Here is a 72,089-nt window from a genome sequence, read left to right as displayed (position 1 = left end):
CATGTGGATGGTTTCTTTAAAAAGAGATATTGGGATCTTGACAAAATAAATGAATAAACACCTATAGGCTTTATTAAGAAAAGCATTTTAATGGATGAAGGAAACTAAACTTTTAACTCAGTCACACATATCTAAAACTGACTTATCAGCCAATGTTCATATCAGCAGCTAAACTTCAAGGTACATCCTTAAGACATGCTTTCATCCTGTTCACCTTGAACCTATACTTACCACAAACATCAAGATAGATATCTAAGCTTTTTCCTAGTTACTGGGAAGAGATTCCTTCAGAAAACATTGCAGACATTTAGTTGACTGAATCAACCTGTAAAGACACCAACTGCTGTGTAAGCCTGAAGTGTGAATAGATTCCTGTCTTGCCTGAGAGAAGTGCTCAATATTGTCTATGTGCAATCCACATTTAGAAACTCAGGTTTTCTACAGTAAAGTCCTAGGACTGCTAGTTTCAGTGCTTGAGTTATCTTCTGAGATACCAGAGACTCTCATATATGTGATTTGCTGGAGTAACCAGTGGAGGCCAGCTGGAATATGCAAAAGCATAAGACACCGTTGACACTTACCATTGTCACATGTACTTTTCAGGCACCTGAATGTTGCCTAGATTTTTCTGTGCCGGTACTGAATACATATGTTATTCTGTCTCCTCAACACAGAAGAAAGAGCTATTTAAGACAATAAAGGTTTATAGACATGGGAGAAACAAGATGTTTGGGTGTATGGGAGACACAACACAAGATGTTTAGGTGTATGGGAGACATGTCCTTATGGAACAGCACCTGAAGGCCAGGCAAAACAAGGGGCAACACAATCCTTTCCTCCATCTCCTTAGTTCTAATGTGATCTCTTCAATATTCAGCTCCCATGAAGACATTCATGCTTTGGTACCTTATCAACAAAGTGAACACCACCCTGCACATTTAGATATGTGTTTCTTTCCTGGTTTCCTGGGAGCCGCTAAATCCAGTAGCCCAACAGAGGCAAGACTGCCACAACTTCATGCCCTGAGACCCAAAAAATAGCAGGAACTCATACACAGAATACATATATACATACGTACATACATTTATACATGCATATATACAAACAGACATATGTACATACATATATACCTATATACATATATGCATACATATGTATATATATACATAAGTAGATATATACATATATGCATGGTCAGCCAAAGAGATAATACAAACACACTCAGAACTCACACAAACACAAACAGCACCCATGGCCTCATCTTGCTCTTCTCACTGCCTATGAGGAGGAAGGTACATTAGTGAGACGGTAGATACACACATTTACACTCAGATACTTGATCCCAGAAATCAGTTTAGGATAAAGGACTGAAAATTGAAAGAGGCATCTAACTCCAGAGGCAGAATATAGAAGAAAATGTATATTTGTTCTTTGCAATTCCTACAATGATAGGTAAATAGCTTAAACACATTTTCTTTTTTTCTTGGGTACTAAAGACAATGACCCAAAATAAAGTGTTTTGTCACTATGTATATTATGAAAGACTATGGAATTAACAGGGATACTTCTTCTAAGCTTTTAAGTTCCTTCAATCTTCTGCATAGATCTACAGTTTCCAGACGCTGTTTAATTCCACAGTGTGACTGCAGAATGTGAGTATATTTCCGTAGCTGTTGTATGTTCTTTGAATCTAAAAACAACCTCATATTCCTGATAGATCCAGTGACACAGAGTCACAAAAGGCTGAAATGAAATGCCAGGCAACAAACCAGTACTAAAACTGAGACTATAGCTGAGGTTTTTGGTGTCATTGTTAAAGGTCTAGTTACAAGTTCATTATTCCCTCAAGACATGCTTTTAAACTGCACCTCCTATCCTGTTTCAGCTACTGTCTGCCTTTGGGTTTGTGGGTTTTGTTTGTTTTGGGGGGTTTTGTGGTTTTTTTTTTTTCTTGAATTTTTCAAATTCTCTGTTTTTCTTCCCAATGTCAAACAATTAATTGTGAGCTCTGAACAAATATTTATTGTAGGACTAGATTACAGTGGAGATAGAGGAACTGTCTGCCATAGCTTTTGGACAGGCAGATTTATTATAGATATAAAACTGCCTTGTAACTTTAACAGAAGGACATTTAGAAGGAAAGCTGAAGGGATTAATTATTACACAGTAGACAGTTAAATATTTATTAAATACCGGGGATGCATACTGTAGTGAACCAACTAATACGTACATGAATTGAGTTCACTATTATTATGGCAATAACTGCATGCGCAAATTGAGTTATGCAACTTGCAAGGATTTAAGATGCTGGTTCCCAAGAGAGTTTGAAGCTTTATATAAGATATTAAAGCACAGGTAAATGCATTTAAATAGCAGACTTAACAGTCTTCGCAGAAAGGACCACTTATGCGCCAACACATTTGAGTCCCTCAAGCAGATATCAGAATGGACAATCACAGTATTTATTTGAATATATGCATAAGATCAAACAACAAAATTCTCTGGAATGGCCTCAGACATACACCTAATGAAGGGCATGAACATCGTTTTCTCAATAGCAGAGAAATTTTCACCAAAAATGCATCTTCAGTGTTACTCTTATTCATCCCTAAAACCTGAAAACCCTTTGTAGGTCTTTATACTCCAAAGAACCACAACTCAGAGATTACTGAATTCTGATGGAGTGTGTGAAAGAAGAACTGCACAATTTTCTGCCACTTCTTTAACTTCAGTTAAGCCTTTCCCAGAGATATTAGCTGCTTACTCCTTACTTACTACTGTCTCTAATTTTTCCAGGGGGACTGTGGTGGATTAACCTTGGCTGTATGCAGGTGCCCACCAAAGCCGCTCTATCACTTCCTCTTCTCAGTTCAACAGGACAGAGAATATATCATGAAAGGATCATGGGCTGAGATAAGAACAGAAGATCATTCAACAATTACTGTCATGTGCGAAACAGACTCAAATGAGGAAACTAATTTTATTTTATTACCAATCAAAATCAGATTAGGATAATGAGAAAAGCTAAATGTTAAAATAACTTCCCACCTTCCTCCCTTTCTGCTGCTCTTAATTTTGCTCCTGATTTCTCTACTTCCTTCCCCACACCAGTGCAGGGCAGGGGGCAGGAATGGGGGTTGTGGTCAGTTCATCACTGTCTCTGTTCAACACATGTCTCTGCCGCTTCTTCCTCCTCAGGGGAGGATTCTCACCCATTTTCCTGCTCCAGCACTGGTTCACTTCCACAGGAAAAAGTCCTGCATGAACTGCTCCACCATGAGTCCTTCCCGTGGTTGCAGCTCTTCACAAACTGCTCCAGCGTGGGTCCCTTCCAAGGGGTGCATCCTTCAGGAACAGACTGCTCCAGGGTGGGCTTCTCTCTCCACTGGGTCACAAGTCCCACAGGGAGCCTGTTCCAGCACGGGCATCCTTTAGGGTCACAGCCTTCTTCATGCTCTGCTGTGGGGTCCTCCATGGGCTGCAGGTGGTATCTGCTCCACCATGGACCTCCATTGCAGGGACATGGTCTGCCCCACCACGGGTTGCACTGCAGGCTGAAGGGGAATCTATTCTGATGCCTGGAGAACCTCCTCCTCTCCTTCTGCACTGAGCTTGATGTCTGCAGAGCTGTTCCTGTCACATATTCTCATTCCCTTCTCCCAGCTACCATGGGCAGCAGTTTTTGTCTCTTCTTAAATATGTCATCCCAGAGGTTCTACCACTGCCACTGATGGGCTTGGCCCTAGCCAGCACCGGGTCCATCTTGGAGCTATTTCAGATTGGCTCTATCTGATTTGGGGAATCTTCTGGCAGCTTCTCACAGAAGCCACCCTTCTAGCCCACCCCTCTATTGAAACCCTCCACATATAATTCCAATACAGGAACTAAGGAATAGTCTAGCCGTAACTCCATATGTTATACAAGTAATGAATATGTTCTTCCCTCAAGTTGTTTATCTGTTGACATAATTATCTTGACATGGAGCTTTTATCCTGAATTTATTCTTGGACCTGAGAATTGCTGTTCCTTGATGTGACCCGAAGAAGATTTTTTGAAGCCCGTGTGCTCTTCAAATCTGCTCACTCTTACAGGGTGGATAAATGTAATTAAAAAATAGCACTACTTCCTACACACCTTGTCTCTGCTATTCATCTTGTGTACCACCAATACAGCTACTGTAAATGATACAACTAATAAATGCAGTGGGGAAAAAAGACACGATAAAATGCTAATAAAATAATCCACATTTGTCTTCTCAAGAGCTGCCAGTGAATGTGTAGCTTGGAAACCTGGAAGGAATGATGCACTTCAGGCAGATACAAATCTCAGCAAAAAAGTCTTTCCTAACTTGAGTGTGAAGGACTCACTTAACAATTGATGTATCAGACAAAATAAGGCCTAGGATGAAGCACAGGCATCTAGTGCTACTTGGGTTGCCCAAAAGTACCCAAGGTTTCCACATATTGCTGGCAAAATGACACAGCTCTCATGGGAGATTAGTATCTGTCTGATCAGTCATCTGCAAGCAATCGTGAGATCTGAGACAGCCCAGTTTTCCATTTTTAGCAAACTGAAATGATGTCTCATAGCTGAATGGACTTGCACCATTCTACGCATGTTGCTTGCATCCTCTGGAGGTTGCCTGTTTTGGAAGGATTAAAGGTTTGATGTCAAACCTCCTCATTTTGAATTATGAAGCCCCATTGAAGGATTGTTTATGAGGTATAGAGAGGTTTCTGAGACCTAGAAATAGATGTAAATGACTGTGGGTAAAGGGAAGAAAGAACAGTAACAGTCCAGCACCAGGAAGAACAAAGATAGGACATTACATGCAAAGAGAAACCACTCATGATAGAGCTCAGATGGAGGGAGTAGAGAATTGGTTGATGTCCTTGTGACAAATGCAACCACCCTCACAAAGCCCAAACACTTACTCAACAAAAGTCTGCACACTTCTCACCTCAACTTTTGTCCAACACACATGGTGGTGGTTGGCAGGTATAGAAGTGAGGAAATTGGGGTTCTGACCCAATGGGGGGCTACATGACCACATTTGACCACAGATCAGATTCAATTAAGTTATAAATGGAGCCCCATGGGAAAGCCATTTTGAGTTGCTCCTCCTCAGAGCCACAGGTTTGGAATAAGGGACTCTCCCCTTGGATTTGGGTGCCATGTAAGGAAACTCCTCAAGTTTGAGAGCCCTCCCTTTTAGGTGAATGATGGCACATTTGGGATCATTGGCCACAGACCATTAGAATTAATTCTGAAGTCAGCACTGTACTGATGAACCCACATGAGATCCTGAATCTGTAGTTGATGTTGATGGAGCTTTACTTAGTTTTGTAAAATTTATTTCATTTGTTCTCAATGTGTAAGTCTCCACAACAGCTGTTGACAGTTGGAATTGTTCAGTGATTTATTTGGAATTTCAAAACCTTACACTTTTCCAACTACTGAAAAATATGTGCTTTGGTAAGAATAACTGCACAGTTACAGTTACAGGATAGTTTAAGTAGTCTTTCCATTAATAAAAAAAAAATAAGGGAAAAAAAAAAGAAGTGTAGCTTTTAAAAGATAAAGTCATCTTCATTTTGATTCAAAGACTTTTTCAGAAAAAAAAAGAAGGTTTAAAATGTATTCCATGTATTAAGAGTGTTTCTGTGCTCCAAAAGGCTTTCCTTTGGGTACTGTAAGATGGTTTATTATCCATTATCTGTAACACAAAGATAATGAAAGTAGTTCTATTGTACTGTATGTGAAACCCACAGGAATACCAGGATTTGACAGTCATGATATATCTCAGTTATTTTCTAATGTGTAAAGCCATCACAAATCATAGAGAAGACAGTCTGTTGGTTAAATAAGTCTACGAAGTAAGATGATAGAGCTCTTCATTTATCTTCATTGAAACGGCTTTGACTGCTGTGTCGATAAAATAAATCTAGTTCTATTCAGAATGTCTCCTCTCTGTCCATTGTAAATAATCAGTTTCTATTCTATTGTATTAATTTTTATGCAGCCCTCATCACACACATTATTGGAGCACCTTCCATTAGCACATTAAGTGACTAACATGTGTCGCCAGTAGCTCATTTTCTTGCTCATCTTCTCCCAGGGGAGAGAATTGTGTATGGAATTAAACGTTTTGATTGAAAGTTTTTTTTTTCTCTTTTCCTTTTATTCTCTGTGTTCATGAAGCAATGGTAGGCCAAAGAAATGCGATGGGAGATGGAGAGATTCGTTGTGTTTGTCTACCTTTAGGGGAGGTCATTGTATTATTGAAGAATAATCCCATGAAATTCCATGAATGTCACAGTTATATAGAAAGTTTAATGGTGCCAATGGACCAGAACTGTTGGTCACACTCTCAGCCTCTGTTTTCTAAAAGTGCCTGTTCCTCTCCAATGACTATAAAGACACTGGAAGCGCAAGCACACATGATGCAAATTTTAAGGTTAGACAAGATAAATACATCTCTCCCTTGGAGACCGTAAATAAAGCTCAAGATTCTGAATTTCACTTGGTGTTTAATCACAAGCAGTGATAAACCCAGACAATTATGTTTGCTATGTCTCCTGGACACGTCAGATCCAATTCAGACAGTATCTGCAATTAATGATTCAATTCTAAGCTATATTTCATAGCTTTGACCCAGCCAAGAAGTGAGAAAATCATGAATATCACACTCACTGCTACAGTAGTGTTAAGTCTTTTTGGGCAACTGGGGACAAACAGAGAACGTCACTCAAAAATGTGAGTTGATAAGAGTCTAAAATCAGCAAGGAATGCACAAAGAGTAATAAAGTATAGACCTTGCTGCCCAGAGATAGATACAAATTTTCCAGACAACAGCTGCTTCTTACTAGCAACCATTTAAAGTGCTTTGCTTTGCTCATCAGCATCATCACTGACCTTTTTAGCTTTAATTTCAACAAACTATTTTTCATCTAAGACCTGGACCTGCTTTTCAAGTAGTACCATGTGTACTGAAGTGGTGTAGATATATATACAGTAAAAGGCTGCTGATGCGAGTCTGTATCATTTTACAACTTCATTTAAATGCCATGGAGGACCAAAGAAATGGTCTTGATCTTTGGTACCATTTTTTGTTACGTTCTTTGGATGTACCACCATCTGAGAACATTCCCTTGGAAATATGAGACATGTGTCAAATGACTCAGGGAGGTCTAATATAAGAACATATCTCTGTTAATCATCCCTGATTGTAGCAAACCATCTATCATGCCATCAAGACTTTTTATGTGATGGTCTGATAATTCTTAGGGAGAAAAGAGGGGAAAGAAGAGTGCTATCAGAGTGAGACTGTGAGTTGTGAGGAACCAGCTGCTGAAAGTCAAGGTGCTTTACTGATCTCCCATCCCACCTTTAGTATCACTGTTATTTCTTTAATGTGTCAAGGCAGCAGATACTTTAACTATGCAGGTTTCAATAGCAAGGATGAAAAAATCTATTTATTTGTGAAATTTAAATTACAGATTACAGTAAACAGATTTCCCTTTAGACTGATGTAGCACCAGAAAACACTTTTCTTTTTCCCTTGGCCAGTATAACAGAGTCCTGGTACAATCCACTAGCTGTCTGTCAACAAAATAGGAAGAATTTTGCAGGGCTTACCAAGACAACAGATATGACTAGTTGCATAGTGAACAAAAAAAAAGAGGTAATTAGGCAGCAAACACCTTAGGAATTCTTTTCCAGGCTATGCTTTTTCCTCTCATGAATTAGCATGATCCCTCTTGCTGTTACTGTTTTGTATCAGAAATAAGAGTTATGGTCATAAAAGTGGCATATTCAGTTAAGAACTAGCAAGAGAGCATAACCTGTCAGCTCCACAAGGTCCCTAGTGACTCCATTTTGCTGAGAGCCATGTAATGATGCTGGGGATGGCACAATGATAAAATGAAATGCCTTAAGTTTTCCTTGTCTTTCTCAGATCTTTTGAGGAAAGAAAGTAATTGCAGTTGCTAAAACCTCCTGTCAGGCTAGATTGGTTCAGGCCTTACTCTTGAGTTCTCCTGAGGCTAACAGAGGACAGAGACCTTGGTATACCCCCTGTGGTCATGTGTAAGACCAAGAGCTAAATGGCACCATGAACAAAAGAAAGCAGTCATTTAACTCTAGCAGGTCGGTATTTGCACAGCTGCATCATATTTTGAACAGAAAAAAAGTAGAAAATGTAAGATAGGTTGTATTTACAGCTGAGAAAGGAGGTAAAGACAACTAAATTTCCCTTCTTATTGTATCTCTGATGCCTGTGGTGCAAGTCTGTCACACTTCAACAGCCTGCTAAAGCTGGGCTGAATTCAAGAGTGTGTGGTAGAAGGGGAGGGAGGACCAGCACAAAGCTGCTAACGTCCCTGGTTAAACTGGCATCGCTTTTCCTCTTGAATGAACATTGAAGAACATGTCCTGTAGTGGAGAATAAGCATCACATGCAATTCTTAAGGCTCTTTTATCAAAATAAAATCCCAAGGACTGTGGTTTACGTGGTTTTATTGCCAGTGCTCCTTCTGCTGGAGACTGATTGCTTAGTCACAGAAATAATACTCTATTTCAAAACAGAGTCATGAAATGAAAGTATTACGCTGCAGCACAGCACTTTCAATAAGGAGCAATGAGTGTCACTTGCATACATCTGAGTCAAGGACACACAGTGACTTTAAATTAATCTTTGGCAAAACTGTGAGGAAAGCAGGATCAATCTACTTTCATCCATGAAGTTTAAGGACTGTGACCAATACTTCATGGTGCTTTGTAGCACCTGGTCCTATGAGGTCTGGATCATCCAGGCCTGAGTTCTTCAATTTATATTTATACCTGTTAAGTACATTGCTACTAACAACCAAGAAATACTCTTACATTAGCCTTTTATACTGCATGTGAGCTGTAGTGGAATTTGCAACATTAAACTATATAGAAATGATATTTCTACAAGTAAATGTAAGGTGAAAAATGCTTGCTCACAGCTGTTTACTGTGCTTATTAATCAATTCATTGATTTGAAGACCATAACGGACTATTAGAACAAAAGGACTAGTGATGTAATTTAAAGAGTGGGGAAGAAAAGGCTGAAACTGAAACAGGTTACCCAAAGAAGTGGTAAATGTCCCATCCCTGGCAGTGTTCAAGGCCAGGCTGGACGAAGTCTTAGGCAACATGGTCTACCGTGAGGCATCCTGGCCCATGGCAGGGGAGCTGGAACTAGATGATCTTAAGGTCTTTTCCAACCCTAACTATTCTATAGCGTACACTTCTATAAAACATATACCTGAACAGCTCAGCCTGGGATACCAATAATATTGGATGAAACAAGAAGTTTAATGTAGTATTTTGCATAGAATCACAGAATAGAATCATAGAATAGTTAGGGTTGGAAAGGACCTTAACATCATCTAGTTCCAACCCCCCTGCCATGGGCAGGGACACCTAAATCATATCACCCAAGGCCTCATCCAACCTGGTCTTGAACACTGCCAGGGATGGAGCATTCACAACCTCCCTGGGCAACCCATTCCAGTGCCTCACCACCCTAACAGGAAAGAATTTCCTCCTTAGATCCAATCTAAACTTCCCCTGTTTAAGTTTTAACCCATTACCCCTTGTCCTATCACTACAGTCTCTAATGAAGAGTTCCTCTCCAGCATCCCTATAGGCCCCCTTCAATACTGGAAGGCTGCTGTGAGGTCTCCATGCAGCCTTCTCTTCTCCAGAGATAAAAAGTATTGGTTTCATTTTTCCACCTTTAGTCAATGACAAAGAAGAGATAAAAAGGACCTCAAATCTGATTTTTCATCCTTTGTGCTGACATAAAATATCTTGGTTTTCTGAGTCTTGGCAGTGGAAAGACCAGTAGATTTAGAAGTTTATAGTGTTTCTGAGAAATATAATCCCAAAATAAACAAGCAAAAAGCCAAAAAACCTAACATACCTATGCTTTAATAAGGTGCTGGGGGAATAAAAGGTAACATGGAAGAGATGGAAAAGTTTTTTTCCTCAGGAAATGCTTCGTGCATCCTGAGCTGACACAGAACATTTTGACATTTCTTGGCAAAAATCTCACTACAAATTTGGTCTGATGAAACTCAGGAAGTATGATACATACGAGGCCACTCAGACCTACCAGCCCTAATGCTTTTCTTCATGGTTTCCATCACTGTAGATATTTAGGAGGCATCTTTCAGGATTAGTTTGTTAAGAGCTGATCCTGCCTGGGTGGATGATGTTTTATCTGGGACCAGCAAGAGATGGGATGGCTGCTCCATAAGGCTGGGTGGTTTGGAAGATTGAGTGACCTCACTCCTCAGCAGGGGGATATTTCCTGCAGGAGCTGCAGCCCTGCAAAGCCCTGGTGGGAGTGGGGGTCCCTGAAGGGTGCAGCGGGAAAGGGCCAGCGCTGGAGCAGGGGGACGAATGAGGAGGGAGCATCAGCCAAGAGGGCCTATGCCGGGCTGAGTGCAACCCCATCTGCACCCCTGCACCTTGGGGAGAGGGGTCGGGAGCAGAGCAGTGAAGGTGGGAATGGAAAGAAGGGGATCCAGGGAAGGCAGTTTGTTAATGCTTGTCTGGAATTATTTAATTTGCAGTAAATAAAAATAGTTTCATTTCAAATGGATAGAATAATTGCTATTTGCAAGGAGGACACAACAAATAGAAATATTTTTCCTGACACCTATGCCTACTCCTAGCTTTTTCCAATAGTATTTAATACTTTATAATCTTTCTTTTAAAAAGAGACTGAGTGGCTATTGATCTGTTTAGAAGAGTTTATCACAAGATGCTTTACTCACAATATTTATATATCAACATACTTTCAGCTTTTTCATGGGATTTATCTTAGGAAGAAAATAACTAGTACTGGCTATTCCTTCAAGTCACCCCGTGTTTCACTACTAAGGGGACCAAGAAGCTGTGGCTCTCTCCATGTGTTCAGCAGACCAGGATAAACTTCTGGAGCTTCAGAGAGCTTCTGCTAATTCACTACCCATAGCTAGTTTCACCTGAGTCAGTTTCTCATCCCATGTCATTGTGTTCCAGACTCGGACAGACTCACGAATGGACTCATGGTTTCTTTATTCACCATAATATCAAGCAAGTGATTCCTTGTAATAGGGGTCAGAAAGTATTTCCTAATGTCGAGCTCTCTTGCAACTTAAATTCAAGAGGTCTGGTTTATGATTCACCTTTACAAACTTTTAATTCCTTTCTCCCTTTCTAATACCACAGCCTTCCTTTCATCCACTAAGCGGGTCACCTTGTCATAGAAAGAGATCAGGTTAGTCAAACAGGACCTGCCTTTTACAAACCCATTCTGGCTGGTCCTGATCACATAGGTGACCTGTACATGTGGCATGATGGCACTCAGGATATTCCCTCAAGATGAGCTGTTCACCTACACCATGATCTTGTGTGCAACCTTAAGTCATTTGCAGCACACTGTGTTCATTTCATGTTGTGTATTTTGAAAAGCTATATTTAGCTATTTCCTAGTTTTCGTGTTCTTCTCCAGAAAGTAACAGAGATGTCTCATGTGAATCTTCATTAGTCCTTTGATGAACTGCAATCATCCTGCTCATCAGCCTAGTATCAGCTGCTCATCAGTTAAACTGCTGAGTTTTGCTGGTGCTGACATTAGCATCCTCAGTTCTTTCAAAATCAACAGTTGCCCTGTAAGTTATTCCCAAAGAAATGTATATTAAAGTTAGGCATACAGTGTAAATGTGACTTATTCTGCAACTGATTGGAATGGGTACCCCAAGGGAGCCATTTGATGTAAGATGAATGCTAATTTTGAAAAAGAGCCACCCTTCAGAGTCTGTGGAATATAGATGGAGCTTAGGTGATTAGCTTAAATTTGACTTTTAGATGGCTTAAGTTAGGTAATATAAATCCCATTCTGCATGCCAGGAGTTTATTGGTATTTAATCAACAGATCTTATTGTATTCAGCTTTCTATTTGTAAATAGAAACTGTAATCTAGTTAATGAAAATAAGCTGAGGCAAGAAAAGGAAATATTACGGTTGTACTGCTACCTACAATGAAATCAATGGAAATTTGCACTAACTTCTCTCTATATAAGACTTTGCCTTTAGTTCCAGCTCCTGAAACAGAGGTATTGATTGCACATACAAGGACTGGACCTTTCTTATAGGCATCTCTAAATACTGTGTTATTGAGATATTCAAAAGCTTCTAAGGATTGGGAATTTGCCTGTTATCCTAACTCAGCAGTTAAATAATGAAGAAAGAAAGAGTTTTCTTACTTTGAGACACCTGGTAAAACACAACTGTTAGATACTATAATAAGAAGGCAATATGCAAAAACCAACAAACTATATCTAACTACCAATAACAAAAAGAAATACAAATTAAAAAAGCACCAAAATCAAACCATTGACAGCTCATAGCAAATTCTTATCCACCATACTTTTTGTTTGATCATTTTGTTCATTACATTACATGAAGTTTACAGCCCATTAAGATAAGCTGTGTCCATTGACCACTTTTCTCTCTGTAAATAAGTGATCAAAAGTTACTTTAGCTGGAAAACTAAATTAGTAGAAGTTAAGATTATTGAATAATATTGAAGAAGAATCTGCAACAGTAATTAAGGAGAATGATCCAACCTGTGGAACATCCATCTTGTCTACTTGGAATGTTAATCAACACATTTAAACATAAACAGTGGCCTAGGCGCAGTTTGAGCTTCCTAGGGGAATCTGGATTTTCTGAAATTCCCATTTTTAGAGCTCCTGAAAAACGTACTTCATTGTGAAGAGGATTAGGAGGTCAGACAACCACCTTGTCTCAGGTCAGTTTATTGTCTTAAGCCAGCTCATACTGAGAAGACAATAAGGAGATGACAAGGAAGAAAAGCTTCGGAGTTCCTGGGCCAGGGATTAATGATGTAAGTGTACTAGATGTACACACAAGATGACCCATAATTATAACTAGAAAGTAAACTTATAAACTTTATATTTATTAAATTCCATAGCTCTTGCCTCATGGATGTTTTTGTGTTTTTTTATTTGAAGACCAGAAGAATGGGACTGCAAATAGCTGTTTTTACTTTACTGGTAGTCCATAGTCTCTATTAAGATATAATTTCTTGCTCAAAGTTAGAAGAAAAAATACATTTGAATTAGTATCTTTTCAAGCTTAAAAGAAAGACTTGCTGAAATGAGTTCAAAAATTTATTTGCAAACTGATCAGTTGGGAAGGTGACTCTAGTTTTAATTCACTAATAACTAAAAAAGTTCAAAAAAGTAAAATATGGACTGTCATTTCTCTCCTTTTTAATTAACTTTCTGGAAACCCTCTAACAAATTATTTAATTTCTTTTATTCTACCTTGGCCTCTTACTAGCAGTGTAGGCTCTACACGATATGCTTTTAGTGCCCAACTGAATATTAACAGTGTTCATACTCACTTTCTACGGCTGGAACTAGCTATAGTATATTATCAGTCATTAAACATTCTAAGCTATGGTATCAGCTTTCAAGCATAGTGGACTCTGTTTAAGACCAGCTTAAACAAGCTACTTTAATTAGCGAAGCATAGAATGCATGAAAGACATATAATAAACAGAATTTAGAGTTTACATGTAATGTGAAGCAAGACTTGTTTTGTTGAGGCCAGCAGGGCTAAATGAGTAGCAGATTAAAATTGTACCCAAAAGAAGAGGGATCATCTACCAAACAGTGAAAACAGGTATTTAATCCTTACCTGAAAATTAAGAATAAGAACAAGTGGCCATGCTCCAACATGGGGTCCCTTTCACAGGAGAGTCCTCCATGAGCTCCTCCAATGTGAGTCCTTCCCATGGCTGCAGTTCTTCATGAATTGCTCCAGGATTCCCACAGGATCAGTCCTTCAGGAACAGACTGCTCCAGGATGGGGTCCTCCATGTGCTGAGGAAGGATACCTTGCCTCACCATGGTCTTCTCCATGGTCTGCAGGGGAATCTCTGCTCCAGTGCCTGGAGCATCTCCTTCTGCACTAACCTTGGTGATTCCAAAGTAGTTTTCTCACATATTATCACTCCCCTCTCTGCTGTGTAGGGTTTTCACCCCCTTCTTATATATGTTATCCAGAGGTACTAACACCTTTGCTAATAGGCTCATCCTTGGTCAGTGCAGTGTCCATCCTGGATCCAGTTGGGATTGGCTCTACCTGATATGGGGGAAGCTTCTGGCATCTTCTCAAAGAAGCCCCTACATTTCCAAAGCCTTGTTACGCAAACCCAACCCAGCATGTTTCATTCAAAATGCTTTTTTGGGTGAGTTGAATTTTCTTCTTTAGACACATACATTCTTATACACACTGCCGAATAAGGTTGATCTGCTTACTATAAGACCATGCTAGATCATGCGAACCATACCAGAATGAATAAATTAATGTTTTGCAATGTGCTAATTGCTAATAACTTGATTGAATGCCCACAGGATATAGGCTCAAATACATTTGCATTGGAAATGGTACAACCTCAGATTGAAGAAGAATAAAGAAATATCTTTTCCAGAATAAGAGCAGACCTTTAGTGTAGTGTTTTTTTGTGGTTTTTTTTTATCCCTCTGACATTTATAGATGAAAGAGTAAAACACAGATTAATGCAGTTGCTGTTTTTTTCCAGGTGATAGGCCTTTTCCAAAACCAACTGACTGCTGTGATCAAGATGTTTTGCTCAAAATATCTGTGACTTATTTGGTGAAATGTCAGAGCAATAAAGCATTTGTCCTCTGGCAGCTGGCCTGATATGATAAAAAAACCTTAGAAAACCTAAAGCTTTTCAGCTGTAGCCAAACTACCCCACCTTGAAGAGCTTGTGTCAGGAATCCGACAATTACTGGCTTTCAGCTGGAAACCTGTTCTCTAGAATCACTAATTTGAACTGATATTGCTAGAGCTACAAGGATCCTCAACACAAGGCAAAACGATTGCAGACAACACAAAACTGGGAGGAATATTCACCAGATAGTTCTGTTACATTCAGAAGGACCTTGTCAGGATGGAGAAATGGGCTGACAGAACCCTTGTGAAGTTGTACAAAGAGGAAAGCCAAGTCCTGAACCAAAGGAGGAATGACCCCACGAGCCAGTCCAGGCTGAGAACCAGGTCTGCAGAGAAGGAGCTGGTGGTCCTGGTGGACACCAAGTTCTACATGTGCCAGAAATACACCCTTTCAGCAAAGAAAGTAAACAACCTCTCTGTGTGCACAAGAAGACAGAGTGTTGACAGAAGGTCAAACCACCTAAGCTGGTTTTGTAGCACCATGAATGGACTTCAGTGCATACTTTTATATATATATTATTATATATATATTATACTTAATTTATATCATACTTATCTCTGCACCCTCAGTCTATACAAAACAACTGTCACCAGAAAGAAATAAATGAACAATTTATCTAAGCAGGTTTAGATGCACATCTTCGAGCAATTTTACTGAGTAGTACTTACCTATTTCCATTACTATGTCAAGTGAAGACACACACACTTGCTCAAATGATTCCTATGTCTAGAGAATTTATTCAATAAGAAAGTGTGTTAGCTTGGATATAGAACTGCACAATTGCAATTAATATGCTGTCACAAGCTAATCATGTGGTGCTGCACTGAGCTTTATAGGCATACTAGATTAGGCTGATCTAATTCATAATCTCTCAAGTCTATGCATTGTTACACAAATATTTAGTTTCCCAATGATGAATCACCAAATTAGTTGCAAATTGACATTTTGAGGTTTCTTTATTTCCTGTGGATATTTCCCTTTTAAATAAACATGCCAGGATTCACTGAGAAGTCATTTTGGAGGAAAAAAGACAGGAATCTAAAGGCATAATTTGTTCACCTTGTATCAGCAGCTGTGTTTGTACAAGATCCAAATTCCCAGGTCCTTGGCTTTCCTTTGTTGATGCTTTGGTTTCCGATGGACATAACCTCAACACAAGACAGGAGAAGGCCATTAACTTATTTGGATAAGCAAACCACACATAGATCAAAGGGGTGACAAAAAAAAATAGCACCTTGAAATGCCAGATCACTTTGCAAACTGCCTCGTGTGGATTTGCGGATTTCACTATTTTTTTAATATCAATTTAAAGTTATTTGATGTTGCATGGATCTCAAGGTCAGTGACTTCATCACATGTTATTCACTTTAGTTAACCTAGTGTTCCTTTTAAAAAGGCTGCATTCTGCTTTTGCCATCTCTATGCTCCACTGTTTGTATCACCTGAACTCTGTAAGAGGGAAGTGAGATGAGTCCAGAATACTTAATAGGTTAAAGTCTCTGTTTGTGAGTCCATTAAGAGTTTATAGTTTTTAAACAGACTTTACTGGCCATTAAAATTCTGATGCCTTTGCCTGACAAAGATTGTAATGAGAATAGAAAATGGCATTAAATGGAATCCATTCTGAAGATGATTGTAAAAGATACAAGCCTAACTCATTCTCATTATAGCTTTCTGTTGGTATAATTGTGAGTGTTACTCGGATACCTGAAATACTTGGAGAGAATTTTACTGTGACTGTAAAAAGGAGTTACTTATTTTGATTTAAAATTGAAACTGTAGTTGCCTACTTCTGCTATAATGCAAATGGCACAGGAGCAGCTGACACTGATTTTGTGTAGGCCTGAAGGAATATTTTTCTCTAGCTTAAGCCCAGCTACTACTGACATTAAAGACATTGATATATGGTTTTAAGACTTAATTTGCTGATCATCCACAAGGCCATGTCAGCTGCTCCCATCTTGTACTTTAGGGTTAAACCAGACTGGAGAAAATCCTACAATTTAGATTACATTGAAACATTTTTTTCTTTGTGTGGATGATCTTGAGGACATTGCCTTGGTATTCACTTCCAGGTGGGACTGTTTGGGCTACTGGTGATGAGAAATGAATTGCATGCTGAGGGCAAACAAGATATCTAAATGGCATGGAAATTGTTCAGTGCCTAATAAAGCTCTAATTTCTGTGCCTCCTTTATAAGGCTACAAGTTTTAAATGCAGATGCACCTATTTAAATGTATTTATCATACTAAGGTATCTCTAGGGCTTCCTTTGATAACTCTACTTAGACTTCTTTTGGACTGAGGTATGTATCTGGCCTTCATGAGTGATGATGGGAGCATATCTCGGACCCATAGAAGGTCATAAGCATGGAGAAATTTAAGCAATCTGCAGAGTGAATCATTTGAACTCCAGCTTCACTCATTACAGTCTTTCTGATATTTTTTCCCCCAGAAAAACAAGGAAGAGAAGGAAAATACATTAAAATTCCTCAAATTCTCTAAAGCAAAGCCCTGAATAGAGTGCACTCTAGAATTGACCACACTGGGCAGTATCTTCAAAGCTAAAGTGTTTGTTTTTTTCTATTTGTAAAGATAAAATATGAGCTCTCAAATCAACTGTTACTTGGTGTTGATCACACAGCTCAAGGCTGACAATGGACACCAAAGGTGCTAAGAAGACCTGTTTTCATACAGGTCCAGATTGCTGTTAATGTTGCATAAGAATAAGAACTAACCGTTTCAAATCATCTGTATTAGTTTCTTATACCCCAGTATGTTACTGATGAATGCTAGTATCAGCGTTTTCTCAGTGGCTATGTACCAAACTTGCTGCAAGAACAAATGAATCCCATGAAAATTCTTGTAAGACAGCTAGAGACACCGGTTAGCAAGTGGCAATATAGCATCCTCGGAAAGAAAATGTCATGAAAATATTACAAGTGGCAGGAAAATGTTGAAGTATCAAAGCTGACAGTCAACTGAGAAGACAAAAACAAAAAGCTTTCACTTGTAGCCTCACGTTTGTCACATGTCCTTATCAAAGTATAAAACTTAATGAACCAAAGTCATACAAGGTAGGATACCTACAGATTTTGATAGTACTCCCTTGTCACAGTCTTGATAAGTTCCATAATATCAAACCAGATGGTTAGGGACAAAAAGAAAAAAAAGAAAAAGAAGATGTTGTCAAATGCAGAATTTTTGCTTCTTTAACAAGGAAAATGACTTCTTATGAAGAACAGTTAGAGTGAAGTTTAATAATAGACACAGAATCTTCCCACTGGGTCGCAGAAGTCAAAGGAGACATGGATGTCACAGTGGATGAATAGTCTGACACTCTATAATGGTGTATGTGTATGTACGTATAATATATACATATACTGTTGAATGCAAAAAGAAAGCCTTGACATACAGAATGTGAAGAATAAAAAAGGTTTTTACAGCCTGTCACAGTAATCTGATGCCCATATTGTTTTTGAATAGATTAAAAATCAATATTTCATACACATAGAATTGGTACCGAATCTAAGGGAAAGATTGCTCAGCCAAGAAACCATTGATCTGTTTTGTGCAATGCATACTCTTTATGGAACTCTGTGTATGCATTTGCATGTGCATATGTATCTTTGTGTGTAAACACACATTTGTGTTTATTGCTTCTTAAGAAATCAATATAATGCCATGTTTTTGCTTAAACTTCCATTCTGTAGTATGGATTCTTAGAAAGGGAGATTCATGGCCTGCTAATGTACTGCAAATTATCTTATGAGATTCTTAGCAGCGGTCAATATGTTTACTGTTTTAGAGAATAAAGCATTACCCTTGAGAGATACGGCTCATATCCTAAAGAACAAAGAAATGTTTAGTGAAAAGGAAGCAGGGAATACAAATAGAGCATACAATGAATGTAATTTTAAACGGTGAGGCCACATTCTTCAGCACTTTCTCACAGCAGGGTTTTTTTTTACATAGTAGAACTGCTTGTTATTTGTATCATGTAAAGAATATGAGAATCTCTGCTGCTGTTTAAATATGCTTCATTGGAAAACAATAAAAACGATTCTGAAAGCATGCATTTTTGAACAGCATAAGCAGTTCAACTGCACGAGTAAGATATCTGTATTGATCCAAACAAAGTCACTTTAGACTTACTGGGGACAAACAGAAATAGAGAAAAGCAATTCTTTCTCTTCTTGTCTAAGTTCACTGAATTTTTGCTACTTCTGTCACCTTTTTATTCTCTGTAATATCTAGGCAAAATGAGTGCAATTAAATGTAAAAAGACTATTTTTAAAGACTACTATATATGTTTTATCATTACTTGTATAGGCCTTGTATTGACATGATCTTGTAAGATTACATGGCTTGTCTGAACTTGTCTTAGCCTGTGCTGATTTAGCTTCTTTCAGTTGTGTCAACATTCACCTAGCCATCAAGTAACTGTCATCTGAATTTGCTAATCTTTAGTTTAGCTTTGTGGAATTGTATGGTGTACTGCCTGTTGGTAGTAAAGCAAGTACTCTGCACAGGATGAACTATCTTATAACCCTAGAATACAAGCACAGAGTTTAGGTGAGGACAAGTACAAGACGACACAAGAAGTATTAAGACTCTATACGCAAATCATGGTAGCCAGATACTGGTGACTGAAGTTATTAACAAACAAATACATGTGAGTCAGGTGAAAGAGGTTTCAAGGATAGTAATAGCAAAACAAGTAGACTGTGGCACTGGAAACCAATGGAGAACTGGGTCACTGCAAGAATGAAAGAGAATATCCTTCTTAAGGACTGAAGCTGATGACCTTCAGAGATAAGTGAACACGGGACAGGTGAGCAGAAAACAACAGAAAAATACACAGATTCTTGAAAGTCTGTTTATCAGTATGAACTGTGTTATTAGCTGATAGTGTCAGTATCATCATAGCTATATTGTAGTAACACTTGTGCTTTGGTTATATAGCCTCAATTTTAATTGCAGTAACTATAAGTTCTTGGATCTGTATGTAAGGTGTGTTTCTTTTGATCCAGAAGAATCTCAGTGTAATATTTTATACATGACTCAGATACTTATATCTGAAGCCAAGTTATTCCAAACAGAAGATATCTTATGCTGAGTGATACCAGAAACATGACCAAGGCCATCTCTATCTCTAGAACAGGCTGGTACTGACTGGTTAAGGAGAGCAGAGAACATGGGGAAATACGGAACAATTCCTGTCCCTGACTGCCCCCTAAATGCAAGAACAGGACAATATGGCTTATACATAGCAAGCTACTACTTTGTGCCCTGTTAAACCCAATTAAATATGAGATGGTTTTTAGACTGAAACTTAATCTCCTCAAATAGTTTACGCTCCAAATTCTATGGAAATTCATCTCTTTTTATTATTAAGACATAATATTGAAACTACAAATGAATTCCTTAAATTTACAGTTAGAATAATTTTCCAAACAGGTACCTCTGTCAAAACACTGAATATTAGCAAAGAAATTATTTTGATTATGAGCATGGTTTTGAGTCTGAAAAACCTCATTTTGTCAGAATGACAAAGATGTCCCTAATAGCTTTGTTTTTATGACTGATTTCTTCCCAGGTGAACTCAACTGCTACCAAGGGATTTATAACAGCTATAATAAACAGATCTTGGCATTTCTAAATTCATTCCCTTGACCTAATATAGAGACATAATCATGATCTTGTGTCTTATTGCAAAAAAGTTTTTCCATTCCCATCAGTGCTGAAACAAATATTAGTAAAGTTTAGACTGACATTCACACTGGAGCAAAAGTTGCATCAATTCATGAGGCAGCCCTTCTCTCTGTACAAGTGTCAGTACTTTTAGAATAGCTCAGATTTCTTCCTTGTTAGGATTTCTTACTTTCCAACAAGTATGTGAGTGACTCCCTTCTGCTGCAGTGAACGTGAGTGTATATACAGGATTTTCCTTCTAGCAGTGATTTTTTAGCTAGTTTGGTTCTGGCAAGCTGCTTTCTGCAGCTCTTTGCAGCTGATTGGCATCCACAGTACCTATATATACATGGCCACAGATCATCATAACTAACTCTCTATGCTCTATTGGTTTCATTACCAGAAAGAGTTTGCTTATAAAATGAGTAGTCAGGTTTTATACCTTGTTAACTTTGTTACATTACAGTGTCAGTGTTGCACAACTGCAGTTAATGTGTTGTCTGTCTTTTGTGACCTCTCTGACTTTTTTCCACTCTTCCTTCTAGATTTTATTACTTTTATCCACAATGTGGACAGAAGATTGCACAGGATGTACCATGATTGGCTGAAGATGACAGCAAAGAGCTCTGGACAGTATAGAAATACTGCACAAGAACTGGAAGACCACCTGAGGCAGCAGATGTTGGAAATCTGAGCATCTTCTGAGGACTGGAGATGCTCAGAGAGGACCTGAGGACCAGTCGCTCACGGAGCGACAGGATAATGCTATTAAAAATAATTTACTTCTGCATGTGAACACATTCATGTGCAGTGAAGGAGCATAATAGAGATCTTTGACTCAGTAGAAACCTGGGAAAGTCCACTTGGTTTTGCACTGTGTTTGTGATTTTACCTGGTTGGACTTCTAAGCAGCGTGTGTTTGCTGTGAACGGTGTCCTAGTTTATAAATCTCTGTTGGCAGAGAAGCAATACATCACAAATTCAGCAAAGAATAACTTTGTGGTGCTTTTCATTTTTCTATCTTTCTCTTTCAGATAAGTATGTAGAATTAACTGCTTCTTGTATAAACCCAGCAATGCTCTATGAGGGAGAGCATCCAAAGGCTACAATGTTTAGCACATTACTTCTTCAAGAACATAATTCCCCTTTTCTCCCTATCCTAATCTGGTCAATGGTGAATGACTTTGATATAATTCCTGTTTCAGTTGGCCTTATTCTTACTAAGAGCTTATGAAAACAGCGTTCATGATGTGAAATGAGTTTGTATGTGTTGGGACTAGATGACCTTCAGGTCCTTTCCAACCATTCTGTGATTCTATGAATTCCTGAGAGAGTTCATGCCAAGAACGTATTACCATGTGTAGTGTCCAACACTACCAATACATGTTAACATTAAGTCTTAATGTTGGCTGAGGTGTTCCCTGAAAACAAAGAAAAAAGCCCTGAATATTACATGATCAGAGTGGATTACTTGACTCATACTATACAACTGAGCTCAGTTACATAGATAAACAAGACTTTTCTGAGACTACAAATATAAGCTTACTGTATTATGAGAAGGTGTTTACTTGCACAATCTCATGATATGTCAATGATCAAATGCTTCTGTAAACTTTACCATTTAGAAATATTCTAGTCAGATTTAAAAAGCGCCAGTAAGAATCACTGTCTTTAATTATTATACAGGAATGTACTACAGGGATATTACGTAACAGTTACCCTGATAATAAGATAAAAAGTATACTGAGGTACTTTGTGGAACATCCTACTAACTAACCACAACTGTATATTCAGTGAGCAGAAACACTGCAGTTCCTGATAACAAGGGATCAGATCATAAGCCTGCCAGTCTAGTGTCTTGCCTGAAGCGCTGAGCATTACCAGGTGACTGATGAGAGTTACAGCAACTCAATCTCACAGTTAAGTAGGTTTGTTACATTACAGGTCACCTGAATTAAACCAGACAGAAAGGGAAAAGCTCCTGCCCGCACAGAAATAACAAACTGACTACTGCATCACACAGACACATTCCTTGTCAGCCTAAGCTGCTCACTGCTCGAGTCAACATCTTCCCACAGGTATCACCTGATGACTAATGCAACAATTAAGGATCTGTCAGGTTACTTGCACTTGGCAGCAATCTCTCTTAGCCCTGCATTGCCAGGGTTTCAGGCAATTTTTCAGGAGGCTAGTAATGGTTTAACATATAACTACCATTTGGCAATGAGGTATCATTTCAAACTCGTATGTAGAAATGAGAATGCTGTATAGACACAGGAGACTGTCATTCAGCTGTAATTTGGTATTGAAACAAAATACAAATGTAAATTGGTCTTTCTCCTTTGTGAAAAAAAGTTAAAACCCAGCTAAACTTGAAGAAAGACATTTGGGATTTCAATTTATAAGTATTTTTTGATATGAAATGTTTCATCAATAGTCTTTGAGATCAGTTTATATTAGCAAGTCAGAGGTGTCTAAGCATGGCTGGCCCAGCTGAGAGGAAGAGACTGCATTAAAGAAGTTCTTGAGGCAACTTCTATCTCTTCAGTCATTGAGGCATTTTCTTATTTGCTGTCCCCATGCCTGCCTCCTAATTCCTGTTTTAATTTCTCCACCATCAATTATCATAGGAATAAGGGGAAAAATATTCTGGTTTTTTTAATCATTTTTTCCTGTCTATAATGAATCTCACTGGCAGGTTTGTTTGGTTTATGTTTTCAGCAAGGGACTAGGCTTCATTCTGAATCATGTGAAAACAAGTGATTAAGCTGAAGACAATATACTGTGTACGAAAAGGGATATGTTGTTACTTGTTCATGCTAATTTGCAAGTTCATAAATCTCACATTTTTGTGATGAACTGGTAACAGATGGGGCAGGTGGGCAATATGGTGGGGAAGAGAATAAGAACAAGCATTTAAATAAATGGTAAGGATGAAAACATCCAGTGTTCTTTTAGCAAGATGCACCCGAAAGAAATTTATCTGATTGCAAGAAAATTAAGGAAACACCTGGATCTCTGTTCAGCATGTCTGGCAAGAATGAGCAGTGAGATCTCAAAAGGCTCAGTTGTTAAGCTGAGACAAATCTCCTAAGAGCTATGGAATAGCCTACTTTGAGTTGCTCTCATGCAGTCTCACTGCCTTTGCTGAGTGTAAATGAAGGGACTCTTAGATCTGTCAGAGTTACAGGATGCTCACATATGCTGTATTTTCCATAGACTGCACTATCCCTTCAGTCTTGCTGGTAGTATTAGGAGTATAATAGAGAGGACTAAAATAGCAATACTTTGATTTTCCATTATATCTTTCAGTCACTACACAGAAAGAGGATCCTGGGCTAGCAAGAAACGAGTATCTGATCTATATACCTCATCTTTCAGATAGCCCAAACAGTGTATCTCCTGCCTCTCCCACTTCTGTGTGTTAGTAATTCAGGAGAAAGAAAAGAGCAGAGAGGGCTTAAAATTCTATAGGAGTCTGAAAACGAAGGATATTAGAAGGAAAATACTGAATCTTTAGAACTTTAAAATGTTTCCAGTTCAAATCTGGTCCCAAAATTGACATGCACTTGTGTAAAGAGGGTGGAAGCGCAGTTTTGGTTTTATCCATTTCATTCATACTATTCAAAACTCATCATTTCTCTTCATACTGCATCATCATCCAAACTGCCAGCTACTTGGGAAACTTTGCAATTTATGAGTAGCTGCTATGATATACTTACAAATTAAACTAATCTTCAGTCATAATAGACATATCAAGAACAATCTGATGGATTGAAATATTTATCTACTCTTCACCCCTCTCTTCGTGTATTAGAATAGTAATCTGCCTTTCCAGCTCAAATGCAGCCTTTGTAGGACTACTTTGCAGTATGTTTCTGATGCCTTCTGCCCTTGTCTGCATAACTCATGTTTGAAATGCAACAAAAGATTCTGGAGAACAAGAGAACTGCATAAATCCTTCCTTAAAGCCTTAAATCTTTAAATTAAAAAAAAATCCCACATTAATGTTTGAAAACCCAGTAATGGGACCAGATCCAGTAATTTATAGCTACATTTGCAATTCAGTCCTCTGCTAACATGAAGATTAAAGAAAGAATTAATTTTCAGCCCAAAAAGCCACTGTTCAGTAGCCAAAGTATGCACTGATCAGCAGATGTGCCAAAACATAAAAATACAGGAAAGATCAAAATGGTCATTTCTGATATCTCTTCTTTGAAACAAAGATTAGAACCACTTTAAATGCACTCAAAGGTTTATTTCATGTATTTTTAACAGGTTATCTGCTTTGCCTTCTGCATGGACGTGTAGGACTTGCCAAACTACTCATCCTGACACCATTTCATTGAAGAAGAACATAGACCTGTTAGAGCGAGTCCAGAGGAGGGCCACAAAAATGCTCTGAGGGCTGGAGCACCTTCCCTATGAAGACAGGCTGAGAGAGCTGGGCTTATTCAGGCTGGAGAAGAGAAGGCTCTGGGGAGACCTTAAAGCAACTTCCAGTGCTTAAAGAGAGCCCACAAGAAATCTGGAGAGAGACTTTTTACAAGGGCCTGTGGTGATAGCGTAAGGGGGAATGGCTTTAACCTGAAAGAGGGTAAATTTAGATTAGATATAAGGAACGAGTTCTTCACTGTGAGGGTGCTGAGGCGCTGGCACAGGTTGCTCAGAGAAGCTGTGGCTGCCCCATCCCTGGCAGTGCTCAAGGCTAGGTTGGACGGGGCTTGAAGCAACCTGCTCTAGTGGAAGGTGTCCCTGCCCATGGCAGGGGCCTGGAATTGGATGAGCTTTAAGGTCCCTTCCAACCCAAACCAGTCTGGGATTCTATGATTCTACAATTCTATGATTCATTTAAGTTAAAAAATAGGAAAGCACCAACTTTGGCTTCTTTATGCTGAGGGTGATTTGACAGTGTTACTGGAGTTGAGCTGCTTCTCATGTGCACTGACCCAGTGCAGCAAAATGGCAGTCTGATCCAGCAGATAAACAAGTCTGTGACAAATAGCACTGACATCCCTATCAAAAGAAAAGACATGACTCAGACCCGATATCTATATGCAGACCAGTGCTAGCTTTCAGTGACAAATGGTTTTAGTCTGACAGTGTGTTTCACTGCTTGAACTTTCATCTATCAAAACAAGACACAGAAGCATGGAGACACAGACAAGAAGAAGGGAGCATGAGAGAAAGCCACAGATACAGGCAGGCAGCCTGGGCTCCCCTCTCATAACAGCACTTACTTTCTTTTCCTGTCTTTCAGTACCTTTACCATTTCCTGGTGAGTATTTACTTCTCCTCCCTGTTTTTCTAAATTGAAGAAAACAAAAAAAAAAAAACAAACCAAAAACCAAAAGGCTTTCATTTCATTACTTGCAGATTCAAGCACTGGAAAAACAGAAAATAGCATGTGATTTTTTAAGCTTACCTCCACATAGGACAATGAATTTCACTTACCCACGAGCAGAGTCTAACCGGTAATATTAGACTAATGGAGCCAACGGATCTTCCAGCCAGTTATACACTTGTGTTTTGAAGGCATCAGCAGGTAAAGAATTAATACCAGGCAGATCATTCTGGAAGGAGGGCACTCAGAACAAAGTGGCTCTGATGATTTTCTTCATGGCTTCCATCACTGTAGATATTTAGGAGGCACCTTTCAGGACTAGTCTGGATACAGCTGACCCTACCTGGTGGATGATGCTTTGTGATCCCACCCAGCATCTGGGAGCAGCAAGAGATGGCTGCTCTGTGAGGTTGGGTTGTTTGGAAGATGGAGTGACCCCAGCACAATCAATGCCCTCACTTAACAGTGCTGAACTGACTTAAATTTAACACTTTTATAAGGCCTAATACAGGGAGAGGAGTCAGAAGTGAAGGAGTGAAGGTGGCCTGGGAATAAAGAGATCAGGACAAGTGGATTTTTTTCATGTTTCTTATATCACTTAACAATATGACACCAGCTGCTAACATGTTTTTCTACATTAAATGATTAACTGCAGTGGGAAGACAGACTCATAAGTCCAGTGACAGAAGAGATTTGTTATGCTAGAACCTGAGAGCCACGATGTACGTATACACAGACTGGGACTGCATGGCAGATTGATGTCACAGGCCAGCCCCAGAACAACCACTTTCTTACAGCTGATGGTGACATATTTATATCTGAGGGTGAGGATGATAAACATCAATAATACCCTGTCCTAGGTTCAGAAGTAGCAGTCATTTTTTCCTTCTTAGTAGCGGGTGCAGTGCTGTGTTTTTGACTTTCAGCCTGAGAACAGCGCTGATAACACCGATATTTTTAGTTGCTGCTCAGTAATGTTCAGTCTGACCATGCTCTGCCAGGGAGGAAGGGAAGCTGGGAGGAAGCAGAGACAGGACACCTGACCTAAACTGACCAAAGAGGTATTCCATAGCACAGCACGTCATGCCCAGTATGTAAACTGGGGGCAGTTACCTGGAAGGGCTAGATCACTGCTCGGTCGGGCTGGGTATCAGTCGGCGGGTGGTGAGCGGTTGTATTCTCTTCCCTTGTTATTTCCCTTATCATTATTATTATTGGTGGTAGCAGCAGTGGTTTGTGTTATACCTTAGTTACTGGACTGCTCTTATCTCAACCCGCGGGAGTTACATTCTTTTGATTGTCCTCCCCATCCCTCCGGAAGTGGTGGGGAGAAAGAAGAGGGAGTGAGAGAGAGACTGCATGGCTGATTGAGTTTAAACCACAACATACCCTTAACTAGCATAATAGTAAGAGAGCTCCAGGGTATGAGGTGATCTGAAAAGGCCTGTGGGTCTTAGAAGCAATCAGAAGTAGAGAAGTTCAAGAACAGAAAACAACAGACAATGTCAACTAAAAGCATCTTTTGGAACTCCAAGAGCAACTCAGGTGAACTGAGCTTATTTGTGGTGAAGGCTTACTTGAGAAAGCTGATTCAGGTCTCAGTTGCATCTCCAATTTCCAGTTTTAACTTCGTTGTCTGCATAAGAATAAATCACTTATTTTCAAGGAAACTAAATGTTCTTCATGAAAAACCTCTTTTGTGTTTTTTTATGAAAATGTGATTCTGTCTTGAAAGCAAAAAGTACTCTTGGATTGCAAATATTTCAATTTATGGCCTAATAACTTGAGCTTGGTTAAAGGAAATATTCCACAAAGTCATCCCATTTTACATTTGAAGACAGAAAGCCATGGAAATGATTTCTTTTGCTTTTTTAGTTTGGCCCAGTAGTTAACCAGCATTACTCTTAAGAAGTTCACTTACTTCTCCCTCATTTCTTTGTCTGGCTTCAGCTTCTAGTTTTGGGTTCTTGTTATGAATTTCTCCGATACAGTGAGGTGGTCTTTCCTATATGTGATTTTCTATACAAGAAGATACCTCTACGTTATAAGCAAGTTAACTTTCAATATTCTTTCTCTTTTTTTTTTTAACTCAAAACAAGGCATTTTTTAAATTTTCACACTTCTGACTTTATAGACTGCATCTTTTCAAAACCCTGACCTCCAGACTTACACACACTGTTCCAAATTTAACCAGTCTCCCAGTCTTTTACAGCATGAAACAAACAAACAAACTAACTAATTAGATTTCAGAGGTTAAGGTACAGTTTTGTTATTCTTTGTCTAATAATAACTAAGCTTTTTACTTCAAAATCCCTGCAACCCCTGTCACCAGGAGAATCTTCCTTTGAAATGTTAGGTGCCTTTATCAGGCACACTTGCCTTGCAAGTAAAAGAGAGGTTTTATTTCCCTTACAATTCTGATAGAGCGTCTGTGAAAGCAAGCTTGAGGAAGGGTAAAACACAAGGAGAAAATGCGTGGAAACAATCCTGCAAACATGAAGGTGAGAGGAGCAAGATGGGGTGAGGTGCTGCAGAACCAGAGCAGAGATCCCCTGCAGCCTTGGAGAGACCCGGTGGGAGAAGAGCACCCATGGCCTCCTCTTGTTCTCACTGTCTGACCAGGAGGAAGGTACATTAGTGAGGCTGTGCCTACACATGTCTACATATACATGGCCAGGTCCTCCCTACGTCTCACCCTGAGACATCCTGAACTGGCTCCAGCTGCTGCTCCATGGACAAAACATGGACAGAGAAAGACACCAGTGTATGGGGTGTTCATGGGGCTGCAGGATGTCCTCTGTGGGGAGAAGCCAGGGCTGCCCCATGCCAGAAACAGCCAATCCCAGCTGGTTCCAGCCAGCTCCAACAGGCAGGAGCCATTATCTGTATCAACCAGCATCATCTCAGTAGGTTTTTAGTCATAAAATCTGTAGTCTAGAAGGCTCTTTTTGCTGATATTAATTGCATTGCTGTCTTTTAGTTGTCCACAACATGAAACTTGAATGATAGCTGTCTAACAGGCTGTCACCAAGTCAGCCCACACACACTTTGTTTTAAATACTGGCCAAATGTTTGTATTCTGCAAGCATTTGTAATGTTCTATTATTATATCTCTTAATAAATATATAACTCTATGTCCACAGATCTGCTCAACGAACTACCTAAAATGCTTATGCATGATTCTGGAGGCCTTGTGTTTTAACAAAGACAGATAGTGGCCTATTCAATTACCAGTAATTCAAAGCTATGCATGCGGTGTAATAATAGTTTGGGTTTTTTCCCAAATGTAGAAGAAAACTTCTTGATTTTCTTCACAATTATTTATAATATCACCTGTAACTACTGGGCTTATTCTCAGACCTTGTTTCTGATATGCACAGTTTTCCATTTGAGACTTCAATTTTCCTTGATGTGTTTGGCTTTTCTTATCATATCTTACTTTTAACAACTTCTAATTTATATCGATTATTATCTGTGACCCTTTTCTTCTTTTTGATAGATATTGATTTTTATTTTCCAGTTATTGCCTTCATTTTTCCACTAGGACAGATTAAGTGCTAGACAAAATCTGTCTTCTTTATAAATATAGAATCATTACTTCTGAAGTAAGTAGCAAAATAATCTCAGGGATTCTCTCCATTTTTCAAAGATATACCATTGTTTCCTTTTTCATGTTTTCTCTTCTATCTCATCTCCCATTTAATTCTCCTTAGCTTGGAAACTGAGCTTGTCTGAAGCACCATATGTAATTCATAAAGACAAGCTAATCACCAGCTTGGAAGTTGGTGGTTTCCTAGGAAGTGGTGGTCAGCACCATCTTACAATCAATGAAATGAGATAAAAGTAGTTGGTACTATCTTTTATCTGCTTATATTAAATATAAGCAAGTTATAATCACCGGTCTCTAAGCAACAGCCAGATACTAATCCAGCAATTAATTCATCTTTATCCATATAATGAGGTCCAAAATAGAGCTTGTGTTAAGAGTGATGCCTCTAGTGCGAGGGAGAAAAAGAACCCACCTATATGAGCATGTATTCCAGAGTTCTAATGACTAACTACTGCCCGTGTGAGACTTTTAATACGTCTCTAAATTTGAAATCCTCCTTAGTAACACAGTTTTTCTTTCTCTTCCACACAGATATTAAAAAATTAATCCTCTGTTCTCTGCTTTAATTTAAGAATCCTGCATAGACTCCATTTCCATTCTTTGTTATTTAGCCCTTTGTTCTTTTAACAAAGATCACGCTAGACCTGTCAGCCCTAAAACTGGTACTGACATTGCTGCTACCAAGTGCCACCATTCTTTTCCTCTTCACCATTGCTTTTCACTTGTTCATCCCTCTCTGTCCTTGCTAAACACATTATAAGCAGATCTGGCAATTCTAGCAATGTAAATAATCCCAACATCAATGTTACAATGACTCCAGTTATGCTAAGTAAACTGACATTGAGATTTGTTGATATTAAATACCTAGATACTATAGAAGTACATTCACAGAGATGTAGAATATGGGGATTGTTCTTGGTTGTTTACTTTTTCAATCTGAAATATGTTTTTCAGCTAATGACCTCTCTCACTTAGTAGGTGCATGAATTGCTTACGTATATTTGAGAATATTTAGCTCCATCTTAGCCAGTTCATTTATGTCCATTAATTTAGCACTGCTCTCTGTAGTTCCTTCTTTTGTCAGGTTCTGATTTGCAACAGACAAAGTCTGAAAATTCCAGTTCCTTACATGAACTCTAAGATCTTTTAGAAATGGGTCTTAAATTATTAGATTCTAAGTATTTTGGAAAATGAAACCTTATGTAAATCTCATACATTATGCTTTTGTTTAAGTTTAAGCAAATTTTACAGTTTAGTGCATTAGACCAAAAGTCAATACATATTAGTATTATACATATTAGTGTAATATGAAATCAAGTATCTTTTTCTGATATAAAATATGCAAAACCTATTTTTGTCCCTGTAAATTCTATTTCCCAAAATGTCAGTTATGAACTAATGCTGCTTTTTTTCTATTGAACATATATAAGCTGTTCAAACTGTTTGTGTACTTCCAGGAGTTTTTACACATGCTGTGGTTCAGTTACAGGACTGGTATGCTACAACATTTTCTAAACCCTATTTACTAAGGTCTCCACTTTCTCTCTGGTTTGAAAAAGGGAGCAACATAAGTGCTTATCAGTTCAGATTCTTCTGAAAGTTAGGGAAGCATGTTTTGAATCTTCCATGTGAAACCACAATTTCACCTGTAGGTGCTTCTACACGTGGCTATTAGGGAACCATGAAATGGTGTTACAACAAAGGAATGACTAGACTTCAGTGAAACTTCTGCAATATAGCTGTAAAACAACAACAAAATAAATCTGATGTAGTGTTGGAATCAGATATGAAAACAACAATCAGTTGATTATTATTTATTTGCTTCAGAACTACAAAGGATTAAGGATAGGGCTTATCTGACCAATATAGATATATGTAATGTAAACATCTAACTAACTACCTGACTACCATATCTGAATCTAGTTCCACTAGACAGTGAAGAAAACTGGGCATTTTTAGGGAGTAGGCCAACTACCCTGCACTGGTTGTTCATTATACAATGAAACTGAGCAAACATTTGAAGTGCCAATTTTCTTCCCTGACTCTGTTATGAATTTAGATAGTAAACTTAGGTACACATCTTTACACTGTCAATTCTTACAGCTGATTCCCCCTCAATGGGTAGGATTTATCCCATCAGTTTCAAGCTCTTATTTTTTGACGGGTTTTGTCACAATTTGGCAGAACTGTGTTCTCTCCATTCTCAGCAGAGAGGAATAAACACTCGTCTTTTCCTGGGATCTTAAATTTTTCCCTATTTAAATCTACAGAGAACGAATTCTGCCCTCGGTGACAATTGGAATGCTATTGGGCTCAGCAAACACTTCTATCTAAACTCCGAGTTTGAAACTGAAATGCAAAGATCTAAGCAAACAAAACATCATACTGAATTCTATTGACCAAATAGAGTTGGCCGGGAGCATCAGTCAGTGGGTGGTGAACAATTATATTGTGCATTACTTGTTTTTCTTGTGTTATATTCCTCTCTGCCTCTTCCCTTTTCATTATTATTACTATTAGTATTATTGTTCTTGTTATTGTTGTTAGTATTCATTTTAATATTAGTGCTGTTGTTATTAACTTTATTTTAATTATTAAACTGTTCTTAACTGTGTAGGTTTTACCTTTTTCCAGTTCTCCTCGCCATCCCACCAGGGGTCAGGAAGGGTGTGAGTGAGCAGCTGCATGGTCCTTAGTTGCCAACTAGGGTTAAACCACAACATTCTGGTAGGCTTGTTATTCAGCCATGCACAGCTCCATTTCCTTCTGATTTCTTTTGGATCATAATACAAGGGCTGTTATATGATATCACACAGGCCAAAATATGGATTTTTTTTTTCCAATGGCTCTGTTCCCTTCTTATTTAAAAACAAAGAAAAAAAAAGAGTAGTACCATATTTCTTTTTCACCTAAATGACAATTGCTTGTGTTCACTAATCCTAGCAGTTGTGCTTAGAGGCCATCTGGTGGAAAATGTTTCTTACAGAACAAAATAATCATTTACAATTTTTTTTCTTCTATGGTTTGAATAAAGTACATACATGTATTATGCAGAGACTGAAGTGCAAGACACCGAAATTCGAAGTTTTGCTTAATCTGATTTCCGTGGAAGTGAGATGAAGTCCATTTAAAGGGGGGAAAGGGGAAAGGGAGAAAAGCACTCAGCAGAGTATTTGTAAATAAATATAAAAAAAGAATTTTCATTAAAAAGCAAGCAGAAAGTAGTCAGGGACTAATTAATTACCACCATGAATCTCAGACTTTTATTCAATTATGAACAAATTATGATAATAAAATTATTCTACAACTTTTTAACAACATATTCATAACATATAATAATATATTCAACAAAAATGCTGTGATCAGGAAAAGCAATGAAGAACAGAGCATTACAATTAGTGAAATGGTACTTGAGCACTAGAGAAGTATAAGAAACAGTATCAGTGGTCACTATATCACCAAAATATAGAAACAGAGGTTCTTGAATCTGAAGAGGTGTCATCAGTTTGGAGTTGAAGGAAGAGACACACACCTTTTGTCGACAACTTTGATTTATTCTTAGTAATTCTTATTATGGAAATTTTATTCCAGAGGCATTGCCTGTTCCTGATATTAGAAAGTGTTGTTTGTTTAGGCAAGTATCACTCATCTTGAAGTACACAACTGTTTTCAGCTGGATTGGTGTTTCTGTTCCCACACAATACAGATGAAAACTAATTATGGCTTGCCAGTATAAAAACTCTTCATATAGGAATATGTTCACCTTATCTCTTAAGTGATTTCTTTTGCAGATTTAGTCAACTCAGTCTTTTCAACCTGCTTTGAATGGGGTCAATTTTTACACAGAAAGGAGAGTTTAAGAAGATATCATAGAATAATTTGTCCATCTAAGGATGTTTTCATGGACACTTGGAAGGACTTATTTTCAGCTTAATCCATTTTTTTTAGCAAAGGAATAGAAAAAGAAATGAGAAAAATGATGTTGGAGTATAAAATGAAAAAAAACACTATAAGAAATAAACATATTTAGGAATATACAACTTAACTTCAATAATAATAATAATAATAAACAACCCAGCAATCTGAACTTCCAGGCCAGAAAGTCAACCACACCCTAGGCTGCATCCGCAGTGTGAACAGCAGGTCAAGGGAGGTGATTCTGTCCCCTCTACTCTGCTCTTGTGAGACCCAGCATGGAGCACTGCGTTCAGCTCTGGATCCCCCTATGTAAGAAGGACATGGAGCTGTTGGAGTGAATCCAGAGGAGGACATGAAGATTATCAGGGGGCTGGAGCAGCTCTGCTCTGAAGCCAAGCTGAGAGAGCTGGGCTGGTTCAGCCTGGAGAAGAGAAGGCTCCTTAAGGGGAGACCTTAGAGCATCTTCCAGTGCCTAAAGGGGCTGCAGGAAACCTGGAGGGAGACTTTGGAGAAGGGCCTGTAGGGACAGGACAAGGGGAGTGGCTCTAACCTGCCAGAGCAGAGACTTCGATTAGACATGAGGAAGAACTTTACTGTGATGGTAGTGAAACACTCAAACAGGCTACCCAAAGAACTTCTGGCTGCCCCATCCCTGGCAGTGTTCAAGGCCAGGCTGCATAGCACTTGGAGCAACCTGGTCTAGTAGAGGGTGTCCCTGCCTGTGGCAGCAGGGTGGAACTGGGTGACCTTTAAGGTCCCTTCCAACCCAGTCCTATGATTCTATGATTCTAATCTTATTTCTCTTCACAGTACAATTATCCCATCATTGTACATTTCTCTTTATTTTTTCTTCTTATGTTGTTTTTAATGAAATAAATAAAGAACAGCCTTAGTTGATAGTGATGCTTCTCTTATTTATTCACTTGAATGTGTTTGTGGGTTTCTTTGGTGCAGACTCATGCAGGGAGAAGGAGATTCACACTGAAATTCAGTGTAAGCAAATTGCCCACAAGATCATACCTTGGCCACCAGGCTTTAAGATGACCTGAAGGTGAGAAAAGGTACCTGACAAAGCATCTAACTGCAAAAAGACGGGAACAAGGGACTATGCCATTGAGAATATCACTCCTCCATCTTCCAGCTGGATACTCATATTTCCCTGACTTTTTTTATACCTTTTGCCCAATTACCATTTATCAGGAATCTTGGTTCTCTGACTTGGGTGACTGCTCCAGTCTTTGTGTTTTTTTAGATTTTGGGTTTTTTTTTTTTTTAGTTTTGCAATTTTTTCATGGGTTTTTCATTAAAAAAGAGTGAGTTTGAGTTACCCTTAGCTCCTGCTCTATTTATGCACAGAACGAGAAACCCCGGTTGGAAAAATCCTGAAATAAAATGCGTACATACATAACTTTCAGATGTTATATGTTGCAAACAGATGGAGTAACATTTTAAATCCCTTAATGACATGCCCAATATAGCACTGCAGAGTTTTAGACAGCATCAGGTAACATATCCTGCTGTTACCCTTTGCGCATGTTGTGAGATTTCCCACTGCACATACTATATTCTTTTCAAGCTTGTTTCCAGGACTTATTTTTCCTATACCCTGTTAAAAAGAATAGGCTTTGAGCCCTTGTGGAAGGAAAAAGGGTTATGTAATTTATCAATATAAATTCTGAATTCTTTTTACTTATGCTAATAACATGGTTTTGCTAACTTCACTGGCTATGAAATTAAGCTTTCATTGCCCTACAGGAATGAAATCAACACTTCCTTCATCATGAACATGTCTGATTGAATTAATTAGAAATAGCTTGCTTTGGGATTTGATCCGGGTTCTCTTTCATGTTTTTAATTAATTATTTGCCATCTGATCCTCTTTTTCTAGTTTTAGGGGATTTTTAATTGATATGCGTTTAACTAATGCCAATCAAAGTGTAAACTTCAGTTTGTCAAATTACATGTCTTTTCTATATGCTGTTTTAAATATTCTGTCTTGTTTAAGAATGTACTTTCTTTTTTTTTTGCAGTTTTCTTTACACAGTTTATAGTCTTTGAGCTCCAGATTCTTTTCATAACTTTTGCAGCATCTGGGTATTTTATCAATTCAAAATGCATTTTTTTTTAAGGGAGAAGACTGATAAAGGACATACATTTGTTTGTATTCCTAGTTTTTTTTTCTGTCTGTTTCCTGGTGGGATGAATAAGAAAATATTTGTAAGAAAGTATCAAATGGTGAAGAACTCACTTTTTTTATGATGTTTTAGATGAATGAATCTTGTTCTAAAGGTCTGAAATACGTGTGAGATTCATGAAACTTAATGTGAGTACTCATCAGGTGCTTAGGAAACAAGGTTAGTTTGTTGGTTTAGGATCTGTTGAAGCCAGTTCTAATATAAAGCAGGTACTCAATTTCTGTGCAAATCATAAAACTCTCAGTTAACTCTTCACACTAGTGAAGTTAACACAGAAAGTCATTTGTTTTCCTTGATGTGCAACTAATTACATTACATCAGCAGATTAGGTTTTAATTTCCTTGTATTACAACACATAGGTTTTACCTGTGTGGTCATAAAGCTGACAGGTACCATGGTGGAGGATACTATGGAAAACACAACATTAGACAGATTATGCCAGATGCAATCATAATGGATGGGAGAAAGGACAGAGCTGATACAGAAATAGTATCCATTACCTTAGTATTATGTTCTAAAATTACTAAGTGCCAGGCTGTGCCTAATGCACTTTGAAACATTCTAATGACCAGTGAGCACATAAGTCTAAGTAAGTCAATTAGAAAGTTCACATGCATCAAATAAATCTCATAATTTAGTATTCACAGATTATTTTTAAAACTTAATTTTAAGGATAATAAGGGAGGCTTAGAGAACATTTCATCACTGGGAATCCATGGCCATAGGTGGCTTATAATTCCCTGTAATAATCAAAGACAAATTTTCTTTGGATTTCTAATAACTTCTTGAAGTACTTTGTAGTTTGCTTTCACTTATAATTTTCCATCAGATGCGATGAGAATACAGTGGTGGGACAATTTCAGAACACTGATGAACACAGGTGATGGATTTCACTATTTAGTTAGAAATTATTTGCAGTTAGTATACTTATTTGCAAACATGCTTCAAAGAATAAAAATTATTAAAGGAAAAAAACATTAAAGAAAAAAAGAACTGATTTTCATGTGGGTTTATATATCAGTGTATTTGATTCCAATCAGTATATCAATAGGAATGTTGAGGATTCAAATTAACCTTAGAGCTTCCTGGTTTATTCCTTTCATTCACATACTTTAAAATATTACCAGTCTGGAAAGTAATTGCCAGTTCTAGAGATAATATGTCATATCCTCAAGTGGTTTAAGTTAGAGTATTTACATTAACATGAAAACCTACATCATTTAATATCAGTTGTGTTTCATGGCAAGTTTCCCATCAGGCTGAGTTTTCAGTTTGGCAAATGCTATCCAATTCTCCAATGATGATCTACAGTAAAGACTAGCTACCAAATTTTGCTTTCTCTGTTAAAACAGTGGTTAACAAAATCTCTGCTGCTAAACAGGAATAACACAAACATACATACACACATCTGCACACATAGAGAAGCCCTTCATTGTACAACAATCTATGGTGTTTGTTTTCATTTGGGATAGGTGTGATTTGCCATGTTCTGTTGCCACTCACCACATCACCTTAGTTGGACACTTGGCACCTTGAAACAGTATAAAATCCTATTACTGACAGATGCCACAGTCAGTTCCTGGACTGTGCCTTTCTTTTCTGATATATTACATTCTGAAATTCATCTTTCCTTAATTTCCTGCATCTTGTTTCTCTTTCTTCTTTGCTTGAAAGACTGAAATTGCTCATTATCTGCTATAAATTGGCTTCAGAGTAGTTATCCCAATTCATACCAGCTGGACCAAAGCAGTGAATGGCTATAAAATGCTGTTAATTTTATGACAGAGTTGGCTTGGATTCAACCTATTATTTTATTTCACTGGCAGGTTTTCTTTCTCTCCACCATCTGCAATAAAATTATTTAGTAAATAAGCATATTAAGCTGTAATAGTTCTCTTCAACTTAAACCTCCATAGATTTATTGCACAAAGTTCATATCAGTCAGACTGGGTAAAGTATGTTTGAAAAGGTACTGAAGCAAAGAATGTGCAGTGTTAGGTTATGTGATAAAAGATCATATGAGCATAGGGGCACAATGGCAGGGGGAAGCCCAAAGTAAAGACTAAGAGGAAGGGATGCCCTAAGGGGAAGGGCTGTCCCAGGAGAACCTCAGACTTCGCATCACAATGAGTCAATGCTAGAGCACCCTTTGCATTGAGGAGGTTTGCTGCCTGGTATGAGGCACACTGTGGGAAGCAGAGGAAGAGCATTTTGGGATCAAGGTCAGGAAATAGTTTAGGTAACTGCAAGTTGTAGTGTGATGTTGCAGCCTGGTTCATCTATGCACACTATGTAGCTAAATAATATGCATGTTAGTTCTAGAGCTCATTTACTATTGATGTAACTGTACTCCAGGCATTTTAGCTATTAACTTGGTCCTAGGCCTAAAAAGATCATACAGTTTCTTACAACTGTTTTGTCTGTTTTGAAAAACAAAATCTTCTTGGGTCGCATTCAGTTTTCTGGTAGGTTTGACTCAGACTGGTTTCTGTTTCATCTAGGTCTGTTCACCTACTTCTACCTGTTTGCTCTTGTATTAAGATCTCCAAGCCTCCTTTGATGAAAGAAATGCCAGTCAGTTTGAGTCAGGACTTAAAAAAGAACAGATCTGTCAGTGAAGAATAGGTGGGAATAGCATTTTCTACCGTTTCAGTTTAGGTTTTCCCCACAGTACTAAGCAATGCCTCTCAATAAATTGCCTGGCACTTAACTATAATATTGTTAACTGATTGAAGCAATTATACTGCTTTCTTTAGTGCACAATATAGAAAGTCACTGAATGGTATAAAATATGCAAAGGACTTCAACTAAAAGTTCTGATTTCATTTCAGTGTTGAATTGAAATAAGGATATATAAAAAAAATCATGAGGATCTACTTCCTAAATTTAATCAATAATAGGACTATCCAGATGCATACTAGTGGGAGAATGCATGTGATGAATCAGGACCATAGAATGGTATCAGCTCATCAAGCTGATTTATACCCTCCAGAAATAGATAGATGATAGATAGATAGATAGATAGATAGATAGATAGATAGATAAAAGGCCAGTACAACAGATAAAAAAGACCCATCTGCTTGTTCCAGAATTATTCTCTATAACTGTACCTAGAAAGTTTGATGAACTGTAGCACTGCTCTAATTAGAAGGTCAGCAGTGACATCTACCTAAAGCTGGTCTTACATGGAATCAGATTCCTTCCTTAAATGTTAAGGGGTTCAATACCATCAGAAAAAAGTCAGGCTAAGCATTTAGAGGTTGTGTTGAGAAATATTTTAGAAGTTGATGTTCTATTTTAGGTACTGTTTATCAAGTGTTTTCTTGCAATTTTCTTTTTTTTCCATGACATTCCAAAAATAAATTCTCCCACCTAATCCTAACAGCAGGAGGATCGATCTTTAATTCATAAATTATGGTATAGGTTACTGTGCAAGTAATGGGGTTTTATTATTCTGATCACTTTTTTCATTAAAAAATGTATTTAATATTTAATTAGCTGTCAGATTATAGACATTACATAAACTGACTTCCTCTCTATTACTGGCTAATTTAAAGAGCTTGCTTGTCCTAAACTTTAATATCATGTTCCATTTAGCTTTTAAAATATGGTGCAGATAATAATATTACAGAAAACCCTTTTTTTCTATCAGCATATTTTTCTCAATGAATTTAAGTAAACTGCTTGGTTTAAAAAAAAGCTGTGTTTCCAATTACATTCATCAGAGATACATATAAGTATAAATATATAATATGTATCTATATACAGAGAGAAAGAGGCATGAACATGCACTTAAAATTAAAGTGGATTCAAGGAAAAAAAAAAATCAATGTATTTGATTAATATTTTATCCAGGCCTGTTGTTTACTGAGGAATAGCAGTACAAGGTTAAATCAATAGGGTTGCTGGTAAAAGGAAAGAACTGGAGCAATATCTACACATGAGAAATCCTGCAACCAGCACTTCAAAGTGAAGAGGGTGATAATAAAGCTATTACCTGAAGCCTTGAACTCTAGACTGTCATTAAGTTGTACACCATCTTTGCCAGGCAAATGAAACTTGAGTATATTCATACATAGATATATGTGTGTGTGAGAGCTCCTTCATAAATTCTGTAGAAGAGGAGTCCAGGATTTCCTAATTATTTTTATCCATCCCAATTACTATTTTGCATTAGAATCCAGAATGGCTGGGCATCTTTTTTCCCATCTAAATTTATCCTGTACTAAATACGGATTTTGAGACAATGCTGAAAGTCAGAAGGTTCAATGCAAATCCATTATGCATTAGTCCCAAATAATTTGTTTCTTTTTATAAACTCAAAATGCAGTGTGTACATCAGGTAATAAAGCACACTTTTTTATCATTTTTTTTATCTGTGCACTTATTTATATTTTGAGAAGAAAAGTCAAAGATGATGGATGAAACTAGTAACAATTACAATAATGACTTCTCTATTTTCTGTCTTCTTTCTCATTCTAATTCTCATTCTTATTTTTATTCCCATTCTTTCTTTTTTGCCCCTCCCCTACCTTTCTCCCTTCTTCCCTTTCTCCATTTTTTCTTTTACATCTTTTTGAAATGCAAAAAGAAGTGGGGAAAAGAGGAGGGAGCAGCAGAAGAGAAAAGAAAATTGTTGTTAGATAAATTTTATTTCCATAGCAAATTCAAAATTTTTACTTCTTGATTTGGTTCACAATGAAAAATCTCCCAAACACCAAAATTTTACGTGAAACTAGAATCTTATTATTTTCAATTATTTTTCATTTATTGACAAAACCAGTGTCATCATCATAGCTATGCAATATTTGAGTTGGTAGTTTAATACATTTTAATTCTACTATTGAAGCTTCAGCTGCTGGATATTTTTAACCATAATGTATCTGAACATTGAGATTTCATAAATCAGACCGTTCTAATAACTTATCTGGGTGGGAGGTTGTTTGAATGGATCCTGCTGTGATTGAAACATTGTATTTGGTGTTAGGTCATTGATTAGATGTTCAATTGGCTGCAGTTTTTCTTTCTTGTATAAGTATAGTACCAGCAGCTAGCAGGAAGATCCACTTTTCCTATACCTTCACAGAGAGTTGAATATATTGATCCAATTTACCCAGTTTAACATAAAATACAGATTATGGAAATAGTTTTCATGCAAATTGAAGTAAAATAAATTGTATATTTCCTTTCTGGGAAGCAGACCACTCAATGGAATGCAACAACCACATTAACTTTGGCCATACTTCAGAACACATTGTACTTTTTTTGGCTGATAGTGTTCTGTTTGTCCATCTTCTGTATTTACATGACAAAGATACTTAATAAGGGTGCCTCTTTTCAAAAATTTCAGTATTTAGTGGTAATACACAAAGACATTGCAATCACTAAAAACTGTGGTCGCTAAAATTTATTATCAATTTTGTATGATTAAGAAAGTTTTTTTTGAAAGATCAGTTTTAAATTGGATTTTCAAAATAAGCATCAACCCATAATGTAGTGACTTCTATACTGCTGTCAGCAAGCCTAAGACCTGGATTAATATTTGTCTGAACTATGCGTGCACACTTAATGCCAGTCCATGAAGAAGAGGATTCAGACAATTCACAGAAGAGGTTGAACTGAGTGGAAGCAGGAATGTCAGAGACAGAGTGACACCCTGCAAGGGAATGAAGCTTCTCTTGATAATTTGATTAACAGCAGAAGCATTGCCTTGAAGCCATCCTGAATTGCAAGTACTCAGTAACCACCATTGGGCAGCAGACCTGGGCTGGAGGATGGACCAAAGGCTAAGCCATGAAACTGCTCATGGGACTGGTGATGGTGCAAGGGTGTATGCAGAATCAGCTCACGACAGGTCTTTGCAGATTCCACATAGAAATGCTTAAAAATGTAGGACTGTGCTTGATGTTCATCATTCTTTTTCTTACTATTTAAGCACAACCTTGTGTTTAATTCATCTCAAGGGTTACCATAAAGTTTCCCCTGCAACCTACAGATGAATGCTTTAATATTCCAAATCATACTTTGTACCTATGCTCACTTTTCTTTGAACACAAAAAGAGAAGTATCAAAACAAGAAGTTCTGCTGGTTTCCTGTTTTGCACATGCTACAGAATAGAAATACAGAGCGAAATGAACAACAGCGCTTTAGTACTCCTGATATTGTCCTGAAGGCAGATTGAAGGAACATGATATGTGCCACCCTTGCTTGACACTTCCTGAGTTAATTGGACACACACAGCATGAGTCTGCATTTACTTTTTTGCATTTGCCCTTCAGGAAAGAAACTGGCAATGATGCGAGGTAAAACCTAATGCTCATGTACAGAGATGGATACCCCATGCACAGTGCTCTGTGTAAAAACAGCCTTGGAAGCACATGCATTAGTGGTTTTGGTCAAATTATATCTTGACAGTTGGGTTTGACCTGCTTCTATTATACAAAAGCAGAACAGTGTGTTACAGCATTGCTTACACTTCTGATTATACAAGTATCTGTGATATCGGCTACTGTCAAATGAAGGTAAAGTGAACATTTTGCTTAATATTCAGTTCATAAATTAATGTGCCATTCTTCTGAGTCTACTGATCTACACAAAGATATTATGATGCTTTGGTGAGATACAATTAGTGCAAGAAAGTGCAAGGGGTGAGGAGCTGACTACGAGGGGGCATTCAGCTTCTCAGGGAGCTTAAAGTGTGCAAGTGGCAAATCTGAGATAACAAGTAACTATACTGACACATAAGAGACAAAGCAGTGTAAACCACAACCAGCTGGGAACTGAGGCTGGTATTAAACACAGCCAGGTACACAGTTTGAACTCATTTTACAAGTTTCCTACAGCACTGAGATGTGGTAGAGTCCCACTTTCAAAATGGTGTACAAACTTAGCAGGTTCACTTCACCTGACTTAAAAATCCAGAAATATAGCCAGTGCTAATCTGCTGCCTAAGCTTCCTTCTATATTCAGAGGAGAGCAAGAAGTTTTCCCTGAAAAAGACTTTTTGGATAGAAGTCATGAATCACTTTCTGAAGGAAGCTCTCGCACTCTCTAGTGATTATGTATAAAAACTAGATTAATAGCTTCACCACCTAATTTAGAGATGGCTAAAATGAGATAAGATGAATCCCATGCATTTGAACTTAATCAGTACTGGATAATTAACCTGAATTAGAAGAGGGCAGGAATGGACACTAATTTGTCATCTCGCAACTCTGAATGTCACTTATGCTATTATGGTTAGGGCTCAGAAGACTCCACAGGAGAGGTAGCTTGCTTAGGAATTGGCTACGCTACCCTGTGGCAGATGAATGCATGTGCTGACTGCTTTATTGGTATTGTACAGTGACCTGCATTTGGAGGTTCAAAACTTAAAAAGGTTTGATATTGGCTGTCTTTAATTTTGAAATTTTCTCCTTAGAACATGATACATGAACCTGTTGAATAAATTATTGTCGTGGTTTAAACCCAGTCAGGTAACTCGTTCACTCACTCCCCCCCTTCTTTCCCTCCCCCTACTCCCGGAGGGACGGAGAGGAGAATTGAAAAGAATGCAACTCCCACGGGTTGAGATAAGAACAGTTTAGTAACTGAGGTATAACACAAATCACTACTGCTGCCACCAATGATAATAATGATAAAGGAAATAACAAGGGAAGAGAATACAACACCTCACCACCAGCCAACCGATAACTCACGCCCCAGGCCCGACCAAGCACTGACCCATACCTCCTCCAACCCTGCAGACTCCCAGCCCTTTCGGCTCACTCCCAGTTACCTCCCGGGCATGATGTGCTGTGGTATGGAATACCTCTTTGTCAGTTTGGGTCAGGTGTCCTGTCTCTGCTTCCTCCCGGCTTCCCCTCCTCCCTGGCAGAGCATGAGGCTCACAAAGTCCTTGGCCAAACCGAAACATCGTTGTTATCAGCTCTGTTCCCAGGCTGAAAGTCAAAACACAGCACTGCACCAACTACCAAGACGGAGAAACATGACTGCTACTGCTGAACCCAGGACAATTATTCATTCCAGTAAACAGTTTAAAAAGAAATAAATACCGAAGCAGTTGCTTATTTGGGATTGAAGACAAGTTTGTATTACATCTTGTGCTTTGTGCTGGGTACCAAACATCTTTCCACATACTGGATCATTGTTTAAGAATCTGAACATCTGGCCCAAAACCCAGCCATACTTTTCTCTGGGGATTGCAAGAAAAACCAGTGATAACCTTCCAATCTTCTACCTCTCATTTCCATTCCTCCTAGTTTCTCTCTGTTAAAAAATCATCTCAGTAATTTTTAACTTCTTTGCTCTGTATGTTTGAACTACCTAAACAGTAAATACAAAACAATAGCTTATAAACAATCTCTATATCCTGCCTCAGTCCTCATCTGTTCCACCCCTTGCCTCCCATGGGATATGTGTTTTTGGAAAATGCATCAGCTGTAGATTAAACATCTCTCTGTCCTGCACAGACTCTTAGCAGAATCCTCTAAAGCATCATTTGCTGTTAACCTTTATATTCCTGTGCCACATGGTCACTAGAAAACTGGGTACATAGCAAGTCTGAGACTAGATCCTTGTAAAAGTTTGTGCAGAGTTAGAGCAAAAAATAAAGACTGTGAGATACTCCCTGAGTTGGTAAAAAATATTGAAGTCCGTGACCTTGATGGCTTGCAATATCAAAAGATCTAGTCCAACTTTTTCTACTTGGGATTCTCACAGCTAAACAGATCCATGCTGCAGGAAATGAACATAATCAGATGGGAAGGGAGAAAGCAGAGGCATGTCATCAAACTCCTTCAGATTTTGCTTTCTATCTTATGTATTTTCCATTCACTATCCACCTAACCTTCTGCAAACCCTACAAGTTTTAACAGACCACAGTTACTGTTCACTTTTCCAAGGTAGCATCAATTTAAATTATCGACACCTTAGTGTTCTGTTTCAACAACTGTCATGTCTGCCTCCTCTGTTTCTAAACATGGAACAGGTTGAATGTGGAAGGTGGTTTTAGTTTTGTTCTCATTCTATTATTAATTGGTAATAAATTAAATTGATCTTTCCAAGTTTGGATTGTCTGTGATAATCATTGGTGAATGATCTCCCTGTCCTTACCTTGACCCATGAGCTTTTTCATTGTATTTTTCCCTCTATCCTGTTAGAAAATGGAAAGATAGATGGGCTTGGTGGAATGATAGAATGACAGCCCAGGTGAACCCAACACCCAGAGTTATTAATAGTCCCATTTCGCAATCCTAGATCCAACTTTCTTTGCTGAAGACCCCTGTGAAAGGGAATTATAGAAATTAGTAAATATCCCCATTTCTAATTGTATTAAGGTACATGGCTACAAAGAAACCAAGAAGTTACCATGTGCTTGCCAGAGATTCCTTTCCCTTTTTTAGTCTATTACTTTCTAAATAATTTTGGACAGACAGTTTGAGAGAGTTTTTTGGACTTTGCAAGAAACAAGTAAACTTTAACTAGAAACAACAATGGACTGAAAAAAAATCAAGATTTTTGGATCCCAGCCCTGTTCTCTGTGTCTAGAATAGAGTTCCCTTTTCTTCCCAGTTATGAAGAAGTTTCACATCTTAAAAAGCCACAATCATCCACTTTAACAAAATAAAAATAGAAAGAAAGAAAATCTGCCTAATGAATATAAATGCAAAAGACACTGGACTGCCAGATCAGTGAATTTGCTAATTCAGCATGTACATCTCTCCAGGCACTCTCTGTTACTGAGAAATTAATTCACTCCTTGTTCGCTCTCTGGATAATCTATTGGTCTATAGAGCTGACTGCACTACAAGGTAAAGATAGTTGATAACATCTTGCAAATACTGGAAAATGTGGTCTTGCTTTCCTCTTCTGTATGAAGGATCAAGTTTTAGACATTTGGCTTCTTTGGAGAACCTCCTCTTCAGAATTATGGCTTTTCTAAGTATGCGATCACTGAATCTTGACATGTACAGTCTCTTAGACATCAGAATAAATTTTGCCCCAGAAACAGTGAAGTTCTTGGCATCAGCATGAACAAACACAGGTCAGTGCTGTGCATTTTTGTAACAACACAAACACTTGAACGTGTTTTAGGGGCCCTCTTCAGTTTTCATAGTATATGTACATTCCCAGCTCTGTCATACTTTTCCCTTTTAGTCAAGTTTTTTGTAGTACGTTCATATCTAAGTTAAAAATAATAACAATAAAATATTCCAGAAAAACATTAGTCAAAAGGGGATATCAAAGCTAATTTTCCTTGTTCCCTCTTGCCTTACGAGATGTTTATTTGTTCATTCTCTGCAGCATTTTTCTATACACTCGAAAGGAAATTTGTATTTTCTAGATTTTTTAGTGTTTTCCAGCTCATTCCCTTTTTTTCTTTTCTTTCTGTAGCTGACACTCTGTCACGGGCACTCTTCATCTGGTGCATCAGTCAGTTCCAATGAACATCCACCAGGTTGTATTTGGCAACTGGAAGAAGTGAATTCACACAACAGCGTGGATCCCAATAAGGAACTTCCTCTCACTGAACTGGTTCAAAAAGGGGAAGATTTTCAAATAAGCCAAATCAATACACTTTAGACTCTAGATCATCTCTTTACCTGATGTGTCCAGGTAATCAAGATGTCTAAATCACCACCACAGAGGTTAATCCATTACACAGACAAGATAACATAGTTTCAGTGAACTCACGGGGAGGGATCATCAATTTCCCCATCCAGATTTGACTGCATTGACATAAATAAATTATATCCAAACTCCCTTGGACAAATCCATTTGTTGACACACGCTTTCAAGAGTAAACTTTTCCAGGCACCATTAGTATGACTAAAACTGCAGACAGTATTGAATTAATTTATCTAATTCTGATTACTGAGGGATTTGGAACAAAAAAAACAAAGACAAAATAAGTAAATGAACAAAAATACAACCAAAGACAAGAAAAAACATTATATTCAGATTCTACATTCTAACTTTCAGTTCTTCTGTGATAGAACTTTCAATTCGCCTCCTCAAGTTGAAAATTTCCCTCATGTCAAGTGTTACAACCATTCAGGTGCAAAGATCCCTTCAATTTTGGCGGAGCTGTATTCCTCTAAACTGACAATTGTCCAGAAACAAGGTTTTCCGTTTAAAAATCCTTGAGGTATTCAGTAATTTAGAAGTATTTTGGTAATGTCTGAAACTGCCTCTGAAAGGACAGATTGCATGAGAAGAGTGTCATCTGCTCTCTTTTTCAATCTTTGCTCTCTATGAAGGCAGCAAAACCACCCACATATTTTTCTAACACCTGAGTGGTTCCAGCACTCTGATTTAATTCCAGCCTCACCACAAAAGGTTTCAGATTTAAAATTCACCATTGCTATGAATGTATCCTAACCACTGGCTTACAAGTTTTTCAAAGACAGAGCATACTTCAGACCTTCAGTTACCGCTGTGTTGTTCTGCAGAAAATAATATGGTAGCAAGAACACAGAAGTATAGCAAAGTTCTCTGATTAAAACAGAACTAGTAAACTTACAGGTTTGAAACAGCTCTGCAGTGAGGGCTGCTTCCTGCCTTATAGGAGAAAAGAGAATGTGGGAGGAAAGAAACAGTACTATGTCATTTAGAGAACAGTCTGGGAAGTGCTGGTGTTAAAACACTAATCTAAAAATGGAGGGCAGAAGCTCTTAGAGAAACAAACCTGATGTGTTTAGGTGATCTAACAAACAATTATTTATATCCTATCAAGTGGATGAGTAATATAAAGTAGAGAAGAGGTTTGTAGGAGAGAAGTCAGAGCAGTTTTTCCTCTTCGACACAGTCGAAGGTATATTCATTTTTTCAGTATCTCATTCATCCTTTTCTTTACAACAGCATAAATTAAACAGAAGGGTAATAAAACCCTGTTCTTCCTTCTCAGATATCACAGCAGATTAAAGACTGCTAGCAAGAACATGCTTCAGGAAGGAAGCAATACTCTTTGTTTTGATTATCTGAAGCGAGCGAAAGAAAATGTTGATCTGCTTCATCTGAAGACACTGTTCTAAGTAGCTGCATGACATCAAAGTTGCTTCTTTAACATGGATTAAACTAAAGTGGAGGTCTTTGTATATTTTGCATGGATTACAATCCAGTAGTTTTGATGTTAAGGATTTTGGATGAGACACAAAAGGAAGGACTCAATCTGACTGCCTAAATTTGAGTATCTGTAAAGGCACTGAGTGTATCTAAATTCCATTTCAGTCAATGGATATTGTCTCAGTACAGGATAGGTTAAAAATACATTCAGATGATCTAACATGGGGGCAATTCTGTTATCTGAAAATAGGCTCTTGGTGGCATTTAATGTGCCCTCAGAAATCTGTAACATTTGCATAGGACTTTCAGATCTGAAACAGGAGGCTCTAGAGATCCACAGCTTTCCAGACTTTGAAGAGCACATGAGATGCATTGGGTATCTCCAATGGTGTTAGACACATGTTTAGTATATGAATCATGTAATGTGTGTCAACCTTTGGGTGATCAGAATAACTCACTATGCTCTGTTGATGGTAGTAAGGAGCACAATTATAAAGTAGCCTATGCAGACACAGATAGGTAGACCAGCTATTCAGCTGCTTATAGATATGCAACCAGTACCTTATAAAATGCTAAGTATCCTGGCTGGCCTCCAGCTGCTCTTGCAGAAAGACAGTTCTGTAAGTATTGAACACTATCTTCCACCTAATGTAAATGTCTTAAATACTCAAAGGTACTTTTATCAACACATAATCCTCCATTTAGGAAACTGATCTGAGAATATACACTGAAACTGAGTCACCTTTTGTTACAGTAGCTTGAGTGGGCTAAGAACAAAAAGTTCCAAATTTCTCTTGGAAACAGAATGTTCTGCAAGTACCTTGAAATAAAAGTACAAAGGAACAAACAAACAAACGATGAAATAACTCCAGCATTAGGTGAGGATTATAACAACTTTAAGGGTTGTACAATTTTAAGAAGAGTACAGTTTTAAGGATCATAATTTTGTACTTGGCTATTTAATTCCTTAATTGCAAATTCTTTGAAGCTGGCTGTTATTATGCCTGAATATTACCTAGCATGGTGTTGCTTTCAGATGCAGGCTCTGTGTTTTGTCACAATAAAAACAGCAAATAACAATAGCAAATGCACAAACTGCTAGAGAATCCAGCCCACTGCCTAGTAATTAAGTTGGTGTATACATATATTATCCACATGGTTTCAAAGCCAAGAGCATATATATTATAATTAAAATAATACTGTCCCTGTTTTACCAACTCATTCCCAAACCTAAGGTTATTTTCTCTGAATACATATTTTTCTGGGTCAGAATTCAAGGCACGTGTCTGCACACATTTCAGCGTTCAGGTTCAGGTACAGCCTCTGCTGGGAAGACAGCCCCATCTCTTCAAAGTACACAACACCATTGTTTTGGAGCCATACCTTGTCACAGTGCTAGCCATGGAGTGATCATAAATATTTATGTTCTCAGCAAATGGAACAGCCATGCCAATAAACACTGGTGTTTTCTTATCTTTCAATATTTCATGAGTAGCATGCAAAAGCTGGACCATACTGTGACAGGTAACACAATCCTCTTCAGCAGCATTGACTTGGAATTCAGAACTACTGAAAGCTCAAAAACCCCACAAGTTATTTGGTTTAATGTTTCATTTTAATTATGATTCTCCTGTGTCATCAGGCTTGAAAGAGTAGGTGCTCTAAATGGTCAGGACATTTGGGATTATTTTTTATAAGACCATTTCTAGTAACCATTTAGGACAGAATGGAAGTCTTTCCCAGCTGCAGAACACACACCTCTCAAACATACCCCTTTTACAGTTACACCTAGCAGAGTTTAGTATAGTTTTCAGAAAACATTATGATCACAAAGCTGAAGGTAGATCTCTGTGGTTATATATACAGCCATTCATGTCTAAAATCCTCCCCAGACTCTTTTATGTATTCAGAGGCACACTGCCATAATGTGACATTTTGATAATATTGTAAAGGATTCAGTAGTATCCCAATCCTAAGCTTCCTTTAATGTAGCAAGTAGATTTTCATACTAATAGACATAGATAAGGACAGCACAGTAAGGCTTAGGCAACAAAGCTGTTGAGTTTATTTTATTGTAAAGTGATCCTCTTATATTTGCCACAGGACTCATTTTAGATGCTGCTGGGATCAAGGTTGTGCTTCTACTATCTTCTGTAAATCGAGGTTGAGAGGAAAACTTGATCAACTGCTAAAATTGCAATAGGAAAAGCACAACCTTGCTGCTGTAATTTTTCTCATCTGCCCTACAGTGAAGAAAACCAGGAATACATTATTGAAAGACCAAATGGAGATGAGAAATAGGCTGATTTCTGCTTTCTTTCCAATGCACGAAAAGTAATGTCTGCAATGATATTTAGGATCAACCTGGAAGCTCGTCTCAAGTACACCAAGACACTTGAGTTGCTGGTGCCCTCCAGTTAAGCTCCAAATGGTTCTTTATGTTGACAATTTATTTCTGCACAAAACACACAAAATTAATCCAAAGTTATTACAAGGAAGTGAAGCCACATTAAAAATGGGTCCCTGGTCGATTTCTGCCTCCATGTAGTCCTTGTAGAGCAAATACAGGGCTGCAGAAAAGTTTCTAGTTTTACTAGACGTGTTGCACTGTCACTGGTAGAATTCAAATCTCAGACAAGGAACTTGAGAGTGATTTGCAAATATGTTGCAGAAAGACTCTTTGGAGGAAATCAGAAGGAAACATAAATCTATGTCAATTTTCAGCAGAACTTCTCAGCTCTGAGTATCTGCTGCAGTTTGAGTCAGCATAGCTGGTTAATGGCCGAGATCTGAAAAGTGATGTAGAACTCAAGGCTAGTTAGTAGTATATACACAATTACATCAATTTTTTAACCAAAACCTTAGGGAAAAGAACTTTAATGAAACGTGATGTTTATATATTTTAATAAGAATGGTTAGTAAGAGAAGAATATTTTAATAAGAGAAGAAATGGTTACAGTATTAACAGTGAGATGAGAGAGAATATTACTTATATAAATAGAAACACTGGTATATACATTTATATGCATACACACAAAGAACCTACTTTCATCCTTTACCACATTGTATCCTTTATTCAGATGTGTATGTTGAAAGCAGAACTTGCAGTTGATGATTTAGCACTTCTGTATTATACATTTATGTTGAATGAATTGCTTTTCATTTCCTGTATTACTCTTTAGCCTACAGAACAAAGTCACAACTAAGTCAGCTTAGATGGTTAACTTTAATATGATTCATTGCTCAGAATTAATTAACCTCATTGGATTTATATGCTGAAGACAATAAGATTATGAAGGCATGGACAGTTCCAACAGGCTCTGAATTGCCTGGTATCATCAGCACAGTGATACCATGAGGGCTGATCTGCTTGGCCAGCTGTTCTCTCACAGGCCAAGGAAAATTACCTTTCCTCTCAGTCCCTTGACTTCAAAACTACTTTCAACTCATCTGGTATGGGATAAAATAAAAAAGGGTTTGGCTTGATACTTCACATTAAAATACCCTTTAACAACCTGTGAAATTCATGGCATTGCCTAGATCTTTTGTCAGCTTCTCACACTGTTATTTGTCAAATTTGGCAATTTCTCATGTCACGACCAGCACTTTTCCACATTCTGTTTAGCTTAACCTGAGGTCAGGACCTACACAGCAGCCTAATCATTTCCCTGCATATCCAACAAAGTTGCCAAACCTGAGGCTACAGCACTAACCATGTCCAGAATGAATATACTTTATTGCCTTAAAATTCCGGGTTGATGCATATGAGACATAAATGAGGTAGAAGTGCTTAGCTTTTACAAAAGAAGTAGGTGAATGGAGCTCAGTAACTCTTGCATCCATGCTGTGGTGTGTATGAACATAAAACGCAGTACAGATATTTAATGCATTTTGCCAACAGCAGCAGTTACTATAGGTGCCTTATAAATTGTAGATGAGTACATTCTTGGAAATTGCAAGGATTGTAAGAATGTACTTAATCCAGTGCTCTTCTCTTACAATTTATATATTTGAGTTGGAACATTCTGTCTTCAGCTATTGTAGCATGGATTTTGATTGCAGAATCTTAAGAAGCAGCATGCAAATTGTGTAGATACTAGAAAAAAAAATATCTAACAGGATTATTCTACCAAAGTATTTGTCTTTGGAACACAAAGCTTGCAAGACATCAGTCTTTGGATATTAAAGTATGTTTGTTCCTAAGAAATTCCCAAATTATTTGACTTGTTCTCAGAATCTAACTCTCAGAAAGACAGTTTACAGTTCACCTTTTAGACTATGAAGAAAACAAATAGACGGTTTTGATCAAACTTAAGATATTAAATCATATTAGGTCTTTTATTTAGAAATAAGAAGCGTAATTTTTGGCAGCCAATGTTGCTTTTTCTTTTTCTTTTTTTTTTTTTTTTGCCTCAACTTTCTTGAAGGTCATATTTGCATAACAGTTCAGATTGCCCAATCATCCAATAAAGACAGATTTCAGTCAGGTTGGAGATAGACATATGGGCACCAGAAATTTCTATACATCTTAAAGAAATATTATCCAGATAGATTTATTTCTTCACTTTTAAAATTGCATTGATATTTATTACAGTGTGTAATGACCGAATTATATGGTTGGTTGTTTCCAGGTATTAGTGCAATATGAATATATTAATAGTCACTTTCTTACTGCAATAAAGTACAGAAACAAATGATATAAAACAGATTGAAATGGTGCAATATGTATTTACAACTTCCTATAAATTAACACCCAGCAAATATGGAAAATATAGAGTTGTACATAATGCTGCTTGACCTTGTTTCAGTTCTGAAGGGCAGTTCTGCCCTAGCTTTTAAGCTAAGGAAAGCTAATAGGCAGTTTGTCTTTATGCTCAGAAAAAGCTTTATATTGATAGATTAGGAACTTTATATTGTACCCTTGCTCTGTTCAATAACACTCATTTGGTCAATTTATCATTGAAATTAAGTGGTTCAGATAGAAGAGATAAAAGGAAATGAAAGAGAAATGTATGTTGCAGTGGAAAAACAATGCCTTACTGAGTCTGAAAGTGTGAAATATACTGACTTCTTTTAGGAGGTTTGCCATCATTTTTCATGCTTAAAACCAAGAAAGTTGAAAGAATTCTGTCAATGACAGCACAAAAGAAATTTGTGCTGTTAAGATCTTAACAGAGATGTGAAAACTAATAGCAATAATTGATCTCTAATTTGATGTCACTATTGACCAATGGGACCACTGCTATAATGGATGAGTCAGAACCATTGTATTTTTATGATCTCGTCTTTAAGTATGATCAGTTCCACCTTTTCCAGAGGAAAGTCATAGCAAAGGAACAAAGAAACAAAAACTAAAGGCTGAAGCCAGTAAAAAGAAATGAGAGAGAAGTAAGTGAACTTCTTCACAGTAATGCCAGTTAACTACTGGGACAGGCTACTAAAGCAAGAAATCATTTCCATGGTTTTCTGTCTTCAACTGCAAAACCGGATGACTTTCTGAAGTATTTCCTTTAACCAAATTCAGGTTATTGGGCCATAGGTTGAAATATATGCAATCCAACAGTACTTTTTACTTTAAAGACTGAATCACCTTTCAGTAAAAAAAATCACAATTTCATCAAAATGATATTTATCATGAAAAAACTTGGTTTCCTCACAACTGAACTATTTATTCTTATGCAAACAATTAAACTAAAACTGAAAACTATAGGTGCAACTGAGAACCACAAATAGGCTCAGTTCACCTGATTTGCTCTTAGAGTTTCAAAAGATGTTTTTAGTTGACACTGTCTATTCTTTTCTGTTCTTGATCTTCTCTACTTCTGATTGCCTGTAAGACCCACAGGCCATGTCAGATCACCTCATACCCTGGAGCTCTGTTACTCTTATGCTAGATAGGGGTATTATTGATGCTTATTAACACCATCCTTAGAAATAAATATGTCACCACCAGCTGTAAGAAAGTGGCTGTTCTGGAACTGGCCTGTGACATCAATCTGCCATATGGTCCCAGTCTCTGCATACATACATCATGGCTCTCAGGTTCTAGCATAACAAATCTCTTCTGTCACTGGACTTATGAGTCTGTCTTCCCACTGCAGTTAATCATTTAATGTACAAAAACATGTTAGCAGCTGGTGTCATAATACTGTTAAGTCATGTAAGAAACACAATCGCATCCTCTAGCTGCTCCAGCCCAGTTTCTGCTGTCCAGTTATTGTAGCCCTGGCCTCTGCCTGGGTCTCAGGGTCTGAGAGATGTGGCTGCTGCTTCGCCAGTTGCAGCTTCATCCAGTAATGAAACAGATACAAATGCAGAGAGATACAGAGGACACTGACATGGTTGATCACACTGATTGTCACAGACAAGGCACTGCCTTCAGCAGCACCTACATACAGGACTCACAGCATAAACACTTTGTCTGGCAGAGACAGAAGGTCACTAATGCTAGCACACACCCATCTCTCTCTCTAGGTTCACAAACCACACATATTTATGAATCCTCTGAGCACTGGTACAGCCCCTCTCTCCACCCAGTACCCCTGCTTGGATCCCAGGCTGCCTTAACCACCTCACAGGTCCCCTACTTAACAGCTAGTCCATCTTGGTGCTCGCTGCAAACACGCACAAACACATACAGTAGTCTCTCATGCACTACACACTTGCAGCTCCTCCTGTGCGTACCAGCATAGAACCCCACCTGCCTTGTCCCAGACCCCGGGTGACCTGGGTTCAGCAGTAGCAGTCATGTTTCTCCTTTGTGTTAGCTGGTGCAGTGCTGTGTTTTGACTTCCAGCCTGGGAACAGTGCTGGTGATACCGATGTTTTCGGGTGTTGCTAAGTGATGTTTACCCTGACCAAGGATTCTGTGAGGCTCATGCTCTGCCAGGGAGGAGGGGAAGCTGTGAGGAAGCAGAGACAGGGCGCCTGACCCAGGCTAGCCAAAGAGGTATTCCATACCACAGCACATCATGCCCGTGGTGGGGGGTAACTGGGAGTTACTCGGAAGGAGACAGGCTTCCGGGTGGGACTCATTTCTTGGCCGGTGGTATCGTATTCTCTTCCCTTGTTATTTTCTCTTATCATTGTTGTCGTTGGTGGTAGCGGTGGTGATTTGTGTTGTACATTGGTTGCTGGACTGTTCTTGTCTCAACCCGTGGGAGTTGCACTCTTTCGATCCTCCTCCCCGTTCCTCTGGGAGCGGGGAAGGGGAGAGCCCCGGGGTGGGGGGGGTGGGGGGGGAGCTCGATTGCTCTCAGCCCAGCACCACTCACTGGGAGTGAGTGAACAAGCTGTCTGGCTAGGGTTTAAACCACGACACCAGGTCACTGTACATGCCCACTGGTCCAGCTTGAAGTTTGCTGGTGAATACACCTGCATTGCTCATGTACACGAGTACCGAGGATGATATAGGCAGTCATCATGCTGCAGCAGCTGGCACCAGGCACATGGGTGACTTCTCCAGACACTCTCCATTCACATACTCTTACAAATGCCATTAGTACTTTTATAGTGGGTTTGCGTGTATGTCAAACTGCCAAATAGGAGATCAACTGTCTGTATGAGGGACAGTTCACAACCATAATGAAATTATACTTACAGCCTTAATAGCTTTACAGTTTAGTATTGCAAGACAACAAAACAGAGAATTCCAGGGCACAGAGGAATCCAACGTAACAATAAAACTAGTAAATTTGCTCCAAGTGATTGCAGTGCATTAGCTGTCCAAAAGAAGCCAAGTGTAGCAGTATCAGGGAACATGAAAGAATAATTTATATCTCTGCCCTTCCTACCTAAAGCGTATTTAAGAGTAAAAAAACAAGCAAAAGAACAAGGAGCATGCTTTTTGTAGTGAAGGAATCAATAATACATTGAACTCAATGTGTTTATACATTTGTAGTATTATTATGTTGGCAACATCTCAAATCAGTTTCTCACTTTATTGGAACCGAAAGAATATTGTCTTTCCTCAAAACCTCTAATAGACTATACTGAAGCCTTATGATAATTTAATTGCTTTATTACTATTTACATCACAGGTCAACTATGAACCTTATATTTGAACTTGTATAATTAGCACTTGACTGATAATAATCTGTGGTACAAGACAGACATCTGAGCTTCTTTGTTAATGCACATTATGAGATTTTGCTTATCCTAAAGAGCTGATAATACAAGCACACTTTGACCTGAAATATGGAACTTCATTCTCATCTACTGATCCCATGAACACAGAAGAGAACTTTGAATGATAAGCTTCCCAAAAGAGAAATTAAAGGCAAGTCACATAATTACCTCCTACTTTCATCCTGGATTATTTCAAGAAAACCCTTATAAAATGCTAAATGCTCTACTACTATTCATGTAGACCTAACATAAATTGTTGAATGCAAAAGAGGGCAACAGTCATAATATTCAATTATCAGGAACACGTATAAGTTGTGACAGTGAGAGACATTAAAGTCATTGCAGTAGAGCGCCACTGGCAGTGGCTGATTAACTCTTATAAAAGCTGCTTGAATAATTAATTGGTTTCCATTCTCCATATAATTAGTGCACAAATTGTCAGTACCCAGATGCATATCAAATGATATATGCATCTGTCATTAAAAAGCTTTAAAGTTCATTTTCTTCTTAGCAAAGAGACTCCTCTAATTTAAACGAACAAAGCTCTCTCCCCAAACATCAACCGACAAAAGCATTTGTGAAATTCAAATACATCTCAACATCCCACTCTCCAGTCCTACTTACATTTACTCACATTTTTTATTTTACTTCTTTGTCTTTCGTCCCTAATCCAGTCTTCTCTGAACTTAATGGCAAAGTTTTCATAGATGTTAGTGGTTTTGGCATCCCAAACTAAACATGCTGAGCTGAGATAGCTTCCTACTCAAATGCAGAAATTGAGCCTACTTGTATTTCAGTTGTGCTTTGAAAATGCATAAAGTGACTGCAAGACAAGGAAATATTCATTGTTTTTTGTAATTTTATCCTACACCGTTTCATAAAGAGCATATCATATCTGAATGATGTAAATCAACTACATATCCAATTGCTGAACTTATCAAGCTGTTTATCAGAAATAATGGGTTTTTATTGCCTAACTTCAAACACCTGTAATCTAGGGGTCTACGTCTGAATTAGTGAATATAGGTTCTCCTTAGAGTTAAGAGGCATTTTTAAAGTCAACTTCTTATTTTAAGCATGTTCTTAGGGATAGCTAGACTTCTATTTTAGATTTTTCTATGTCTTCATTTTTTCTGACAACAAATAATTGAAAAAGTACACAAGAATTTTTTAAAAATACTATCTTATTTATGAATATTCTAAAGATCTGGCGCCGGGGAGTGCGTGCGTGCGTGCGGGAGCACGCGCAGGCGGTGGGGGGGGGGTGTCTTCCTCCGCTCACCCCTCCCACCGGGCCGGGCCGCAGAGCGCGACGGGCGCCGCCGGGCTGGCTGCTGCCCTCGGTTGAGGAGCGGTGGCTGCGCTGCTGCCACAGCCCCCTGGTGCTACTGCCGGGCAGGGAGACGAGAGGCGAGGAGCGGCGGCGGCAGAGAGGAGCTGGGCGGGCCGTGCCGCGCCATGCGGCTGTGCGGGGCGCCGCTGAAGAGATGCCCTACAGATCGAGTACTACTCCCGCTTCTCCCCCTCGCCTCTCTCCATCAAGCAGTTCCTCGACTTCGGTTGTGACAATGCATGTGAGAAAACTTCTTACATGTTTCTGTGGAAAGAACTTCCAGTCGACTAGCTAACACCATGAGTTTTGTTGGTTTTTTTTTTTTTCTTTTTTATTTGGCCCCAAGACTGTTGGTTGATATTCAAGGATCACCTGCTGCAAGCTTAGGAGTGTTGCATCCGAGCTAGAAGGAAGTGCAGCAGGAGGGCCAGGAGACCTCCTTGGATGGATAAGGAGCTCCTGAGGAAAATTCAAATGAAAAAAAGAGGCTTATAATAAGTGGAAGCAAGGACAGGCGGCCTGGGAAGAGTACAGGGATGTTGTCCCGGAAGCTAGGGACCAGGTTAGGAAAGCTAAGTCCCACTTAGGATTAAACTTGGCTAGGGATGTTAAGGATAATAGGAAGGGATTCTACAGGTACACAGCAAATAAAAAACAAGACTAGGAATAATGTAGGCCCCATCAGGAAGCTCTCGGGAGAACTGGCTACACAGGATTTGGAGGAGGCTGAGGTTCTGAATGACTTCTTTGCCTTGGTCTTCACTGGCAAAGGCTCTGACTGCACCACCCAAGTCTTGGAAGGCAGATGCAGGGACTGTGAGAATGAAGACCTTGCACCCACTGTAGGAGAGGATCTGGTTTGAGACCATCTTAAAAATCTGAACGTGCACAAGTCCATGGGTCCTGATGAAATCCATCCGCGGGTCCTGAAGGAGCTGGCAAATGAAGTTGCAAAGCTGCTGGCCATCATATTTGAGAAATCCTGGCAGTCAGGTGAAGTTCTGACAACTGGACAAAGGGAAATATAACCCCCATTTTCAAGAAGGGGAAAACGGATGACTCAGGGAATTACAGAGCAGTCAGTCTCACCTCTGTGCCTGGCAAAATCTTGGAGCAGATTCTCCTGGAAGGCATGCTAAGGCACATAAAAGTCAACAAGGTGCTTGGTGACAGCCAGCATGGCTTCACTAGGGGGAAATCCTGCCTGACCTATTTGGTGGCCTTCTATGATGGGGCTACAGAACTGATGGACAGGGGTAGAGCAGTTGATGTCATCTACCTGGACTTGCGCAAACCGTTCGACACTGTCCCACACGACATCTTTGTCTCTAAATTGGAGCGACATCAATTTGATGGATGGACCACTCGGTGGATAAAGAACTGGCTGGATGGCCGCACACAAAGAGTTGTGGTCAATGGCTCAATGTCCGGCTGGAGACCAGTAACTAGTGGCTTCCCTCAGGGATTGGTGTTGGGACCGGTCTTGTTTAACATCTTTGTTGCTGACATGGACAGTGGGATTGAGTGCGCCCTCAGCAAGTTTGCTGATGACACCAAGCTGTGTGGTCCGGTTGATTTGCTGGAGGGAAGGAATGCCATCCAGAGGGACCTTGACACGCTTGTGAGGTGGGCTGATGCCAGCCTCATGAAGTTTAACCATGCCAAGTGCAAGGTCCTGCACCTGGGTGGGAGCAATCCCAGGCACAGCTACAGGTTGGGCAGAGAAGAGATTCAGAGCAGCCCTGTGGAGAAGGACTTGCGGGTGTTGGCTGATGAGAAAATGAACATGAGCCGGCTTCAGTGGATGAGGCCTTGGGTGATATGATTTAGCGTAAGGTGTCCCTGCCCACAGCAGGGGGGTTGGAACTAGATGATCTTAAGGTCCTTTCCAACCCTAACTTTTCTATGATTCTATGATTCTATGATCTGCACATATATATTAATTTATGTCATTAAAAATGAAAATATATGCAGTAATTTACAAATATGTGCAGAGTCATTTTTCATAAGGTGTTAAAAAATGTGCTACTGAAAAAAAACCCAGTTGATATAGAAAATGGTACTTGAAGTTTGAGTTCTGGTATAATCGACCAGGATATAATGTCCAATATTCAAATTTATTATAGCTATTTTTATGGTGATACGACAGATCAAGTTCTGATCAGGACTTCTTTAACTACCACCACTTCTTCAACTTCATTTTTTAGAGAAACAAAATCTTTTCTGTTGCTTTTTATTCTGCTAGTAGCACATTCAAGCACAATTGGGATTGGCATCACTATGTGAGCAATCAAACAGGTGGCATCCAAACTAGTTTTTGATGTGTGCCCAGAGAAGCCATGATACAGCTGGCAGATTATTTTGCATGCCAAGTAAGTCTGATAGAGAAAAGCAATTCTTTCAAAACAAAAACAAAAACCCAAGTGGATGGGGGAGAAAAGGAAATAAAAAAAAAAAGAAAAGAAAAAAGAAGGCAAGGAGCAATTTCTGAAAACAGAAGAGGTTTTATTACTGGAGATTACAAGAAGCCAGGCCCTCTTGGCTACGCTTCTCAAATATTGCTCATGCGAAAGAGCCTAGTTCCTGTCTTGGCAAGTTTACCTCTTTGAACTTTGAGGAGCTGCATGATTTTATGGCTTAGAGCGTTCTCCCCAGCCTTTCAGCATCATTATGTCTGTCTGAATTTCCAGTGTAACTCATTATGTTTGTCTGAATTTCTGGAATAACTCAGCCAAAAGTAAAGAATTGAGAAATATTGGGTATGATCTTAACAGATACAAACACAGAGGATAGAACAATGCTTTACTTACATGAAAGATTTGGAGTCAAATGTGTTTGGACGGAAAACAGCCCATCTCTGGTTCATTTTCAGAATGACAATCCCAGTGCCTTAAAGAAATATGGTAATAACTTTTGCTTTTTATAAATTTTCTATATGTACTGGAGATCAAAGTGACATCATCACAGGGAGGAAAATTCCTGTCCTATATTTAATATTTTCTCTAATGTTATACATAAATATGTTATTAAGAGATAAATAATCCATTACTGCAAGAAAAAGCATTGCAGAAGTGTCAGGAAGAATGAAGTCATACTTTTGGGTTGAAATTTGTAAGGAATTCATTAGAATTGTAATGCAAATACCTCCACAATGAACAAATTGAAAAGAATGTTCAAATGAGAGCTCTTCTGAGGTTTATCTTGCTTTGAAAATTTCTCAATAACATGGTAAAAAAAATCTCAAATTATAGGAAAAAAATCCAAAATACTATTTCCTCAAAAATATCTGAGCCACTAAACATCAATTTTAATACTAGTAATTACAGTTTATTTCTATGGTCACAAAGTGTTTTCCTTTAAAAGGAAGGCCACCATATGAATTTATTTAATAATTAAATAATATTTAAATAAGAATCCTAGTTCCTAAGGAAATGTGTTTTTTTTTAGTTCATACATTTTTTTATTATCTTACATAGTAGACTTAGCTACACCTTTTGGTCTTTTTTTAACTTATGAAGAAGAAAAGCACTGTCAGTAAGAAATTATATTACATATAGTCCCAACAGTATAGATACCCACAGAATGGCTCTGAAAATTGGTGTGATAAAATGATCTGTTAAATGGAAGCAAAAGAAACCTCTTCTCTGTCAAGTTCTGCTGTTATAAACTTATATTCTGTTGTATTTGTAGACCATGGAAAATGGATATAGAAGTTACGATTTAAACGTGACTAGAAGAAGCTTCTGTATGAGTGTTATTTCTAGGGTCAGTTTGATAGATGCTGTTACCTTCAATCCTGAAGCCTCACCTTGTGTACAGTTATCATACCCTTGGGCTACTGTCAGTCAAATTCTGATACCTAAAGTCAAGTCTTTCTTGCAGAGGATATGATGGCATCCCATGAATGCAATGATAACAGTCCTAACTGAGATCCCAGGGACTGCTACAGAAATAGTTATCTTTTGTAACACAGAAGAAAAAAGGTCTTAATATGTGGATAGAAGCTCTTTGCATTTCCTTTGCACAGTTACCAGCAATCCAGTAATACACAAAGTAAGGGGAAAACAGACTTAATATCGATGCATTACTTAAAACAATATTTTCTAAACAGAGACTGAACTTATCATAGACCTTCTATTTCAATACTGAAATACAATCATGTGTATGGAATACTTATTATCAACACATCAGACATCTCTCTGAAAATAGTGTCATTAAAGTCTGTCAGTGATATTAGGAAAAGTAAATGTTATCAAAGACTCAATTAAATTACACTTTTTTGGGGTTTTGTTCCATAAAAAGCACTGTCAACAGGGGCAGGGAGTTGTTTGACACCTTACACACTGATCAAGAACTCAAACACTGAGCAGTTTATTTAATATGGAAACCAATGTCTTGAACACTTCTAAACCCCCGTTATTTTCCTTTCTCTTTGTTCTTGCAAATTATTTCTGTGTAGAACCTCACTTACAACATATTTATTATTCAGTATTCTTAGACGTCTCATTGGGTGCCATTAAATCTAAGGAAACACAAGCAACTTGCTTCTTCCTTTGTTGGTCCTCTGGAGGTAAAAGGCTGAAGGTGGTTTTAGCTGCCATCCTGTTATATCAATTGAATCTGTTCAGGGTTTTCTCTTCTTCTTTATATTGCTTAGTGGGTGCTTCTTTAGCACAGTGAATTTGTGATATTTCATCCTATTTTGATAGTACCCCAAAAGCTTTCAGAATTTTTTCACCATTTGAAAATGGCTTAGGTGCCTTTATATTGAACACTTGGGTGGATCAATGCTAATTTATGAGCAAAAGATCGCTTCATTTTTCATTCATATTATATGCAATGCCTGATTATGTTACTACCTCATATTTAGGATCATATCCATGTGCTATATGACATTCCTGTGAGGATTCATACCTCTGAAGGCACAGGTGGAAATGTTTCAGTGGTTTCTAGACCATCCAGTCATATTAGCCACTCTAAGTTTGCATGTAAATTAGCAAGATAAGAAAATTGGTGAAGGGTTATTTTTGGGGGATTTTCATTGTTTTGTTGGGTTTTGTTTGTTTTTCTTTCCCAAACAAATTAAGGGACAGATCAACAAAATGGCGTTTCAAAGACTTATTAAAAGCGTACACAAAATGGAGTGCTAGTCATTTGCACAGATCCTACCTGTCCTTAACCTTCACTTACTTTTCAACCACATGTATATTCATAACACCAGAATGGCATAAACCAAACTCTAGTGTACATATTATAGCTGGGCTAGGGGTAGCAGACACAAGGCCTAGCGCACATGAACTGAGGATCTATTAGAAGTGACACTTCTCAAAATCTCATGCTTACAGACATCACCCGGCTATCAGGTCATAACTAGGAACTGGGAATGGGAAACAGAAACACTTTCACCTGACTTCTGCAACCTGAAAAGGTGATGCATGGTTCAGTCGTAACATCTGGTCTTCCTCTACAGGTATGAAATCCAGCCATCTTAAGAGTATAGTGACCCTGTGCATGTAACAACTTTCTGCAGCATCTGCGGAGTTTAGTCCACTAGCTTTGCTCAGATACCTAAGTTGTAAGTGACTACAGTGAGATGAAGTTAATCAGTTAATCCATTTCCAAAAAGTAGGAAGAGAGACACGCTCCTTAAACCAGGCCTTACCTGCAGCTGACTGACTGCATTCCTCTAGTACTTTCAGAGAAACTGAAAACAGATTCAAGTTTCCTGTTTTGGTTTGTCCTTTGGGACCAAGATGTTTAGATACAGCCTAGAGAAGGTTAAGAAAACTACCACAGTGACAGTACGCAGGACACAATTATCCCAGAATATGTGGCTCAGAAGTCAACAGGGGATGAAGATTTTTTTTTAACAGGCATTCTGTAAACATCTCAGGATAAGATTGAAATATTCAGTGTGACTATTTACTTCCAGAGCCAATGATCTTCCTTTCTTACCTCTATGCAAACGTAATTTTCGTCAGTCTTTTTCAATATGTTCACATTTCTGTATCCTTTCTGATTTGAATAGTAGAGCTTTCCTTAAGAGCAGAAGAAGCTTAGTTATTTGGTGCCACATTCAGAGCTCAGGTGCACCTATATAAATTCAAACTAAACCACCAACATCAGCAGGGTTACTCTGCAAATAACCTCATGTCACTGTGAGGTATACTGGTGCTCTACATCTAATTACAGGAACACACTTTGGCTGGTTGGATTGCAATTGTTTTTATAGGGAACAAATACATCTTGTTCTTTCTACTTAAGCAGTGTAATAAAAATAGGATTATTAGAACTGAGTCAAGTTGTTATGACAACCTGAATTTGGGCCCTGGAAAATTGTGTCTGGTTTCACTTGAGTATTAATAAAAACTTCCCAGCTGAGGAATGTTGCTTAAATTATAGATAGGTGAAGCCTCTGGGGAATAGCTGGTATTGTAAAAGCATGCAGCAGTCATGATTGTGAATAGTAGAGACTGCTCTAATGAAAAACAGTAGGAGAAATGGGCAACACTCAAGTCAGCTTTTGCACTGGCTGAGTGATATACGAGGCCATAGCTTTGCTGGAGGTGGGTTGTTCAAATGAGCTATTAGGATCTTCTAGTCCTTCCTCCCAAAAAATCCAGCCTTTCTTCCTCCTGCCAAGTTTCAGGGAAAGTTACTGTGTGCCCGTGTGTGCCCTCAACTGTATATGTTCTTGGCCATGCTCAACATTTTTTTGCTCAAGGCCAAATAGACAATATGAAGGTCCTGGAAGTTCTAGTAACCTTGCAGAATAGAAAGAAGAGGTGAAGACACAATCCTTTCTATTTCTTCTTGTCCATGCTCAAGTTTTGTGCTATGTCTCCAAAGCAGTGAGCAGAAAGCCAACTTGTATATAATCCCTGTATCTGTAGTAGGAAGACTTCTTCTTTTCTCTGCAGTGTGATATAATAAGATGAATATGTAGTCGGTGAGCAAAAGGCCTCATATTTGTCCCTATCCTTCATTCAAAAAACTGTATGTCTAGATCTAACCCTTAAACTACTGAACATTTTTCTAAAGTAGCATACACCTTCTTCTGCACAAATTTCTTTGTCTTAAAATTTAGGGTATCTAAACAGTTATATGTATTGAGATTTGCTTCAATTTTTCTGTATATTATGAAGCAAAATAAAATAAGCCAATATGGGGAATATTTACTTTCTCTTCTCAACAAAATGTTTAGGATTAAACACTTTGAAACAATATGTTGCTTCAAAATTTACTTTGGCAGCTATTGCAGACAAAATTGATAAAAACACTTTTGTTTCTACATTACAGCGTTGCATTTGAAAAAAGCACTTTCTTGATCTTTTATTTTTTTCTAAATAAAATTGGTTTTAGCTGTACATAATTTAGTTTTTTGAATAGATGAATAAAAAAAAATGACTATTTCCCTACTTCTATTCATAAGATCTAATTAGTAGATTTTACTACAATAAATCCAAATAAAACCATTCTTTCTGCTTTAAGTTATTTTAAAAACATAATGACCACAATGATACTGCAAGTATCATCTTTTTAATATCATTTCTGTCATTTGAAATGGAAATAATTAAAGGAATATAAACTGAAAAGTCAGGAGTGAAAAGAATTTTATTTACAGAAAAGTATTTTTTTTCACTGAATCTAAAACTGTTTATGGTTTGCTTTTCTGAAACGTCACATCTGTTTGGGATGTCCAGAGTGACACAGTTCTAACAGGCCATCCTAATGTAAGAGCAGTAGTTGTACTTATAATTCGTGCCTGGTCAACGTAGAACTCCAACAGCAAAACCCAGCCATGACAAGCTCCTGTACTGTCTGAGTTTTGAAGACGTGACATTAAACTACTATATATAAATTGTCCTCCTGATTACTGTACCTGTGGAATACATAGGAAACCATGAACAATTTACTGTGCTTCTACTCAATGCAGCACAGTAAACTGTTTTCACCATACACTGAAGTTGCTCTCCACATGAATCATCAGACTGTGTTCTGATAGGCTGTTAGTAAATCCTCATATTTACTAGAATAGACATGCTGTTATTGTTGCTGGGTTTCCCTGTCATTAATAGAACCAGTAATGTTACTATTGCTATATATATAGATGCTTATGTGTATACATATGTATATAGATATTTATATGAGCATACGTAGGAAAAAACAGCAGATTTTTAGCTGGGAGTATATAAAGGTATGTATATGCATGAATATGGTATGTGCACGTATTTCTATACATAATATGTGCCAGTGGGCTTTCCTTCGACTGTGTCTGTGTATGGCTTTTGATTTATTGTTTTCTCTTTATACAGATACAAGTTTAGTAATGAAGTAATACAACATTAGAAACAGGGCTTCCTATAGAGAGAATATTCTTACCACATCAGTGAAAAATGAGCACATAATTGCTCTCAATCTTCTTTTCTGCTCTGCTCTTCTATTCCACCTGCTGCCAGATCTGGGTTTTGGCTAATTTCAACTCCTAACTATTGCCTTTTCAATCACACTACATCAGATTGCTAAAACTGTCTAGACTGTGCAAATACTGCATTTTGGATCCTCTGCTGGTTCAGAGGTGCAGCTGCCCCACAGATCTACATCTTCTCACAAAGAAAGGACTATGTCTATTAGAACCTGCAAAGCACAGGAAACTCAATATATATTGCAGAGTGATTTTCATTCTCCTAGCAAGATTTTGATCCTAGATGGATACAACAGTTTCAGAAGTTGAGAATTATAGTGGTTAAATGTAAGATCCAAACCCAACGTATTTCTCAAGTAAAATAGTGTTTCTTTGAAGCTTTTCTGTTGGCAGCTTCTAATCCTTACATGGCAGCTCAGCCTTTGGAACACTGGCTTCCCAGGCTGCATATGCATCTGTGATACATGTGGTCTGAAGCAGACATCTGCTTCCTTAGCTGTGGGCTGCCAAGAAGTAACAGGCTCTGGAATTGTCACCCAGTAAGTGTCACTCCTCAAGTAATCTGTCCAGAAACTGGGCAAGCCTTTCTTGAACCAGTTCATTTTTGAATTGTTTTAAAGTTCAGTAGAATTGTTCTGTTTGATATGTTTTCGCAAAACTTTTTAAGTGATTGCCCTTGTAACCTGCAAGCCTTATCCGTTTGAGATCTTCAAAACAGTTCTAGCTATGAAACGGTCTCTTTTTTTTATTCTTACATTTTTATTGGTGAACATTAGTAAGCAGGTTGTAATTAAGAAACCAAAAGGAGAATTCTGCACTGCTGCAATGTACATCTTTGCACATTGATGTTACAAGACTAAAAGAGTAGGAAATGAATAATCACATTTTCTTGGAAGTAATTTCTTCATTTACAGCTGTAGACTGAGATTTGCTAAGATGATGATTCAGCTGGCAGGGTGGAACGTGATGAGAAATGATAATAAAATGACTGTAGGCCAAACCCATGAAAACAAGGTAGAAATTTCCCACAGTCACATTTCCATGACAGACATATGCATAAAGCTTTAGACTACATGTAAACATTTATTGATATTTGTATACAGTAATCAATAATTCTCGATGCTGGAAGCATATTGGGCAGAGGTGTTCAAGCTGTAACTAAATTTTGTTTTCACTGCATGGTTATAAAAATATTGGCTCAATCAAAGATAAATTGAAAACTTTTTCTGCTGGAGATATTCATACATAGTAACAAATTAAAAAAAAATCTGGTGACTCCTCTTAATTTCAGCTCATATGTGGCATTAACAGAAGAGCTAATAAATATGGAAAACTTTTTCTTTTTTCCCTTATTTCTATCTGCACCCTGAACTCATAACCTTTCTGTTCCTCTAACACAGAGCACATCCGTAGACCTGTGTCATAATTTACTCAGGAGACTTGTGCTGGGAGTTTTTAACTTTTAGTGGAAAAGCTGTAGATGGTTTGCCAGGATGCTGCACTGCCAAATGGAAGATCTTGCAATGGAGTGGGACAAATAATGGGTACCACAGATCTTGTCTATTTTTATTGTCAGTGTTGAGTGAGAAAGGACTAAAATCTATTTATACCTTTCATTGTCACCTTATGGTTACTGCTGCCTAACACCTGTTGGATGGGTATCTTGATGTCTTTACATAATTGTCAAAGTACCTCAGCGTGGACTGCAGCTGCTTTAACACTGGATATGTCACAGTATTCATTTACTCTCTCATCATTCCTACAGATGTTGCTGCTTATCCTTCAGTGAGATGTATTCATTTGCAATTTCTGTGGAATATGTTGCCACAGCTGTGATTTTCTTTAATTTTTCTCCAAATATTCCACTAAACTAAACACACACAATCAAACATGTAAATGCAGAGACATACGTGCATAAATATGCAAAATGTCACAAACACATCAACTCTTCAGGTTCTTACAAGCTTCTTTAACTCTATGGAGGTCTTATGAATCACAAAATTTGTGTGATTTGCTGCTGAGCAAATGGACAGAGTGGAATGGAAAAGATTTTCTAACCACCTTAAGGAAATTACATAAGCCAATTCTGTACCTCCCTTTATTGTATAGGTACAGCTGTCACAAAAATTCTGTTACAAGTGTCTCATAGGCCAAAAATGTGCCTACACCAGCCAAAACAGAAGAAGATACTGAACTCCCCCTAGAAGCACCCAAACAATAATGATGATGATGTGATGATAATAATAATAATAACCACAAACCAAGTTACATAAACTTCTTGCATTTTTAATTTTCAACATGAAAAATATGGTTAGCATGTCAGGGAAGAAGCAAGTGACAGGAAGGGAGATGGCACTATTTTTCACAGTAACATAAAGTTCTGTCTAGAGACAGACTGCTCTGATTAAAATTTGAATAATTCCATATCAACTGGAGGAAGACAAAGAAGGCTGGAACTGAAACTGAAGCACATTCAAATTATTAGTCTGAGAGATATTTTCAGCACTGTGAGTTATTAATATGTAGATCAAATAACAAATAGTTTGACACATATTCTGAATTTTGGTGTCTACTGTCTTGATGTGAAAAAATTCTGAATTGAGGTTTATAACTAGGATACAGCTTTAAAATGAACAGGTGTTTTTTTTTCATAATTTAAATGCATAAGAAGAAAAGATGTGGTCATGTATCCCCGTGGGCTCAGGACCCTGCACATGCCGAACACCACCATATGTGTGGGACAAGAGCTGAGCACACAGGAGCTCTCCTGGGATCTGTCTTGAGGAGGGAAGCTTCTGTGGACTTTGGTCAGGGCTTTGTCTGGGCTTTTGTCAGGGCTGCTGGACTTGCCAAAGTGGGTGACCTTCTCAGTGATGGTGTTACTCTTCTGATTCTCTCCTTCATCCTACTGTATGGGGAGTGAGCAAGCAGCTGCATGGGGCTCAGCTCAGGGTGAAAGCACAACATGCAGTTATATAAAAAACAAAGCCATGTGGGGCTTAGTTGCTGGCTGGGGTTAAACCATGACAATGTCCTATCATTCTTCTCTAAATCTAAATTTTCAAGAAGCATAAAGCCTTGTTCTGCCATGGCAGGTTTCTAGGGCTTCTAGCAGATCTCCACAAGGATATCATGGTTGTTTTCTAGGGCTACATGCGGAAAAGCAGACACAGTACTTCCCCTAGAAATTACTTCTAAGTTATCAGTAACAGGAAATTCAGTCAGGAAATTCAGCACACAGATCATAGGGGCCAGTAGCTCTAAGAATACCTCAGCAATGATATTACCTTTAACAAAGTAATCATCAAAAGATGATTGGAGCAATCAAAATCATCCACAGAGAATTTGCTTGTCCTAGTTCATTGAATCTTTTGCTTCTAGAGACTGAGCTGTGAATTACCATTAGTATGTCAAGGGAAAACTGTATTTACACTTCTTCAAGGAATCAGTCTTTTTTGTCTTTCTTTTACTATATCTTTCTCATTGTTGCTTGGTTTTGGTTTTGTCTGTTCTTTTTCTACCTTGCTGCTTTCATTATTAATGCACACAGCGAGCATACAACAGTGAAAGCCAGAAAGCAGAGCTGCTGAAAGATGTTTCTGAGTTTTGTTTTCTTTAATGATATGAAGCAGTAATGAAAATAATGTCACCCTCCTCATACTTATTGGAATACAACCTGAAATAGTGTGAATGTTTAAAAGCCATAAAGGATGTTGTTTACCTTGATATAATAGTGCATGTATCCATAAATTAAAAGCACCAGCAATGTGCACTTTTCAACAACCATTTCTGAACTTTCTCCCATGAACACAGGCAGGTTATTTTGTTTCACAGGAGTTTAACAGTCTAATCTTTCTCTTAGGCTGGCAAAGGAATAGAAAACACACTGCCTGTAATCTGCATTACTTTTAGATTTACAGACATTTATTAGTATGTTCCTCAACATGGAGTTCTAAGGTTCTTTGGTTATTTTGGGGAGCTTTTTTTGGTGTATTGGCTGGTTGTCTTTCTTTCTTTTGAGTTTTGGGTGTTATTTAACATCACTGCAATGACTGTCACATCCTTCAGAATGGACACAGAGGAATCAGTGAATGAGGAAACATTAGAGGTCATTGCAGAGGGAGACTGCAGCAGCAAAAATGGGGAGGGATTTTGCTTTATTCTCTCAGTGTGCCAGGAGCACTGCAGAGACTCAGAAGCTCCAATTATGTTCCCAGATGATGGGTTTTTTTGCATGTTGGTAAGAACTGAAAGATGCCACAGATTGGTAAAGACCTCAGTACAGTTTGCTATTCTTTTATTCATTCATTTTCAAAGATGACTGCAAGGGCAGTTTCACATTTATTTGTGTGTTTCTTTATTATTTTGCACTCATTAAGTCAATCTTGTGGGATCTGCAGTCTGATGCTTCCTTTAGGCATGTCTCTGTAGTAGGACAGAACATCATGTGACAGAGTCCCCCAAACAAGCCTTAGCAGAGCTGCTCCATCCCTAAGACCCAACAAGCTGACTGGCAGAACAATTTTACTAGAAGAAAGGTTTATAAATCTCCTCACAGGCATTTTATCTTACAAATCTCCTCACAGGCATTTTATCTAACAGGGAAGGCCTGTTAGAACATGCTTAGCATCATATTAACGCAACTCTCCACTTTCTACTGCTAGAGTTTTTCTTTTGCAGGAGTTTAGAGATCTCAAGCCCTATTGGATGAAAGCCCTATTATACTAGGCAAAGTACATAATAGACCTGCCCTCTGGCACTCAGTGAGATGTCTTTTGAGGCCCTGTGAGGCAAACTGATTTCCTAAGGGTATGCCTTGAGTGACACGACTTGCTTTTTTCCCTCCACAGAAGGACATTTCCTTGAAGGGCTCTAGCCCTGTGTGACTGAATGCTGAATAAAGCATTTCCCATTGTAAGAACAAGAGCAGAATCTAACCTTTAAATCATTAGCACATTGGTGCTACAGACAAGTGTCTACAGGAACACAGGGTATTTCTTGTGAAAGTCAGGCTGCCTGCTTATTTGGCTGAGAATAAAGCAATGAAAACTTCAATTTCTAGATAAAATGCTGTGTATGGGGCTGGATTTTTACCCCTCCCTCTCCATCTCTTGAGATATGTTAGCAGCTGGGAAGATAATGTGTGTCACTGCGATATCTGCAACATTATTAGAGAAGGCAAGAGAATGGTCACATCCCCATCACGGTAATAATCTGAATATATTTCAAAGGCACAAGCATCTTCACCCAGTCTCTGCCTGAATGACAGCTCAGAGTCTTTAATGGCATTGCAAGCTCTCCTGGTTATGCTTCCAGCAGTCAGGAAGGTTGAGAGCTGTTTATAAGAATCAGCATAGCTAGCTGCTTTTTTCCAGTTTCCAATCATTTTTACATCTATGTACTTGTATGTATAATATCAATGTCCTAGCCTCATGTGCCCTGTATGAATTAAGGATTTGTGTCTATGACTTCTTGTGGTATCTTTTTTTTGTTCTTTTTTTTTAAATAGAAATTCTGTCCATCAAGGTCACATTGTGTTAGCTGCCATGTAAATATGCACAAAGCAGAAGAGAGTGCCAGAAAGGAGGAAAAATAAAAGGCAGGGAAAAACGTTAGTATCCCTAAGGAGACGCAGTAGGGAGTTACTTGATTCATACTGTAGGGCTGAGGAGATCAAAATAAAGTAGGAAGTCTGTGACAGGGCTCAGGGAAGTCTGAACATCTTTTGTGCTTGCTTCTCTTAGGACAAGGTTTATAAGACGCATTTAAACATAGGCTTAAGAAAGGCATTCCCTTTACTGGAATTTTAGTGGGTCAGACTTTTATTGTTGCAGATTACGACCGCTCACATGCTCAGGGTGCTGATATTCAGCTCACATTTTAAACATCAGTTGTTCGTATCATCAGACAAGGCTCGGGTGACTCTGAAGGCATAAACCAAGGAGTACTAAAGGTCAAAGCTGAAGCAAATTTCCAAAACTGTTAAAGGAATCATCCTTTGCTTCATTTCTAGAAGGCCACAGACAGTATCTACAAGTCTTTTCTTGCAACAAAAAGCTCTAGGGGTGAGGTAAGTCACTGTGTGAGAAGTGATCTGTACTGAAGATTAGTTTACACACAGCTCAGGTGCTTGGGTCTATAACTATGACTTAAACACATACATTCTTGGCACAGGATAACTTCTGTGCAATAGAGTGCAATTTCATTATGAAACGGAGTTTTGCCTCTGAGATCTGTAGCCCAAATCCTGAGTAATGTGCCAGGAACAACGTCAGTCTGCATCAAGCACAGGTTTTAGGGCATAAAAGATAGAAATAATCTTCAGTGTATTCAAACAGCTGCTCTGTTAGTTCAGGGAAGGAAACAAGGCCCCAAAACACCCTCAGAAAGTGAGTATGGACATTTATGCACTTTAAAATGGGGTCCACAAAGAACAGTAGTCTAAGCAAGAGCTCTTAGAATAAGTGAAAAGAAAGTCCTCATTCCTTTAAAGCTCAGATATTACAGTCCAAGCACCCAATGGAAGCCCATGCATTGTCCCTTCTAAGAGGCAAATATTCATTTT

This window comes from Pezoporus wallicus, unplaced genomic scaffold (assembly GCF_028554395.1).
Source record: "Pezoporus wallicus isolate ANWC-B61680 ecotype Strahan unplaced genomic scaffold, APGP_CSIRO_Pwel_v1 contig_7545, whole genome shotgun sequence".
Classification (NCBI taxonomy): domain Eukaryota; kingdom Metazoa; phylum Chordata; class Aves; order Psittaciformes; family Psittacidae; genus Pezoporus; species Pezoporus wallicus.
Note: the sequence above shows the minus strand (reverse complement) of the source record.